The sequence below is a fragment of the Protopterus annectens genome, chromosome 6.part0, assembly GCF_019279795.1.
Source record: "Protopterus annectens isolate FY-2018-M chromosome 6.part0, PAN1.0, whole genome shotgun sequence".
Lineage (NCBI taxonomy): Eukaryota > Metazoa > Chordata > Ceratodontiformes > Protopteridae > Protopterus > Protopterus annectens.
The window spans coordinates 768,319,545-768,391,633 of record NC_056737.1 but is presented as its reverse complement, the minus strand read 5'-3'; positions in this window follow the sequence as shown (position 1 = coordinate 768,391,633).

Below are 72,089 nucleotides of genomic sequence, written 5' to 3'. Positions count from 1 at the left end.
ATACCTGGAACAAAGGAAGACAGGATTTCTTATATTAATTGCAACTGGAGCTCCAATAGTGATAGAAGAAGATAAGCTCCAATAGTGATAGAAGAAGATAAACAAGATAATAATAATAGATTTGTAGTGCTAAGTGGCTACTGGCTAGGGAGGAGGATTACACTGACATATGTTTATATTCCACCCAAAACCTGCTATAGTAAAGCTTAAGAAAATTCTGGAAGAGATAATCAGTTTCAGCAAGGAATATTACTTATAGGCTGGGACTGGAATTTGACTTGCAACAGTGAAGAAATGTCTGTGAGTCCCAGAAGGGAAAATATAACAAAGGAGGGCAGATTTTTGAAGAAATGTATATAAATATTTGGCATAGAAGATGTGAATTCAGTACTAGGAGTTTGGAGTGAATTTACACATTATGCCCCAAGATACAAAAACTGGGCTAGGCTAGAGAGAATTTACATTTCACAGGAACATGTGCATTTAATTGAACATCCTCATACATATCCAATAACTATTTCAGATCGTGCGCCAGTAATTACTAAAATAAAAACACAGTGTAATGAAATAAAAATGAGACACTGGTGATTTCCCACCTATCTGTTGAAAACATAGGAATTTAAGGAATGGGTTGTGGAAATTATTCAGGAGCTATTAGAGAATATAAACATTTCTTCTGAAAATATAGCTAGGGAGTGGGATAAAATTAAAGTGGACTTTAAAAATAGGGTGGAAATAAAAGAAAGGAAGATACTGTTAAGAAGTAACAAGAATTATTTAGAGGGACTGACAAATGTTAAAGTATTGCTAAAGAGGGGGAATCTCAGAGAACAGGAAGAGGAGCAACTGCAGAACGCTAAACAGAAAATAAGGGATTACCTTGATAACATGCTTGAGTTTAGAAAGATTGCTGTTAAGCAACTGTTTTTATAATAACTACAGAGCACAAAAACTTTTAGCACAATGACTCAGGCAACAGAAAGCAGAAGGAGCTGTTGCTGACCTTAGGGAGCCTATAACAAGGAAGATAAAAGATCCTGTAAAAGTATTAGAAATATTTTGGAAATTATATGAAAGTCTTTCTAAAGCAGAGAAGTATGGAAATCAAGAAAAGGCACAAATGCAAATGTTTATAGAAGAATTAAATATGCCAAAGTTAGAGGTAAATGAGGTTCAATTACTAACAGGATAGGAGGAGATGCAAGAAAAATTGTGATGTATAACCAATCTACAGGAATGTCGCCAGGAATAGATGGTATTCCTGTAGAAGTTTGGAAGCTAAGAGGAACCAAAACTATAAAGATCTGGAAGGATTTGTTTAATAGTATTTTAAGGGGAGGAGAAGACCAACATCCTGGAAGAAAGAGGGCAAAGATCCATCATATCCGGCTTCATACAGGCCCATTTCAATACTAAACCATGATTATAAAGTGTTTATGTCTATAATAGCTAAGAGAGTGGCAAAAGTGATGCCAAAAAGTAATAGATATGGGTTAATGTGGTTTGGTGGAGGGGAGGCAAATATTCAAATTCAACATTAACAGAACAGACTGTAAGAAAATACCACAGTTGTTGCTGGGTCTTAATGCAGAGAAAGCATTTGACAGAGTAAGGTGTGATTTTATGAGAAGAGCAATGGAAGTATTTCCATTCCTCTGATAAAATTATAAGGTTGATTAAGATGATATATGAGGGATCGGAGACTAAAATTCAAGTGTGTGGGTTCCTCTCTGATAATGTCTGCTTGAGAAGAGGAACCAGGCAGGGGTGTCCTCTTTCCCCTTTGATATTTGTATTATATTTAGAACCATTGACAAAGAAAATAAGGGACTCAAAAGTTCAAGGATATAATTGGTATAGTAGTCAAGAAAAGCTGGCTGTATTTGCAGATGATATTATTGTATACCTGATAAAACCAGAAAAGAGCATTCCAGTGTTATGGAACATTCTGAGACAGTTTCAAATCTTTTTGGGATATAAAATTAATGATGCTAAAACAAAGGCAATAGTGGTAAATTATAGAATATGCCCACACACAAATTGGCTCAGCAATATCCATATGTATGAGGACATGATAAAATTAAGTATTTAGAAATATGGATTAAAAATGATTCTAGTGTGGCAGATAAAGATATCTGGGAAAGGACTAAAAAGATAATACAAAAATTGAGAAATTGGAAGCTCTGTTGTATGGATATGGATAGTAAGATACAAGCAGTTTTTAGTCCCTTTAATCTTATACACAGGTCAAGCATATTTTTATCAACCAGAGAAGTTGTGGATAGCAATTAATAAGCATCCAAAGGATTTTATCTGGGAGGGAACAATAGCAAGAGCCAACTGGGATAAGTTGATTCTTTGAATAGAACAGGGCAGATTGGGATTACCTAATTTAAGGGGGTATTTCAGAGCTACACAGTTAAGGCTCCTATAAATAGCACAAGCAAAAACCTATAATTCAAAGTGGAAAGTGATGATGATGAAACGGGGGGGGGAGTTCAAGAAACAAGGACAGACTGGGATTTTGGATGCAAACCTTTAAGGAGAATAATGATAATCATACAGAATAATTATATTCATAAAGCAGCAGAAAGTATTATAAGAACTAAGCCAACATAGGAATGGAGAAAGGAGATTCTACTGACAGAAATGATTGCAATTAGGGATATAGATGATAAGCAACAGGGGGCTGGAAATTATTGGAGAAAACTTGCAAAGGAACCGGTACTGGGAGCAAATAACTAGAGAGCGAAAGGTAATAGTATGGGAAGATGCCAAGAATTTATTTGGACTGCAGGTTAAAGATTGCCTTCCCTACCAAGAATTGATAGAGTATACACAAAGAGAAAGAAATAGGGGGATCCTAAATGAAAGACCAGCACTAGTAGAGTTTTAATAGACTCTAGAACATAAGCTACTGTTAAAAAAGAAATAATTAGTAGAGCATATAAAATATTGCAGGCTTGTTGGCTGTTGGTGAAGCACCCTCCAAGAGGAAAAAACGCTGAGAGAAGAAGGGAGCCACTTTTGAGATTTTAAGTATTTTTTCTCTGTTTATTTGCTAAGTTTTTCTGCATAGCTGCCTAGCTTGAGCATTTTCTGGCTTGTTAAACTTGATTTCTGTATTAGTAGCTGTATTTAGAGCACAACCAAAAGCTGTTTGCTGAATTTCCTGTTTGCACTTAATTTTAAATCGTTTTTTTCTTAAAACTTGCATATTTTCTGTCCTTGACCTAGCACTCTTGTGTGGGGTCATTTACTGCACTGTTATAACTTGATATTACTTGTGAACCTCTGCTATCTCTGTAAAAACAAAAACAAAAAAAAATCTTGCTTTTTCCCACTTTTCTGAGAGTTAAAAAAGTTCAGTTACAGGCTTGCTGTTCATGAACTGTTTGAAAGTTTCTGTGAGGCCATTTTTGCTTGGGCTGAAGGAGGGTCTCTGTGTTGATCAGTGGCAGTGAATAACATTGAGCAGCTCCCCGTAGAGGTGGTTACTGACTTGAAACTGTAGTTTTATTGGCCACTAGGGGTCATTTCCAAAACTCCTTCATCTTCCTCTCTTAAAACCTAGTTGACTCGTGGTTTGGGCGTCTTTTCAGGCTTGTTGGCTGTTGGTGAAGCACCCTCCAAGAGGAAAAAATGCTGAGAGAAGAAGGGAGCCACTTTTGAGATTTTAAGTATTTTTTCTCTGTTTATTTGCTAAGTTTTTCTGCGTAGCTGCCTAACTTGAGCATTTTCTGGCTTGTTAAACTTGATTTCTGTATTAGTAGCTGTATTTAGAGCACAACCAAAAGCTGTTTGCTGAATTTCCTTTTTGCACTTAATTTTAAATCATTTTTTTCTTAAAACTTGCATATTTTCTGTCCTTGACCTAGCACTCTTGTGTGGGGTCATTTACTGCACTGTTTTAACTTGATATTACTTGTGAACCTCTGCTATCTCTGTAAAAAACAAAAACAAAAAAAAAATCTTGCTTTTTTCCCACTTTTCTGAGAGTTAAAAAAGTTCAGTTACAGGCTTGCTGTTCCTGAACTGTTTGAAAGTTTCTGTGAGGCCATTTTTGCTTGGGCTGAAGGAGGGTCTCTGTGTTGATCAGTGGCAGTGAATAACATTGAGCAGCTTCCCTGCACCCCCGTAGAGGTGGTTACTGACTTGAAACTGTAGTTTTATTGTCCGTTTTGGGTCTATTATTGCTTCTTTCCAGCCCCTGCTATCAAGCACGCTTTAACGTGCTTTAGCGCAAATTAGCACGGAGTTGCCACTAGAGCAGCATCGGGCAGCGCCGGTTAAACAAGGTTAAACTCTTTCTGGCTCCAGAAAGTCTGTTCTTCAATTTTTCCCTTAGAACTGCTCTGTTAGGAACCTAAACAGTTTACATCTTCACTAAAAAGTGCAGCACTTGTTCCAAATAGCTTTTTCTTCTCAAAAAGCTCAGCACTTGTCTTATAAGCATATCCCTTGTCTTATAAGCATTCTCTTTGCAAGTCAAGCACTCCTATATTATACAAATCTCTCACTAGCAAAACCCCCCAGGAGTGCCCACTTCCCTGCTAAGCCCACTACTTTTCTGTCTCATACCAACTCATAATTCTTTCTAGCATGTCGAAGGGTCAGATGCTGGTGTCCTCTCCTGCCCAGTTGGTGAATTTGGGAATTCTGAGACAATGTTACAATTGCCTCATGTATACGGACAACCCTCTCCTCCTCCCACGTAACACTAACACTTGTGAGAGATGCAGCTATTTAGCCAGACTGGAGGCTGAGCTCTCTCAACTCAGGACTGGCAAGACCAGGCAGGAGGAGAAGGCAACTACACACACCACAATACCAGTCTCACATAACTCAACCACACCACTGAATCAAACACATAAACACACTAAGACATACTCGGAGGCTCTGAGTAAAAATTTACCTAAACAGCAGAGGCCTCCAAAGCAGACACCCAAGCAACTGCAAACTCAATACACCACACAAACAACACATAAACAACAAAATCAGTGTGCAAAGCAGTCACTGCCCTTAAGGCCAAATACAACACCAAACATACTTGTCATAGGTGACTCCATAGTCAGACACACTGACGTCCCGCTCACCAGACTGAGTAAGGAGAAGGTCACAGTAAGCTGCCTGTCGGGCGCTAGAATCCGCCACATAACGCAAGCACTCAGGTCTCTCAACAGCACGTACAAGTATGACTCAGTCATTGTCCATGCTGGTGTCAACGACCTGAGACGTACCTCCTTGGACTACATGAAAAGAGACATTGAGGAGCTCTCTGATTATGTAGCCCAGGCAGGTATGACCCTGACCTTGAGCAGTATCCTACCTTCACCTAGAATGATGCCACAATACAGTGATAAGATGATCAGCTTTAATAATTGGCTTAAATTCTGGTGTCATTCAAAGGGGATCCAATGTCTGTCTGCCTGGGATGACATGCTGGACAAGCCACGCTGCTTCGCAAGGAACGGCTTGCACCTGTCACCCCTAGGCTTCCTGATATTGGCAAAGGCTCTTGCCACCCCCATAGTGCCTTTTTTAGGCAAGGCTCAAATTCTAAGCCTACCACCCTAGAACACAAAAAAGGAAAAAAACTAAGGGTAATGCTGCTCAATGCCAGAAGTCTCAATCTCAAGATGCACGCACTCGAGGCCCTTCTCAGTATGGAGAACATCGATATCTGTGCTGTGACAGAAACCTGGTTCAAGGCTCCTGAGAGCACCCCAGCACTATCAGGTTTCACCTCATATCATGCGTTCCGGCCCCAAAATCCGGACAACACCAAGAAAGGAGGGGGGTTGTCCATATTCATAAAGGACACCCACACCTCAAGGTTGGTGGCAATGCACGATGCATCGGAGACCATCCAGGTGCAATTAACCATAGGCAAGACTGCTCTGCAATTTGTAGCATGTTACAGGCCACCCTCTCAAACTCAGGAACCTCACATGGCCTTCCTGAAAACATTGGAGGGGATAAATGTATCTCCAAACACCATCATACTAGGTGACTTCAACTACCCTAATATAGACTGGGAACACTACTCAAGCCCAAACACTCTAGCCCAAAGGTTCCTGGAGTTCATAAACTCAAATGCCATGGAACAACTAGTCACCATCCCCACAAGAGGAGAAAACATACTTGATCTCATCATCACGAACATGGGATCACAATGTTCAACACCGGATGTATACCCCTCACTGGTGAGATCAGATCATAAACTAATCTCGCTGGAGGTCCTCATCCCGCCCACCTGAAATAAAAAGACCACAGTGAAAAACTTCTCAAAAGCCGACTTCACACTTCTAAAAACTAGTGTGGTCTCCTTTAAGGCCCCTGAGCCAGTGGTAAACATTACTCAAACCGCTGAATCACTTACAAATGCCTTCTACCAGCACCTACAGGACTGCATGGATCAGGCAATCCCAAACAAAACTAAGACTCTTTGTACCAAAGGCAAGCGTCCAGTCTGGTGGACCCCAGCCATAAACAAGCTCTACAACAAAAGGAGGAAGCTACTACAAGATAGAGCAAAATCCTTGAAAGGTAAGACACCTTTGATCATTATAAGTAAAAAACTAAGAGCTGTCATAAAATCATCCAAGGCAAATTTTGAGACAAAAATCGCCAAGGACTCAAAAGACAATCATAAGGCCTTCTTTAGCTATTTTAGAAACCTAGGAGGAAACTCCCAGATATGCTCAGAATTAGTTCAAAATGATGTGAAGATTACTGAACCTACACACATTGCCAGCATACTGGCTGACAGGTTCAGTGCAAACTTCTCCCCCCCCTCCCCCCCAAAAGGAGAGATATCTATACCAGAGGATTGTATCCCCCCAAACATCTCCAATGCCCAGGTGAGAACTGCTCTCTCCAAGGCAAAAAACACAGCATCAATGGGACCGGATGGTGTCCCCGGCTGTGTGCTCCACGAACTCAATGAGGAATTAAACCCGCAGTTAGGACAGCTGTTTAATCTTAGCCTCACCTCAGGATACGCCCAAGAAGTGGCGCTTGGCGACTGTGGTCCCACTTCACAAGGCGGTGCCTCCACCGACCCTGGAAATTACCGTCCCATTAGCTTGACAAGCCTTATCTGCAAAGCCATGGAGAGGATCATAATGGAACTCATAAATAAAGACATAGGGAACTTGCAGACTTTGGATCCAACCCAGTTTGGCTTTGTCAAAGGCAGATCATGCCTTTTAAACTTGGTTGACTTTTTCGAGACAGTCACCAAGGCCATTGATGAGGGAAAGGCAGTCCATACAGCCTACCTCGACCTGGCAAAGGCCTTGACACAATACCCCACTCAGGTATCATCGAAAAACTCATCAGCTTGAATGTAATCCCATACATCACAAGATGGGTTGCAAACTGGCTAAGTGACAGAACCCACAGGGTCAGAGTTGCTGGAGCCATGTCAGACTCAAAGCCTGTCACAAGTGGTGTCCCACAGGGCTCAGTCCTGGGTCCACTCTTGTTCGGCATCTACTTTTCTGAAGTACAAGCAAACACAGGAGGGTTATGGCTGACAAAGTTTGCAGATGACTGCAAACTGCGGGCGATAGTCGAAAACACATCTGACACAGATATCCTTCAGAAGGGCCTCACAGAAACGGATAACTGGTGCCCGAGCCATGGCCTAAAGTTAAACGCCAAGAAATGCATAGTCATACCCTTCGGGAAAAACAAGGTTACCCCTAGCTACCATATAGGTGGCAATCCACTGAGCACAGAAGAAGTCATCAGGGATCTGGGGACCCAGGTTGACAGTAGCCTTTCATTTGACACTCATGTTGCTAAAGTAGTTAGGAAAACCTTCTACATTGCCCACCTGATCATGAAGGGATTCACATCTAGATCAAGGGAGGTCATCGTCCCCCTGTACTCATCACTCATTAGACCTATGATTGAGTACAATGCCCCATTCGGAATGTATCTGACCCGACACTGGCAGCAGCTGTAAAGGCCCCAAAAGTTCCTCACCAAAAGGATAAAGGGTCTCAAAAATATGTCTTATGCTGCCCGACTGAAAGAACTCCAGCTCTATTCAGTCTCATACCTCTTGCTCAGAGGTGACCTGTGCCTGACATATAAGGCCATGTCAAACCCAGATTTGATGAATATGCTTCACCTCAAAAAATCTAGATCCCTCAGAACCACAAGGGCGGGAGACTTAAACCTTGACACGGTTATTAATAGAACGTGCTGGAGGGACAGATTCATCACCCAGAGACTCCCTATGCTGTGGAACAAAATCCCGGTACATGTGAGGCAGAGCACCTCGCTGGCCTTGTTCAAGAGGAATCTTGACCAATGGATGGGAGATCGCAGATATACCCCAGGGATTACTTCAGTGTCACTGCTTGACAGAGGCACAGCAAAATAATAGGCATAGTTTTATTCAAACTAAAGGGGTGGCGAAAGCCACATAACTATGGGCTAGGCTTATAAATGCCCTTGGGCAGATAGCCTAGTATGAACCTATGAACTATAAGAATCAATCAGAGGAGGTTAGAAAGGATTATTAGGAAGAAAGATTTGATAAGCAATTCACAAAGAAACAATGGGGGAATACATGTAATAAATCCAGGAGATTTAGGATTTTTGCTTGAAAATGTTTACATAGATATTTTATACCCCATGTAGACTCCATAAATTTTTTCTCAGTTAGACAGCAAATGAAGGTTTGATGGGGAAGAACATTATATTGGTATATATTTTTTGGTAGTGTAACGAGTTGGCAGACTTTAAAGATTCCCTGCAGACAACTCTATCAGAGTTACTGGGTGAGCAAATTGATGTAACTACGGGAATGATTTTTCTGAGCTATGATACAGAATCACCTAGACATAGTAAAGCCTTGCTGAGTGTAATTATGCTGGCTGCCAAAAAAGCAATTACTAGAAAAAGGAAATCAAAGTCTAAACCAACTGGACTAGAAGTAGTGAATATAGCAATAGAGAAAAAACAACTAGAATTGGGATCTTTAGAAAAGGGTAGGAGCAAATTACATTGGAAAAATGGGAGTTGTGGGAACAATACATAATAGGGGGAAAATGAGGTTTAATAGAAGGTAGGATATGAATGAGCTATATAATGTTTGACTGACAATGATTGGGTATATTATAAGTGATGTATAATGTTTGCAACTAAAATTATGTCAGTATGGTTTGTGATATAAAACGTTTGCAACTAGTATTATGTCAATATAGTTTGTTTTCATTTATATAAATGTAAGATAGCCTATGTCATAAGTGATAATTTAATAAAGATGTTTCTTGTTTAAAAAAAAAGACTATCCTTTTCCCTAAATTGTAATATTGTTTTTCTGTACTTTCTTTGCACTCTTATAACGTTCAAACACTACAAGTCACTGAGTACAAAACTGACAGAGTTATTTTACTTGCTGATACTGAAGTACAATATGCAACCTTCTGAATTACCTAAATTGGCTACCTATTACTGAAACGCAACTTACATTCTATGTACCTTACTAGATAGAATTTTAAATTATGGCTTCTGTTCCCTTCTGAAAATCAAACTCCCAGTCAAGGAACAGTCCTACTCTCTAAGGAATTACAAGGAGGACTTAATATCACTCAACAGTCTCACATTTAAAATAGTCATAGATGAAAGAGACGTCCCTTGAACAGCCCCCCCCCCCCCGGCTTAAACAAGGCATCAAGATACTCTTACCAAGTTGTTTGTAAATGCTTTAAAGATAATAGATTATCTCATCAAAAGGCTCAAAATTAAAAAAAAATGCTTATAGTCACTCAACTGTTTTCCTGTACAATTTCACTCTTCTTACTCGTGTCTCCTTTTCTTAGTCTCTAGGCCTGTCTCTGCAAATCTCTGTTTTACTCACTTCCATTTGATTTTTTTTAATGAAATTCAATTTTAAACCAATTTCATGTAGCTAAACTGTATTAGAATCCACGTAAACTGATAAAACCTAATTTACTGTAAATCTGCTACTTTATTAAACATGTATAAGAACTTTTTTAAAGGGGTGCAGCTGTGTAAACATAACACTCTTATCATATTTGAACTGTAAGTTTACTGGCACTGTTTACTGCCTGTAAGCCTGAGTCACTGATGAAAAGGGTATATTCAAACAGTAAATACAAAGAGAAATAAATATGTCCATATGCTGCTGCTGCATCTCATGTACTGCTACTACTTGATTATCTCTCAGTTTAAGTAATTGCACCAGTCAGAATAATAACTCAGTAAATTTAGTATTAATACCTGTACCCTTGGGGAAAATGGGAACGTGATACTTGCCTTTAAAGTACCCCAGGTGAATTAACAAAGCTTGATAGGACAATATCTTTCAGAGTTCTAGAACAAAAGGGCACAGTCTAAAGGGATATGCAACATTATGATTTTTTTAATTTATTTATAGGCATTAATTGCACTAATATTTTCTTGGCACCTAAAAGTTTAAAGCATTGAAATGTTAATGTTGTTGTTTTGTCTTTCGGCTTTTCCAGGTTAGGGGTTGCCACAGCGGAACTCCGGTCCGCTAATGATTGGCAGTAGATTTTCACGAACGCCGAGGTGCCAGCTCGACGTCCAACCTTCAACGAAGGCACGCCCATTTACGCATGTCTTTCGAATGCCCACCCAACAGCTAGGAAGACATGCAGACTCCACACAGAAGGCACTCCCTGCACTCCAGCTGAGAATCGAACAGGAGAACCTCTTGCTGTGAGGCAACAACGCTACCGCTGCACCACCGCGGATTAAAGCATTGAAATGTTAATAATGTAATTGGGCGGCGCAGTGGTGCAGTGGTTAATGCTGTTGCCTCACAGCAAGAGGTTCTCTGGTTCGATTCTCAGCCGGGGTGCCTTCTGTGTGGAGTTTGCATGTTCTCCCTGCGTTCGCGTGGGTTTTCTCTGGGTACTCTGGTTTCCTCCCACATTCTAAAAGACATGCTTCTGGAGCATTTCTCCCTGGGCCTCTGCTGAAAACAGGATATGTGGAACCTAGTCGGACTTTCCCGGTCAACAAATGTTAAATAAAAAATTAAAAAAAAAAAAAAAAAAAAACCTTAACTGCAGTCTAAAAATTAACCACAAGGTGGCGACATAAGCACGGCTATTTTTCTCAGTAAACCTGCCTTTTTAAGTAGGAGAATACATGGAAGCTCTTCACATTACAGTGGTCCTCTAGCAGAAAATGTAATTGTATTGAGAGGCTTAAGATAAAAGTACAGAGGCCCTCAAAAAGTGACTGGTATCCATACAAATTATTGTCTGTTTCCTGTATTAGTGTATTAAAAAAAGATGAAACAGTCAATGAATAAATGCTGAACTATCAAGCACTCACCTTTTACTGGTGAAAGAAATTAGCCCTGGATTAAATTTATTTTACAAAAAAGGGGGTAAAATTATGCAGTTGCTAAGCAGCTATTTCAGTGAATAGGTTTTAAGAGCACCTGTAGCATTCTGTATGTGGTGAAGGCAATACATTTTGAATAAACACCATTTCAGGTGCTCAAACTGAAACATTTTCTTATGAAACATTATCTTTGTAAGGATAGCCCATGCTCTTAAAAGTGCAAAGTCTTTTACCCAAACGATTACAGTACATTGCAAAAAAATATAAAACAAAAGCAATACATGGTGGACAAAGGTTTATGCATCTTTTACTCCTGTCTGATCTTTCAGAAAGGTACCCCAATAAAGTGTATGTTTCCACATGCACATATTTCAGTTACTGGGTATACATATTTCAGGCCTAGTGGCAGTAAAGGAGCACAAACTCCAGTACAGTGGGTGGGAAAAGCTTGGGGCCAAACCAGTTATCTAACTGCATTTTAAACAGTGACAAATAATTTGAATTTATGATGAATCTTTGTAGTCACAGGCCCATTGGTGTATACTAGGCTAATGATCACTGGGGCCTTTATAAGACTACTCGTGCAACCCAAACGAATCTCACAAGTTATTGTGCCTTAGAGATGATTTTAAAGGGTGTATTTTAGTTAGGGTATGATTAAACAGGTGCCTCTTTACATCACAGACATAGGTGTCAGACCATGGGTGAACTTTTGATTTCCATCCATTGGTCCAAATTGCTCTTGAATAGGGTTATGGGAGGCCTCTGCTTCACATGGATGGGAAGCCAATTTCCAGAAAATAGGGATTCTCATAAATATTTGCCCTATTTTAAGTTGCAGGCAAAGCTTAAATCCTTATATCTAGTACTTCTGGTGCTGTTTGTTTTGCAGATATGCAAAATGTCCATCAGAGTGGGCTCCAAGGATGCTTTGTATGCCGAGCGTAAATTATCTTAGCAGTCAGTATGAAACAGAGTATAGAGATAGGGATTTGAGATGATCTGCATAGGACATTTGGTTTATGCTCCATTTTTTTCTTTTTGTAAGGAACCCCTGTGAACATTCCAGTTGTTGCATGTCCCTGGTCAGGTACATACTGAAGGGGGCATTATACTCATTGATGGGTCTAATGATGCCTGAGTATAGTGACTTCACTGGACTGGATTCCATACCGTTACTTATAAGCTGAGTGACATAGAATGATTTTCTTGTAAAGGCAGGTTACTATTTACATGAGTCCCCAAATCCCTGACTAATGTGTTTACTTTTAGGGGTGTTGTATCAATGAGGTAGTTTCCCTGGGCAGATGACATCCCAAAAGGTACTATTATGCATTTATTTGCATTGAGTTTTAAGCTGCAGCTTTGGCACCAGTCATTTGCCTATGTTAGATCTTCTTGTAGTATCTTGGGGGGCGGTTCTTTCCTAGCTTGCAATCATCTGCAAACTTGATACCAGATATCCTTGACATTGGCCATGACTTCTGAAAAATTATTTCCAAAGAGGAGTTGACTCAGCACAGATCCCTGGGAGACTCCACTGGTGACTGGCCTCTAACTTCCTGGGTCCTGTCTGTGAGCCAGTTGCCTATCCAGCAAGTTACATAGAGGTTTATGCCTAATTCCATGCATTTGTTTACAATGCCTAAGTGATGTATTGTATCAAATCCCTTAGCTAGGTCAAGGTAGGCAGTATGCATCATTTTGCCCTCGTCCATTGCCTTGTTGACTTCTCAAAGTTCACTAGGTTAATTTGTCATGACCTGCCTTTGACAAAACCAAACTGGGTGGGGTCTAGTGTCTGAAGGTTTTCTATGTCATTGTTAATCACTTCCATGATAATCCTTTCCATGGGTTTATATATGAGACTAGTCAGACTAAGGGGTCTGTTGTTCCCAGGATCCACTGCTGGTCCACCCTTGTGCAGAGGACTGACCACTGTCATCTTCCATTCACATGGCATGAAGCTTTTGTGGAGACTATGGTTGAACAGTGACACTAGTGGCCCTGATAGATCATATTTCAGGCTATTTAGGAAGCATCTTGGGATATTATTAAAGCCCATTGAAGCTGTATTCTTGGCCTTAGGGAGCACATCTAAGACCTGTTCCCTACTAATAGTTGGAAGGATTATGTTAGATGGTATTTCCTAGGGGTGTCTGGAGTTGAGGAGTGTCTGGAGTCTGGAGCTGAGGAGGCTGTAAAGTTGGAGATGAATTTGTCAGCAGAAGATTTGCGACATCTTCTGGTTCTGTGAATGTGGCTCCATTTACCAACAGTTTGGCATACTGTTGTGGGGTGCCTTTGAGGTTTTTGACAAAGCTAAAGAAGGATTTATGGACGTCTTTGGCCTGGAATACTATCTTTACCTCAAAATTTGTTTTGCTAGACTTGTAGTCTTCTTAGCTGTCTGTTCAGTTTGATGACAGAGTTTTTATCTTTTGGTGTTACACTTTATAATTTAGCTATGACTTTTTTCTGTTGTTAAACAACCTGTTTGAACCTATGAACCTGTTTATTTTTGGATTCCATTAGGATGGTTTATTTATTTAGTTTGTTTTGAGCTTAAGTCTGGTAGGTATTGCGGCCCCTAAGCAGTCATTGACACGGCTGCACAATGCTTCAGTAAATAATTCCTAGAGGATATATGGGTTTGGAGTGCCTTGAAATTTTGACAGGTTAAAAGGTAGTTTGCCTTGAAGTAGTTTCTAACTGCTACAGGCTTTGCTGTGGTTTCAGAACTGACTCTTATTTTGAAGGAGAGTGCTTTGTGGTCTAACTTTACAGACAGGGCACAGCATGGTTGGGGGGGGGGGCAGTGTTCTACCATATTTATGAGTACCAGGTCCAATATGTTTGTACCTCTAGTGGGCTTATGTACTAACTGGTCCAGGGTGTTTGTGTATGCCTTAGGATTTTGGAATGTAGCTTCTTGAATTTTTTTTTTATCTAAGAATACTTCCATTTCTGCACTGTACTTTTTTCAGCAAAAGCATTTCAAACTGGAGAGGGGGTTAGCTATAGGAGCAATCTTCACACATGTTTTTGTGAATCTGGTTTTAGCATGCTGAGAAGATTTTTTTTCCAAGAAAGATACAACAAAGTGGCTTTTACTGCTGCTTTACTGACTGTTTATTTGGCAAGGCATTCCACTGGAGTTTGAACATTTTATTACAGATTTAAATCTTAGTACTGAATTTTTGAGGTTTACTCAAATATTAGTAATCATGTGATAAACTTTATTTATTGGTTGATTTATTTAGTCATTAATTTAATTAATTAAATTTAAACTTCTGATTGCAGCTAAGAACACATTTCCACAAGCAAGCAAAATGCAAATGCATTCTATCAGGGCATATAACCTAATCTTCACCACCCTCTCTCTCTTACCTATTCTCCAAACTAATTCCTTGGTATCTCTTCCTTATATTCCTTACTGCGTTTTGAAATTCTCCCTGTAAAGAACGTTGCAACTATTTTGCACATATTGCAAATAAATCTGTTTGAATTTTTGTTTTATGTTTACTTTGTAAACTTACCTATACAATGTATAATGTAAAATATTTTTTTTTTCTATCTGGACTGAGACTGAAATTGGTTGATTATGATCAGTGGGTCAACTCAGTTAACAAATTCAGATAACAAAAAAGGCAGCCATATTTTCCAAAGACTGTTTTCAGCCATAACTCAGACCCAGAAGCAACAATTAAACAGAAAAGACACATGATTATCCAAAACATGTAGGCAGAAAAACCCAAGTATACATGGGACAGGAAGTAATAAATATCAGAGCATGGGGCATTAACATGCTGGGAAAGAGGAGCAAAAGAGAGAGGGTACTGGGGCATGTGAGGAAGACCAAGGCACGTGTAATTATACTGCAACAGACGCATCTCATGAACGGGTATCATAAAAAGCTAAGGGGGGACACAACTTAGTTCCTAGCTCCTCCTGGGGAAATAGTAAACAGAGAGGGTAGTGATATTGATGAGAAGAGCATTCCCACTGAGAATGGATGGAAGATAGAAGTTAGGAAAGGCAAGTATGCAGGCATCAAAGGAATGACAGAGGGGGTTAAAATCTTGGTCATAGCAGTCAACATCCCACCCAAAGCTACAATAAAGGTGCAAAGAAGAAAGGAAATAGAAAGATTTCAAGAGGGGATACTAGTATGTATGGCAGACTGAAATATTACCCAGAGAAGAGAAGCAGCAAAGAGGGACAGATTCCTAGGGAAGTATATATGGGCCACAGGATGGATGGAAGTGGAGAATGGTCAGGTCAAAGGAGGAAAGTTTACATATTACTGAGGAAGGTACAAGAGTTGGTCCAGAACTGATAGAAGCTATATAACAGTGGAGCAAAAACACCTGGTGGGAGACATAATCATAGAAACCCCTTGCAGTCTCAGATCATGTTATGATAGGCGTCCAGGTTAAGGCGAGGTGAGACTGGAGATTCTTGGCCTATCTTTTAGAAAAGAAAGAAGAAAGACATTGGTTAACAGACGTCTTAAGGAAAGCAATGAGGAAGGAAAGACAGGAAACAAGAGAATGGAGGAAAGGAAGAAGATAGTAAGGGAACAAATACAAAATCAATTGAAGGAGAGGAAACGTACATGAGAAGAGATAAAGATAGGATGATGGAAGAAATGGAAGTTATCCACAGTAAAAGGAGATGACTTAGCAACCAAAGCAGGAAAGAAAGAAAAGCGAAAATTAAGCAACTGATACAGAGATAAGAAGATGGAAAGATCTGAGATAAAAGGATAGCAGTGAAAACAATTGTACTTTAATGCACATTTGAAAGCAACCAAAACACTGGCAGTGAGACTGAGGCAGCAGGAAGTAGAAATAAGGATATATGAAATCATGTTAGATAAAAAAAAAAAAAGTGGGCAGGAAGGAAGCTAGAAAAACGGTAGAAGAATTGAGGGAATATTACCAAAAAGTATACATCAAATAGCAAGGTGAGGAAGATGGGGAAGAGAAAATAAAGGAGAAATGAAGATGTCCAGAGCTTACAAGATTAGAGAAGGATGACATTCTTACTGACCATTATCGATATTAAACCATGACTGTAAATATTTTATGGAAATAAAGGCAGACAGACTAGGAAATATTTTTCCAGATCTGATTCATAGGGACCAAACTGAGTTTGCGAGGGCTGGAAAACAGTGGATAATTTAGTAAGGACACTAATGTTACTGCAAGGTGTGTAAAAAGAAAGGTAAAGGAGTTGGCCTTAGTCTCTTACTAGGCAACTTCAACTACCTCTCCATTAACTGGGCAAACTACTCATGTACCAATACACTTGCCCAATGTTTCCTGGAGTTCATTAATTCCAATGCCCTGGACCAGCTCATTCTTACCTGCACTAGAGGTAGCAACATCCTTGACCTGGTCATTACTAACATGGGCGACCATTGCTCTACACCAATAGTCAGCTCCTCCCTTGTTAGATCCGACCACAAACTAATCACCTTGGAAATCCACATCCCTCCCACCCCCCCAGTAAAGGTAACCACCATGAAAAACTAGGGTTTATATCGTAAGTTCGAAATTTGAAAACTTCGAATCTCATGTGATCAACATCATATGAGTGAATTTTTCAAACATCGAATGTTACAACGGAGATTGCTGTAGGGAATATTTCCCTTCACTTCAATGTAGTGCGATCTCGGAGTTGGTATATTTAATTAGTGGGGGGTGTGGGGGATGCAGGGGTGCTTGCCTAGAGCATTCAAGTAGGCTTTTTTTATTTTGTTTATATGGTACGTTCGAAGTTTGAAAACTTCGCTCATATGGAGTCGACCATATGAGATTCGAAGAATTTGGACTTCGAACATATAATATAGACCCAAAAAACTACTCTAAAGCTAACTTTGGGATCCTAAAAACAGAGGTGGCAAACTTCACGGCACCCATGTAAATGGAGAATAGTTGCGTGATTGCAGAATCATACACCAATGCACTCTACAAACATGTACACAAATGCATCGATCTCACCATACCCAATATAACCAAGACACTCTCCTCCAAAAAAAGGAAGCCAATCTGGTGGTCCCTTGCCATAAACAAACTCTACAACAGGAGGAGGAAACTGATGTGGAATAAGGTGAAGTCCCAAGATTGGAAAAGCTCCCTTATCTGCCTCAACAAAAAGTTGAGATCCCTCATCAAATCCTCTAATTCTAGGTATGAAAACAGAATTGCAACAGATAGTAAAGACAACTACATGGCATTTTATAGTTATGTAAAGAATCTCCATGGCAATACCCAGATTTGCTCTGAGCTACTGCACAATGGTACCTCCTATACCAAGCCAACAGATATTGCCAGTATACTGGCCAACAGATTCAGTGCCAACTTTACTCCCCCCCAAAGGACCAATTATAATGCCAGTAGATTGCCAGGCACCCAATATTACTGCTGCACAGGTTAAAACAGCACTGTCCAAGGCCAAGAATACAGCTTCTATGGGACCTGACAATATCCCTGGTTGTGTTCTACATGAACTAGAGTGAACTGACACCTCACCTGTGTGCCCTGTTCAATCACAGCCTCACCTCAGGCTTTGTCCCTGCTGAATGGCACACTGCTACAGTCATCCTTCTCCACAAAGGAGGAGCGACTACAGACCCTGGGAACTATCGCCCCATTAGCATGACAAGTTTGATATGCAAAGCTATGAAGCACATCATCATGGACCTAATAAACAAGGATATAGGGAATCTCCAAACTCTGGATCCCACACAGTTTGGTTTTGTGAAGGGTAGCTCATGCTTGCTCAACTTGGTCGACTTCTTTGAGTCAGTCACCAGAGCTGTGGATGAAGGCAAGGTGGTTCATACATACTACCTTGATCTGACCAAGGCTTTTGATAACATTCCCCACTCAGGAATCATAGAAAAACTCACTAAGCTTGGCGTCAACCCCTATATCACTAGGTGGGTTGCAAACTGGCTCAGATAGAACCCACAGTGTGAAAGTAGCTGACTCCAGGTCAGACTGCCAATTAGTCACAAGTGGAGTCCCACAGAGTTCAGTCCTGGGTCGTCTCCTGTTTGGTATCTGCTTGTCTTTAGTCCAGGCCAACACAAAGGGACTCGATTGCAAGTTATTGCTATTATTAACTCCTCAAGTGATGTTGACATCCTACAAAATGGCCTCAATGAGACCAACTGATACCACAACCATGGCCTTAAGCTCAATGCCAAAAAATGTGTTGTCATCCCCTTTGGGAAAAACCCGGTTCCCATGAATTACCACATTGATGGTAGTCCACTGAACACAGAAGGCGTTATAAGAGATCTGGGAACACAGGTTGATAGCAACCTATCTTTTGATCACCACATTGCCACTGTGGTCAGAAAGTCCTTCTATATGGCACATCTCATTTCTAAGGGTTTTGCATCCAGGAAGAAAGAGGTCATTGTCTCCCTGTACTCTTCCCTCATTAGGCCAATCATCGAATACAATGCCCATTTGGCATGTACATCACTAGACACCTGCAACAACTGGAGAGGCCACAAAAGTACCTCACAAGGAGGATCCTAGGCCTTAAACACTTGTCCTATATGGACAGACTCAAAAAACTGCAACTATTCTCTGTCTCATATCGCCTACTTAGAGGCGATCTCTGCTTGACTTACAAAGCCATGTCTGACCCAGCTCTATTAGAAATGCTACATCTAAAGAAATCCTAATCCCTCCGCACCACACACTCCAGAGACCTCAACCTCATTACCACAATTAACAGAACATGCTGGAGGGACAGGTTCATAACCCAGAGACTGCCCATGCTATGGAACAGACTTCCTATACATGAAAAAAGCAGAGCACCTCGCTGACCCTCTTCAAGAAAAATCTTGATGAGTGGATGGGAAACAGAAAATTCACACCGGGGATAACACCAGTGGCTCTACTCGACAGAGGCACTGGGAACTAAGGTCAGATGGCACTATGCCAGGGTAATCCTATGGGTAGGCTTGTAAAGGCTCCAGGGCCATTAGCCTAGTACACACCTATGAACCTATGAACCTATGTGGAAAAAGGCTTTGAAAGGGTAGGGTAGGAATATTCATTCAAAATAAAAAGCAGCTGGGGAGTCCCAGAGAAATTGTTAGAAATTATAGGAAAGTACAGTTTTGTATGTTAAACTTACCATAACAGTACATTTTTGAATGATCACTGCTGCAGTAGCCTTAGCAATATGGGTAGATTACCTTAGCTAACTACATTTGGGAGGCAAAAGGAAAAGAATCCAGCCGCCCTTGGAGAATGGTCCTAGCAAAGCATGATCTGGACCTAGAGAATAAATCAAGCTTATAGTGCTTTGTAAAAGTATGCACAGAAGACCAAGTAGCAGCTTTTAGAATACTTCTAGAATCCAACCCTTTCCAAAAAGCCATAGATGAAGCCAAGGCACTGGTAGAGTGTGCCTTGTTCCTGCCTGGAGGAGTTTTGTTACTGTGAGGAAAAGAAAAGGTAATAACCTTAGACAGCCTTTTGCAAATGGTCTGTTTTGACATGTTTGGCTTCTTTTTACCTTCACAAGAACAGAACAATTGATTACGAAGATCTGAACAATTTAATTCTGTCAAGGTAGCACCTGAGATGTCTGTGGACATCCAATTTATGGAACATCCTTTCTCCCTCATTTTTGGGTTCAGGAAAGAAAATGGGGAGATGGATAGTTTAGCTCAGATACAACTTCAGGCATAAAAAGGATTAATTCTCAAAGAAAACCTATCCCTATGGAAAATGGGATACGGCTGACTCACCATAAGAGCTTGCAACTCAGATACTCTTTTTGTACAGATCATTAGCAATCAGTAAAACTGTTTTCTATGTTAAGAACCTCAAGGCAGCCAGATTAACTGGTCCAAATGAAGCAGGTGTTAGCTTCTCTAACACAAAATTAAGATCCCAAAAAGGGACCACTGGTTTTCTTGGAGGCCTCTTATGCAAATCCTCTTTCAAGAACATTCTGACACGAGACTGCATTTAAAGAGGAGGATCCATGGGCAGACATGCTGAAATGGCCAAAAAATGAACATTGATAGGGGAATAAGAAATGCCATAGGATAATAACTCATATAAATATTGTAGAACTGAAGAACAACTAGCCTTGAATGGGTGCTGGTTACGTTGTTGCCACCAACTAGAAAACTTTTTCATTTGCTAATATATGACTTTCTAGTAGCAGGCTTTCTTGCCTCCATTAGTACCTGCTGCAGGTCCTCAGTAAACAGGTGGTTAAATAGAATTAAGACCCTATCTTCCAGGTAGTCAATTGAAGTTGATTGCTGTTGGGTATATCAAACACCCTTGTTTGTGTGTGAGCAAATCCAGTCTATGAGAAAGCTTGTGGTAATTGCCCCTGACCATTAACAAAAGAAGGGAGAACCATGGTTGCTGAAGCCAGAAGGGAGTCACCACAATGATCTTAAGGGATTCCTTCTATATCTTCAGAAGTACTCTAGATATTAGTGGAAAGGGTGGAAAAAGCATACAGAAACATTCCTGTCTAAGGAAAGGAAACAAAAAGGCATCTTTGTCTTCCAGGCCTTCTTGCATGGAGTCCTGGAACAGAATTTTTCCAGTTGATTTTTCATAGACAAGGCAAAGAGGTCTACTTAAGGAATTCCCCACAGATTGATCAAATCTTGGAATATGTCCTGCTCTAGTTTCCATTTGTGAGGCTTTACCTTGGTCCTGCTCAGTTTGTCACACATTTTGCTCCAACAGAATGTAGGATGCCTGCAGAGTGAGACTGTGCTGTGAAGTTATATCCCAAGCTAATATGGCCAGTCTGTAAAATGGGTATGATCTGGTCCCCCCCCTCCCTTGTTTGCTGGTGTACCACATGATTATGGCATTATCTGTAACCACCTGAAGAGGTTCCAGGGACAAAAGAGGGTTCAGAGAGTTGAGTGCCTTGATCAGGGCAATGATATTCTTGACATATATATGTGCTTACATCTGTCCTTAGTGTCCAACACCCTCTGCATTTTTCTCTCTCTTGAAACTGCTCCCCAAGCAAAGTCTGAAGCGTCTGGTAAATGATTGCTTTGGAACAGGGGAGGGAGAAGGGGAGACCTGGATTTAGGATGTCTGTTGTCTCCACCAAACTATTTCTCTTTTGACAAACCCCTGCACCGGGATTTGAAAAGATAAAAGGTGTTGATGCTGGGATCAAATAGATTTCAGATACCACTGCATTTTCCCATGGGGAGTCTTGTCAGGGGTATCATGAGAATCATAGTTGTCACGAGACCCAAAATCCTTAAGTATTCCTTCACAGTAATTGAAGTCTCAACAGAAAACCTTAGAAATAGATCTAACTAAAGATCTATTTTTTTTTTTGGTGTAGAAAAAAGCTCTTTGAATTGAGGTGTCTGGTTGACATCACAATCCTGTATGAAGGAGTCAAGAAAGACTTCTGAATCTTCTTTTGGAATCCTAGCTTGTGTAAGAGATCTCATACCCACGACAGAGAGATTCCCGACACTTTGAAAAAGACTCTGCAAAGATAAACAAGTTGTTTAAATATGGAAAAATGGGGATACCCTGTAGCCTGCAATGAGCTGTAACTGGTGCTAGACACTTTGTGAACACTCTTGGTACAGTGGATAGTCCAAAGTTTAAGACAGAGAACTGGTAATGTGACCTGTACACAAAAAACCTTAAGAAACGTCTGAAGTCTGGATGAATATGGATATGATGATAAACATCTTTTAAGTCTAGTGTTGCCAGAAAACTTGAAAGAGGAAGAAGAGGTAACAGTTTGTGAATTTGGGCACTATCACAAACAGGTTTAGGAAAGAAAGATCCAGAACTGGTCTCCAAGCATTTTCTTTCTTTGGTACTAGGAACATCCTTGAATAAAAACCTTTCCCCAATTGGGAAGGAGGAACTTGTTCTATCACTACTTGGGACAGCATGTGCTAAAGAACCAGTGGAAACAAGAGTCCAATCTAGAGGATGATGAATGACTCCCCGGAAAGGAGAAATTCCCCCCAGTGCCATCTGCAACCTTGATGAATGATTTTCAGAACCCATTTGTCTGAAACAATCTGTTGTAAAACAGAAAAATGGACATTCTGACTTTCTGGAAGGAAAGAGGGGCCCAGGTGGGATGGGGTCACAAGGTCTACTGAACAGTATTTCAGACTTGTTGGACTATCCTTGGTTTTGAGAAGTTTGAGATTTCTGTTTGGAATTCCCTTGTCATTTCTTTTTAAACATCTGTTTACCTGTATTTTATGGATACTGTTTATTCTGGGGTTTTTTTTTGCCAAAATTAGATGAGATAGAAAATCCCATGAAAATGTTGGAAAAGTAGGGCTGAAAAATGTTAGAGAGTCTCTGAATCAGCTTGCCCTTTTCATCACATTTCTGATCACCTCTGCAGGAAAGGGGCCAAACACTTGATTCCTATCCAAGGCGTAATTTACAATCTCATTTTAACATCATTTGGGAGGTTCTGAGAATACAGCAATGCAAACTTCCTCTAAACTTACCAGTGGTCATAGCCCTGGAAAAATTATCAACAGAGTCATACACACACTGTAAACAACGATTAGTGACATGTGCAATAGAAAAAATGAAATAATTTAAAGCAGATGTTTCTTCACAAGAAGAAACCGCAGATAAAACATTCCTCATACTTTCACAATTTGTCAAAACAGACTTTTAACATATGAGCCCGACAATTAAAAGTTTTGAAAATCAAAGCTGTAGAAACAATAGTTGTGTAAAATCTTACCATAACAATAGATGTCCTTCTCTTCTATGTTGCAGCATTCTTTACATATGGGTTGTATTTCACCCTATGACCTGACGTCTGGCCAGTATACAAAAGCTTTTAGCCATTGTCAGTACGGTGGGACACTGCACGTCTGCTTTGACAACGTCAGCCATAAAAGGACATCTGCACGTACCATCCTCAGAACAAGAATGCCCCTTGAGGAGTAATAGTCCTACGAGAAACAATAAGTAATCCATGGAAATGACGAGATGTAGGGGGAAGGCGGGAGGGGCAGAATATTGCAACAGTGAAGAGAAGAGAAGGACACCTATGGTTATGGTAAGATTTTACACAACTATTCTATGTCCTTCTATTCAATGTTGTAGTATTCTTTACATATGGGAGAGCACCATAGCTTAATTGGGATCTTGGGAGGTAGAAGGGACAGAGAAAGACTGCAAGGAAGAATTCTCCCCAAACCCATGGAGAATAGCCTAGCTAACCCTGGTCTGAACCTAGAAATAGAGTCCAACTTGTAATGTTTGGTAAAGGTGTGCACATAGGACCAAGTAGCAACCTCCAAAATGGAATTAGTATCCAGACCCTTAAAGAAAGCCACAGATCTAGTGGAATGGGTCCTGACAGAAGTAGGCAGGGACTTACCATGGAAATCATAACAAAACACAATAGCCTTAGAAACCCAAGATGAAATTGTTTGTTTAGAAACAGGTAAACCCATAGCCCTGGGGTGAAAGGACACAAAAACCTGGTCTGACGTCCTGATAGCTTTAGTGTTGTCCAAGTAAAATCTAAGCGGACTATGTACAATAAAGTACGTAAAAGTTGTTCACTAAAAGACTGAGGAGAAAGAAAAAAGGTAGGCAGTTGGACAGATTGATTTACAGACTGTCATTCACTACTTTAGGCATGAAGAAAGAGTTGGTTTGCAAGGAGACTCTGTCCATGTGGAAAACCAAGAAAGGTGGAGATGTCATCAAAGTCTGAATCTCAGAGACCCTCCTAGTAGACTTCAAGGCAACCAGGAACAGTTTTCCAATTGCAAAGGTTCAAAGAAGCAGAACCTGCAGGCTCAAAGGGAGGCAGCGTTAACTTTTCTAAGACATAATTAAGGTCCAAAGGAGGAGGAACTGGTTTCTTTGGGGGCTTAATATGTAGGACGCCTTTAAGAAAAAGTTTAACCTCCAATCTGGAAGCTAAAGGAGGTGATAATCGCAGACAAGCAGAAAGAGCAGAACAATGGACTTTCACTGATGAATATGATAAGCCACTTTTAAGTAGTTCACACAGTTAAGACAGTACTACTGGAATGACCACAGAAAGTGGATATAGACTTCTATTAAAGCATGAGATAGAAAATCTTCTCCATTTGGAAATATAAGATTTTCTAATGTAGGGTTTCCCAGCTTTTTGCAAAAACCCAAGCATGTCCAGTGAGTAAAGGTGCCTGAAAGGGATCAGAAGTTGATTATCCACAAAGTCAGTTGTAATGTTGAGAGATGTGGATGAAGCAGGGATCCCTTGTCCTGTGTGAGCAGATCCAACTAGTGAGGCAACCTGTGGTGATACCCCTTGGCTATTTGCAGAAGAAGAAGAGGGAACCAATGCTGTTTTGGCCAAAAGGGGGTCACCAACAAGATTTTCAGTTTGCCCTGCTTAATCTTCAGCGCTACCTTCTGTATGAGTGGGAAGGGGGGGGTGCATAAAGAAACATTCCCTTCCATGAGAAAGATAGGACATCCACCTTCCAACCCAGAGGATGTGGGATCCTGGCACAAAAGAGAGGAAGTTGTCTGTTTTGAGGGGAGGCAAATAGGTCCAGATGTGGAGTCTCCCACCGGTAAACTAGGTCCAGGAATACATCCCTGTGAAGCATCCATTTGTGGGAGTGTATCATGGACCTGCTTAATGTGTCTGCCACATAATTTTGAGCAGAGGGTAGGTAAACAACATGAAGAGTGACCTGGTACTGAACTGCTAATTCCCATGCCTTGACAGCTAACCTGCAAAGAAGGTAAGATCTGGTGCCCCCTGCTTGTTTATGTACCAGAGGACAGTGATGTTGCCTGTAAAGATCTTCAGAGGACCTGGTTGGAAAAGAGGATGGAAAGTCTGCAAGGCTGGAAGCAGAGTTCTCATTTCTCTTATGTTCACGTGCTCCCTCTTCTGAGACAGAGACCAAAGACCCCGAACCTTCTTGGAAGCAAAGGTTGCCCCCCAGAGTCTGTGTCTGAAGCGTCTGTGAAAAGCTGTTGTGAAGGCTGGGGCAAAAGAAGAGGAAGGTCTGGATTCAGAGTAAACTGTTGAATCCATCAGAGGAGCTCTGTTTTCAGGCAGGGAAGTAGAGGAAGTGGGTGAGCATGCTGGGACCAGGTTGTCTTTAGAAACAACTGAAATTTTTTCAATTGAACCTTTGCAAAGGGTAACATGGGAATTGTACAGGCCATGAGTCCTAGACGTCTTAGGAATTCCCTGGCAGAAATGGAAGGAAGAGTCTGAAGGGTCTCCATGAAGCAAGTGAGAGATTGAACCTTGTCTGAAGGGAGATCACCATCATCAAGTCTGTCCTGAACCTGCACCCCAAGAAGATGTCATCCTGTTAAACTGGATTTTTTTTAAATTTATTGTGAAGCCAAGGCTTTGAAGGAGATGATTGGCTATCATAACATTTTGAGACAAGTGATCTGAATCGTTTGCCAGGAAACCTGAGCACCCTGGACCGTCAAGAAGGCAATGACAGGGGCCAAGCACTTTGGAAATACCGTTGGGGCAGTGTAAAGACCAAAAGGCAAAACGGAAAACTGATAGTGCAAAGAACCCACCAAGAAATTTAAAAAATTCCTGTATTGAGGATGGATGAGGATATGCAGGTAAGCATTTTTGAGATCCAAGAAAGCCATGAAAGACTGAGGTTAAATCAGGGGAAAGTGTGTCTGCAGGGACAGCATCTAGAAAGAAGGCACTTGCAGGAAAGTGTTTAAATGGGAGGGGTCTAGAATTAGTCTCCAAAGGCCACCCTTTCTTGGAACCAAAAACATTCTTGAGTAGAACCCCTTGCCTCTCTGATCCAGAGGTACAGTTTGAATGGTGCCTTGAGACATCAGCTGAGAAGGGAATTGTGGAAACAGATGCAACTGACTGGAGGGGGGGGGGGCTGAGGAATTCCCATGAAAGGAGGGAGAGTCTTCCAAGTTATAAAGTAGCCTTTTAAAATAATGGATAGGACCCAGGCATCCTGAGTGATCCTTGCTGGAAAAAAGAGAGAGGTGAAGAGAAAGAGGTGTATGACTTGGAAGGGAAAGGTGGTAATCACAGAGAACTGGGCCTGGCCTGAAAGTTCTGTTGTGAAGAGGGGGGTGAAGAAGATGTTTTTGACTGAGAAGGTCTCCTAGTAGACGTCTTAGACTAAGGAGCAGAAGAGGAACAGAGGAGAGACGAGCAGGTTTCCTAACAAAAGAGGTTTTGACAGGGAAGTTTCTATGAAATTTTGGAACCGGTGAAACAAACAGGTGTTTTAGGTCTTGAAGCTCCTTCCCTTTTTCTTGTAGAGCCTTAAGTAAGTCTGCAGCTGCCAAACCAAAAAGGACAGATTTGTCCAAAGGGGCATCTAGTAATTTTGCCTTAATGTCATCTGGTAATGACTGCAGTCTCAGCAATGAATGCCTCCTAGGCAGAAGTAGCAGCTATAGAGGATGCCTCAAAAACATCATAGCTGCATGTAATGGAATGCCTAGCTGCTGGAGAGGATGCAGCTAAAAGTGACAGGACTTGTATCTTAATCTCAGAGTCTGGTAAGGAAGTTAAGGCCTATGCAGCTTGACAGAGAAAAGCCAACGAATACCTAGACATGTGAGTCCGGTAGTTAATAGCTCTGATAGCTAAAGTGGAAGATGTATATACCTTTTTACCTAGTTTCTCCAGAATTTTACTCTGTTTATCAGATGGTAGAAGCTTGGCAGAAGGAGATAAATGAGAAGACGTATCAGAAGCTATGGAGACCACAGCTGGATCTGCAGAGTGACACTTACAGAGAAACTTAGTCATCTGGTAACTTATAAAATCTGTCAGACCTCTTGGGAATGGGGACCTGATAGTCTGGAGTCTTAGAGGAGGAAGAAAATGCATCTAGGAAAGCTGGAAGGACTGGAGGAACTGCAGAAGGAGATGGAACCTCTATCTGAAGGAGGTCATAATACCTCTTCTATTCTTCAGAAATCTGGGAACAATTCCATTTGAAAAACTCCCTCATTTTATTAATAGTCTCTCCAAAAGAAATTTCTTCATGAGGGGAATCCCCTCCAATGGCTTCCTCCTCAGGGGATGCATATTCCAGAGGTGAAGTAATTTGGGTGGAATATGCCAGACAATCCTCATCAGAGGAGGAATCCTTAGAATCAAAGTCAAGAACCTGAGACCCAGCAGCCTGTACAGGAGAAGATGTGAAAGAAGGCAGAGGGAGAGAGTAAGTAGGCTTCAATGTCATCAAGGCCTTAACCAGACCCTGGGAAAAGGCATCCCGATCCAACTGAGGAGAAGAAGGGATGTTGTGATGTTTTGTCTTTTGTTTCTTTTTCACATGCCTCTCTCTGAGAGGGGAAAAGGAAGAAGAACCCAATGTAGACCTAACACTTGGCATAGCTAAGGAAAGATCCCTATTTGCAGCAGCAGAGAAGTCACCGGAGTCTTCCAGCACAACAAGCTGTGGTTCCCCCATGTTGGCTGAAATGGATGTCTGCATAGTCTCGGATGTGCTGGAATCTGATCCCTTGGTGGTTTCCACAGAGATACCTGCCGAAGCAGCAGACCCAACCTCTGACCGTACCACTGGGTCTTCGCCAACCTCAAGGGGTACGTCCGAGGTAGAAGGCGCAGTGGAAGAAAATTCAGGTTTTTGCTTGCTCACCTTCCTCTTCAAACTCGGCTCAGATGAAGGACTCCCGAAACCCTCCAAAACATCTTTAGCGAGATGTTTAAGCCTCTGACTTTCGAGGCAAATATTTAGAGCTGAGGCCTGCTATGCAAAGTCTTAGGCACAAAGGCCTAACAGATGGAATAGGATCGATAGTTGTGACTAGGTTCTAAACAGAAAAGACTGAGTTTGTGGCTATCATTATGTAGAATTCATCTTCCACAACTACAGTTGCCCTTCCTGGATGACATGAATAAAAACAAATGGCAGTAGCAAGAAAATAAATCCCCAATGAGGCACTTATCTGAAGCTGGTAGCAACACAGATGAAATTTGACTGCAGACTGTACGTAGGAGTCACCCTTCCGCAGAAAAGTTCTGAGGATGGTACTTGCAGATGTCCTTTTATGGCTGATGTTCTTAGAACAGACGTGTGATGTCCCATGTACTGGCAGTGGCTTAAAGCTTTTGTATACTGGCCGGACATTGGGTTGTAGGGCAGAATGCAACCCATATGTAAAGAATACTGCAACACTGAATAGGACACACACACACACACACACACACACACACACACACACACACACACACACACACACACACACACACATATATATATTTTTTCCCCCATAGCTATCAATACTTTTCCCATCCTTATCAGAAAGAGTAGGATTGGAATTAACTATGCTCAGCAGCAGTGGGATCAACTAAAGCTATAGCTGCTGGATCAGGTTTGGAAATATATAAAAATGTAAAAGACTAGTGAACGTTACACACACTATCTGCCTTTTTAGGGACACCTGGTTGACTACCAGAAAAACTGCAGGCAGTAATACACACATCCTCTAAAGCAGGGAGAGTAGGAGGAATGGGTGTAGATTCAGGAAAATCCTTCTGTAACAACTCATGGCATTTTCTGAGGGAATTAAACACATTATTGTTCTCCCATTGAAAACACTAGCACCTTCTAGCAATAGTCTGAGAGAGAGAAAACCCACAGGGAGAATCAGAAACTAAGCTCTCCTTTGAGTATAAATCAGAAAATTGATGAAAAAAACATGCATCTATCCCTACATGTTCCTGTTCAGATTCAGAATCTTGAATCTTTACAGGAAAAGGGGAATCCCTCTTTTTTTTTACCAGAAACTACTTTACAAGAAGGATCAATAGCCTGAATTAAACCTTGAGTCAGGCCCAAAGAAAATTGAGGAGGAGTGGATACATGCTTGGTTTTCTTTTTCTTTTAATAGGAAAAATGGGACCAGCTGTGTTACTAATGGCACCAGCTTCCCCAGGAATGGAAACAGCATTCTGACACAAAAGGGAAACTTTTCCTGTTCCCTTTCCCAGGACCAGCAAGAGTGGCTCTCACTTGCCAACTGAGGGGAGCCTGAACAGCTGCAGAGGACATACTTAACTCCTGGTCGATACTGGCTGTACGTGCTACATAAAACGGATCTAGGGTAAAAGATGAGTGGTTTGACGTACAACAAATGACTACGGCAGAGTCACCCACCTGTGGCTGAGGTAAACTACTAGCTAATATTGCTACACTCCAAACTATCTTTAAAAGCGTCTGCTGATTCATTGCAAACTCACCTCTCTGTGACCATCACTGTTATCACTCTAGAAAAAGCCCAGTGGCTACCCATTAAAACAAAGGTCTAATCTACTTTTATAGTCCCAACTCTAGAAACTACTCCATCTCCACACATTTACTCAGATGATCTACTAACAAGTTTTAAGACAAAGAAAAATGAAAAGAACACTGAATGTAATATAAACCTTTCCCTTACCAAATAAATCAGTGATTGTAGTTGTAGAAGCAGCTGTGTAACTGGTTCTCATGTCTCCAAGGAGACAATCTGATTAAGGGCAATAAAAACAGGATGCTTCTTTCTTTCAATGGCTAGGGGATAATGTTTTCTGAATGCTTTCACGGTTTCCCAATCTGGGACACTAATAAAGATAAGCTAAAACCAGACAGCACTTAGTAGAAACACTGACTGTACCATGCATCTTAGTATGGATAACATTTCTTTTAGGTTAATCCAAGTCTATGAGTGTGGTTGTCATAGTTTTGTTGTGTTACTGTTAAGTTAATAGGTTTTAGGGGTGTACTTTTTTAGGGCTTTCAAGAAAACATTTTGTAAGATGTGACACAGGCTCAAATGAATATGACAAGAAACAGCAGTACAAAAGATCAATCTGCCAAACGTTAGTGTATACATGTAAAGCAAAAGCTGGAACTAGACATTTAACAAAAAGCTGTTAATACATAAAAGGTGATGATAATATTTGTTAACATAATGAAAATTTCTATGTTATCTTTAAATGTAAAATTATATTAAAATGTAGAGTGCAAATAGCTGTACTACAGGAGACACACTTGGAAAGAACTGGGCATGTGAATTTGATAATGAAAGGTTTTCAGGGTGGTTATTCAGCAGAATACTTGGGACAAAGGAAAAGAGGAGTACTTATATTAATTGCAAGAGGAGCTTCAACAGTGATAGAAGAGGCTAAACTGATAATGGTAGATTTGTAGCACCAAGGGGCTACCGGCAAGGGAGGAGAATTACACTGACATGTATTTATATTCCACCTAAAACTGCTTTAATGGCGCTTAAGAAAATTCTGGAAGAAATAATCCGCTTTCAACAGGGAATATTACTTACAGGTGGGGATTGGAATTTAATTTGCAGCAGTGAAGATATAGCTGGAGGGAAATATAACAAAGGAGGATAGATTTTTAAAGAAATATATGAAAATATTTGGCATGGAATTCAGTAGAGTTCAGTGTGAATTTTTCATATTTCCCAGGATACAAAAAAACTGGCCTAAGCTGAACAGAAAGTACAGTTTTGTACCTACCATAAATGTAGATGTCCGAGAGGAATGCATCTGCAGTCCTTACAAATGGGTTGTCCTGTCGTCAGGCAGCCCTTCGGTCGGCCGGATTCCAAAGTCTGGGTCTGGCTTCGGCTGGTGTCGCACTTCACCCGACGTCACTGCGGCAGTTTTTCGGGTATAAAGGCATCAGCCAACGCCATTTTCCTCAGTGTTTCTTGCCCCAGATGCCAGGTGCCCTCTTGGATGGCTAAATTTGGATAAATGTCATAGTTTCCAAATAGTAGAGAGCAAACACACAAAATAAGCATGTATGTACATATATACAAACAAATACACCATAATAGATCCCCCCCAAGCTAGCTGAAGATTGGCAAATACCCTAGGAGTACCTCAGAGGGGAAGGAGGGTGGGTAATCCTGACTCCAGATGCATTCCTCTCGGACATCTACATTTATGGTAGGTACAAAACTGTACTATGTCCTTCAAGGATGCATCTGCAGTCCTTACAAATGGGTAGAATACCATAGCTAAACTAGGGGAGGAGGAAATGAGAAGATATTATGGTGTAGATAGGATCCCTTGCAAAACAGCAGTGGCAAAACCAGCACAGGATCTAGAGTATAGAGGTAGGTTGTAATGCTTGGCAAATGTATGCACGGAGGTCCAAGTAGCAGCCTCTATAATGTCCTTGGTAGCCACTCCTCGTAAGAAAGCTGTGGTAGTGGCAGTAGCCCTTGTGGAGTGAGGCCTGATGTTCTCTGGAGTTTTCTTTCCATGGTAGGAGTAACAAAATCTAATGCAATTTCCTATCCATTTGGAGATTGTCTGTTTAGAAATTGGTTTTCCTTCCTTTCCTGTTGCATATGCTACCAGAAGCTGGTCAGTTTTTCTATTGTTTTTTGTCCTGTCCAGGTAGTAGCGTAATTGTCTGTGTACATCCAAGGTATGTAAGAGCCTTTCTCCCCTGTTCTGTGGGTTGGGGAAGAATGTAGGAAGGTGGATAGCCTGATTTAAGGAGACTCTGGATACCACCTTAGGCATAAACGTAGGATTTGTTCTCATGGACACTCTATCTTGATGGAAGATCAGGAAGGGTTGTACTGCCATTAGTGCCTGTAGTTCAGAGACCCTTCTTGCTGAAGTTATTGCCAGCAGGAAAGCAGTCTTCCAGGATAAGTATTGTAATTCTGCTGTTGCTGCTGGTTCGAAGGGAGGAAGAGTCAGTTTTTCTAGCACAAAGTTCAAGTCCCATGCTGGTAATGGAGGTTTCCTGGGAGGTTTTACATTTTTAATTCCTCTAAGAAACTGTCTGAGCAGAGGATGCGAGAAGACAGGAGGATCCAAGCTGTATTCTGCTGAAATAGCTGATGCATGTATCTTGATGGAAGAGTAGGACAGGCCTGTATGGAAGAGCTCCGCCAAGTACTCCAGGATGTTGGCTATGTTCACCAGTGTCACATCTTGCCCCTTTGCAGTACTCCAGATGAGATATCTTTTCCATTTTGCTGCATAATTTTTTCTTGTTGAAGGTCTACGAGCCTCCATGATTATGTCTTTAACCCTTTGGGATATATTTGGGTTAATTGTAGTTATGTAATGTTCCAGGCAGTTAGCTGCAGAGTTTTTAGGTTGGGATGCAGGATGTTGTAGTTGTTCTGTGTTAGCAGTAATGGGATCAGGGGCAGTGTCCATATTTGTTCCCGGGACATGCTCCTCAGCAGTGGATACCAATGTTGCCTTGGCCAGTCTGGGGCTATCAGAATGATCCTCGGACGTTCCTCTTTGATCTTCAGAAGCACCTTGTGCATCAAAGGAAGTGGTGGGAATGCGTATGCTGTCAGGTTTTTCCAACTGAAAGATAGGGAGTCCACCTTCCAAGCAAGTGGGTGGTAAGTCCTTGTGCAGAATTTCTTCAACTGGTGATTGAGTGGGGATGCAAACAAGTCTATTTGTGGTAATCCCCATTCTCTTGTGATGGTTTTGAAGATGTCCGGATGCAGCATCCATTCGTGGGCATCTATTGTAGTTCTGCTTAATATGTCTGCTATAATGTTCTCCTTCCCTGGTACATAAATTGCCTGTAACTGAATGTTGTAGCTTAGAGCCACATCCCATAGGTCCAGTGCCAGCCGGCATAGAGGGTATGAGTGTGTGCCTCCTTGTTTGTTGATGTACCACATAACTGTGGTGTTGTCTGTCCTTATCATCAACTGACCTTCTTGGAGAAAGGGTCTGAATGCCTGGATTGCCAATTTTACTGCCAACATTTCTTTTAGATTTATGTGCAGATGCAGCTGGTTTTGAGTCCATAGGCCTTGAATGCACTTGTCCATCATGTGTGCCCCCCAACCGAGGTCTGAGGCATCTGTCATGATGGTTTGTCTTGGTTGACTTTTGCAGAAGGGCAATCCTGTGTTTGATTGGCAGGCCTGAGCCCACCATAGGAACTCTTGCTTCAGGCATGGTATCATTGGAATTTTTGTTTCTAGGCTGTGCTTGTGCTGGGACCACAAATTCTTTAGGTACCACTGTAGCTTTCTCATATGCAGCCTGGCATGAGGGACCAGTATTTTGCAGGATGCCATGAAGCCTAGAGCTTGTAGCACTTTTCTTGCAGTTAGATGGTTCTGCTTTGTTAAAGCCAAGAAGTAGAGAGGTAATTGCTCTTTCTTTTCTGCAGTTAGAAATGCCATTTGTTTTGATGTGTCCAGTTCTGCACCCAGAAAAGCTATTTTTTGGGATGGAATCAGCCTTGACTTTTTTGTATTGACTGTATATCCCAGGGCTTGCAGCAGGTAGATGACTCTTTGTAAGTCTTCTGTCAGTTTGTTTTTGTTGTCCGCTTGTATCAGGCAGTCGTCCAGGTAGGGATAGATTTGAATCCCCTGAAGTCTGCAATGAGCGATTACTGATGCCAGGCATTTTGTGAACACTCTGGGCGCAGTAGATAAGCCAAAGGGCAATGCTGAGAATTGATAATGCTCTGATCCTGCAAGAAATCTGAGGTATCTTCTGCAAATTGGTCTTATGGGGACATGCAGGTATGCCTCCTTGAGATCTAGAGTTACCAGCCAAGACTCCTTGCCCAGCATGGGAAGAAACTGCTGTAAGGTCAGCATTTTGAATTTTGGAACAATGAGGAATGTGTTTAAAGCAGACAAGTCTAGTATAGGTCTCCATTTGTTTTCTTTTCTTGGTACCAGGAAGAGTCTGGAGTAAAATCCCTTCCCTTGCTCCATAGATGGTACCTTTTCCACAGCTCTCATTCTTAATAATTGAGATATTTGTTTTAGAGCTTCTGTCCTTTGAGTAGGTGGAAGGTTTGGCATTCCTCTATTTCCTGGTAGAGTATGGAAATGGAACCTGTAACCTTGGTCTATAGTTTGCAAAATCCATTTTTCTCTTGTAATGCAGTGCCAGTTTCTTGAAAATAAGGTTAGCTTTCCGCCCAAGGGTGCTTCTAGTTGTTCCCTGGTAGGCGGTGCCACCGCCAAGTCACTGTGATTGAGTTGTTGTAGAGGTGTGGCTGTATCTGTGCCTCGTTGGTTGTTTCCCTGCCACTGGCGACCCCTGTAGGCACCCCTGGATTGGTTTCTGCCTCTGGAGCGCCTATTCCTGCCTCTTTGTGCCTTAGAGGAGTCCGGAAAGGACCAATTCTTGGAGGGCCAGTTCCTGCTAAACCTTGGAGGTTGAACTTGTAAGAAATCTTTCACTGTTTGCACAGATTTTGCTTTCTCTTCCATCTTTTTTAGCACCTGCTGTGCAGGGGAACCAAATAAGTTGACCTTGTCCATAGGTGCATCCAAAAGCTTAGATTTGACGTGTTCTGTTAATGCCTGTTCTTTCAACCATGCATGCCTCCTGATAACTGTGCCAGTCATGGCTGATCTAAAGGAAGCCTCCAGTGCATCATAGCCACATTTTAAAGAATGGTTACTAACCTGCTGTATGTTATGTACCATTTCTTGAACATACTTTTTATCTAAGGATTCTTCAGAGGACAGCTTTTTAGTCAACTGGTCAAGCAAAAACTCTTGATATTGAAGCATATGAAATTGGCAGTTCAAAGCTCTAGCTGACAAAGTAGCAGAGGTGTAAACTTTTTTACCCCATCTCTCTAAGGACCTGGATTCCCTTTCTGAGGGGAGGGGTTTTTTAGAAGAAATAGCTGCTACAGCTTTAGGACCCTGGGAGATAGTCTCTGGATCCGCTAAAGGAGCCTTATATAAGTGGTGATGAGTGTCCGGGACCCTGTAGTACCTATCGGGCTTAGCAGGGGCCGGAGGTAAAGAATCAGGAGCAGTGCAAGCATCATTAAATGCATCATCAACAACAGGGAGAACTGGAGGTATAGCTAAAGGCCTATGCTGTGGCAAATGTAGGAAGGTCCTAAGCCTTTTTCTAGAGTCTGAGAAATCTTGGCCCTGCCACTGAAATTGTTCCCTCATAGCATGTAAGGTTTCCCCAAAGGAAAATTCCTCAGGAGGAGAGGCTGAAGGGATGGACTCCTCAGCATCAGAGTCTTCGTAAGGAGAATAAGAAGCCTCAGGAGGGTCTGTATGTTCTGAGTCATCAGAGGAATCATCTGTGGATACTGGCTCAGGGGGCTCTGCTCTAGGCCTTTTTTCTGGAGGAGGGAGAGAGGCCCTGTCAGGATGAGGCTGGGCTCCACGGATTAAAGAGATGAGATCCTCAGCCAAAGAAAGCATATGGGAGCTGGTGCTGGGCCTGAGAGAGGGGGGCTTGGCAGGCACAGATTTTGATGCTTTGGCTGCTTTAGCCCTGGCAAAGGCCTTAATAGACATGGCTGGAGGAGGCCTAGCAGCTCCACGTGCAGGGGTAGAGATATCCAGGGGAATGGTGTCTGATAAATCCTGTGAAACCGCAACCGAAGGTTGGATTTCAGAAGCCGTTTCTACCAGGTTAGAAGAGGCCTCGGTAGAAGGCAAGTTATCGGCTGAAGAAAGAACCGCTTGCTCGGTTTCGGCCGAAACCGAGACACTCGAGGTTTGCTTAACCGCGGTTTCGGCCGAAACCGCGGACCGCGAGTGTCGGTCCTTTTCTTTGCGTTTTTTGGTTATTTGCGTAGTCGGAGGATCCAACGGCATAATGTAGGCAAAATCGGAGCCGAAAATCTGCTCAGCAAAGTCCGACCGACGTCTAAGCGTCCGTCAGTTAAAAGAAGCACAGGCTAGACAAGCTGCTACGTCATGGTCTGGGCCTAAACAATGTATGCAATAGGAGTGGAAATCTTTATGAGGTATTTGTTTCCCACAAGATAAACAGTTATTAACTTTCTCTGACATCGGCTGAGGCAAGAAAGAGTCCCCAACGGGGTACTTAGCTTTATAGAAGTCTTCAAAGTCGTATTCGGTAGTAGTAATCTCTGGATCTGACCGACCGGCACTTGTGAACAGCTTCTGCTTCGGGCGCCACGCGGCAAGAAAGACTGAGGAAAATGGCGTTGGCTGATGCCTTTATACCCGAAAAACTGCCGCAGTGACGTCGGGTGAAGTGCGACACCAGCCGAAGCCAGACCCAGACTTTGGAATCCGGCCGACCGAAGGGCTGCCTGACGACAGGACAACCCATTTGTAAGGACTGCAGATGCATCCTTGAAGGACATCTAATATTTCACAGGACCATGTGCATTTAATTGACAGTTTTGATACGCATCCAATAACTATTTCAGATCACATGCCAATAACAGCAAAAACAAAAATGCACTGTAATGAAATAAAAATGAGACACTGGCACATTCCCACCCATCTGTTGAAGAGAGGAATTTAAGGAATGGGTGGTGGAAATTATTCAGGAGTTATTAAAGGAGATAGAAATTTCTTCTGAAAACACAACTACACCAGGGAGTGGGATAAAATTAAAGTGGAGTTTAAAAATAGGGTGGAAATGTTGTTGTGTCTTTCGGCTTTTCCCAGTTAGGGGTACCCACAGCGGAACTCTGGTCCGCTAATGATTGGCAGTTGATTTTTACGTGCTGAGTTGCCAGCCCTGACGCACAACCTTCAACGAAGGTACGCCCACTCACGCACGTCTCCACGCAGAAGACGCTCTAGCTGAGAATCGAACCGGATAGCATCTTACTGTGAGGCGACAATGCTACCGCAGCACCACCACCGCGGATATAAAAGAGATAATTATTTAGAGGGACTGACAAAGGCTGAAGTATTGCAGAATAGGGAGAATCTCACAGAAGAAGAGGAGGAGCAATTGCAGAATGATAAACAGAAAATATGGGATTACCTCAATAATATGCACAAATTTAGAATGATCACTGTTAAGCAACTTTTTTTTTTTTTTTTTTTAAACTCCAGAGCACAAAAACTTTTAAAACAATGACTCAGGCGACAGAAAGTAGAAAGGGTTGTTGCCAAGCTTAGGGAGCCAATAAGATAACAAGAGATCTTATAGAGGTACTAGAAATGCTTCAGAAATTTTATGAAAATCTGTATAAAGCAGGGAAATACAGAAAACAAGAAAAGGTACAAATGGAAACATTTATGGAAGAATTAAATATGCCAAGGTTAGAGGCAGATGAGGCTCAATTATTAACAGGATAGAAGGAGATGAGATAAATATGGCGATGTATAACCAATCTACAGGAAAGTCTCCAGGAATCGATACCATTTCCATGGAAGTTTAGAAGCTAGGAGGCAAAAACTGCTTAAGATCTGGAAGGTTTTATTTAACAGTATTTTAAGAGGAGGAGAAGTACCAGCATCCTAACAGAAAGCAGTGGTGGCTCTAATACCTAAAGAGGGTAAAGATCCATCAGATCCAGCTTCAAAAACAGGCACATTTCAATCCTAAACCATGTTTATAAAGTGTTTATGCCTATAGTGGCTAAAGGAATGTCAAAGGTGATGCCAAAATTGATAGATATGGATCAATTTGGTTTTGTGGAGGGGAGGCAAACATTTGACAACATTAACAGAACAATAATGATCCAGAGGGAAACAGAATATAAGAAAATACCACTGTTGTTGGCAGGTCTTGATGCAAAGAAAACATTTGACAGAGTAAGCTGGGAGTTTGTGAGCTGGGCTATGAAGCATTTGCATTCCCTGATAAAATTATAAAGCTGATTAGGGGATGTATGAGGGATCAGAGGCGAAAATTAAAGTTGGTGGGATCCTCTCTGATAATTTCTGTTTCAGTAGAGGAACCAGGTAGGGGTGTCCTCTTTCCCCTTTATTTGCATTATATTTAGAACATCTGGCAAAGAAAACAAGGGGCTCAGAAATTCAAGGATATAATTGGTATGATAGTCAAGAAAAACTGGCTCTATTTGCAAATGATATTATTTTATACCTGATAAAACCAGAAAAAGAAACTTTCAGTGTTGTGGAACATTTTGAGCCAGTTTCAAGTCTTTTAAGGATACATTAATGAAGCTAAAACAAAGGCAATAGCTGTTAACTGTGCAGTCAAACATGAATTGGTTCAGCAAAACCATGTTTATGGGGACGTGATAAAATGAAGTATTTAGGAGTTTGGATTAAAAGGATTTTGTTATGGCAGCTAAAGACATGTAGGAAGAAACTAAAAAGATAATACAAAAACTGAGAAACTGGAAGTTCTGTTTTATGGATATGGCTAGCAAATGTTTTCAGTCCCTTTAGTTTTATATGGAGGTAAAGCATATTTTTATCAACCAGAGAAGTTGTGGATAGGAATTAATGTAGAGATGAAGGATTTTATCTGGGCAGGGAAGACAGCAAGAATCATAGTTTGGGATTACCCGATTTGAAAGGATATTTTATAATTACACAGTTAAGGCTCCTATACATAGCACAAGCAGAAAGTTATAATTCAAAGTGGAAAGGGATGCTAAAGAAATGGGGGAGCTCAAGAAACAAGGAGAGACTGGGATTTTGGACACGTGCCTTTAAGGAGGATAACAATAATCATACAACATGTGTTCATAAAGTAGCAGAAAGTATTCTAAGAACTAAGCTAACATGGGAATGGAGAAAGGAGATTCTGCCGATAGGAATGTCTGTGATTAGGGATACAGATAACAGGCAAGAGAGGGCTGGAATTTACTCGAGAAAAATGGCAAAAGAACCAAGGTATTGGGGGCAAATAATTAGAAAGGGAAAGGTAATAGAATGGGAGGAGGCCAAGAATTTATTTGGACTGAAGGCTACAGATTGCCTTCCTATCAAGAAGTGATATCAGCGTATATGCAAAAATAAATAAATAAGAGTATCATAAGTGAAAGACCAGCACTGCCAGAGTTTTTAGTAGTCTAGAACAGAAGTTGCGGTTAAAATGGAATAAATTAGTACAGCATATAAAATATTGCATGATAACTTTAAGAATCGATCAGAGGAGGTTAGAAAGTTTTGGGAAAAGAGACTGGATAAGCAATTCACAAAGAAACAATGGGAGGATATATGTATGTCTCCCAAATATGCAACAAAGTTGAAGATTTAGAATATTTGCTTGGAAATATTTACATAGATAATTTTACATGTAGATAGCAAATGTTGGAGGTGTGATAGGGAAGAAAAGGTAATTGGGAACATATTTTCTAGGAGTGTAATGAGTTGGCATACTTTAAAAAATTCCTTGCAGACTACTGTATCAGAAATACTGGGTGAGCAAACTGTTGTAACTAAGGAAATTATTTTTTGAGCTATGATACAGAATCAGAATTGCCTAGACATAGTAAGGCCTTGTTGAGTCTAATTATGGTGGCTGCAAAAAAACAGTTACTAGAAAATGGAAATCAAACTCTAAACCAACTGTACGTGAAGTAGTGATTATAGTAACAGAGACAAAACAACTGGAAATGGGATCTTAAGAAAAGGGTAGGAGCAAACTACATAGAAAAAATGGGATTTGTTGGAACAAAACATGCAGAGGCGGGAATAAGGTTTAAAAAAGGCAGGATTTGAATGACCTATGCAATGTTTGACTGACAATGTTTGGATAGATTATAAGTGATGTATAATGTTTGCAATTAAAATTATGTCGATATGGTTTGTTTTCATTCATGTAAATGTATGATTATTAAATTAACATTTATGACACAGGCAAAGATGTTTCTTGTTTAAAAAAATCCTCTGGCCTCAAACTTTTTTATGCCCAAGGAAAATTTATGGATTACAAGTTCTTTCAAGAAGTGTTTTCTTATTAAGGACAGTGCAGTGTCCACACAACTGTTGGCTCTCATTAAAGCAGAAAAATAAAAAACACGGAAGGTGATAATAGTTCGGCAGAATCTCTCCCCTACAAGCAAACTTCATGATTTTTGTCAGGGGCACAACTGGTCAAGAAAGCTCTCCAAAATCATGTAAAAAAATGACCAATTTAAATTACATACAACAGCCGCAAATTATATCAATAATATTCCCAATTTGGGAACTTACAGTACACTGAAAGTTGCCTGAACAAAACCAATGGACAGCCTACTGATTATTCTGCAGCAAAACAGAACTATAAAAAGAAAGTGTGGGCTGAACTTCCTCTTCTATATACTGTTATATTTATGTCCATGGCATGAGGAACAGACCAGCTCCACGCTGGGGACATCTAAAGCTACAGAATTCAAAACAGCTAAATTTCAAAGAGGAATGATGCAGTGATTTTTATGATGAGTACTCACAGCATCTGTTCTTTACAGATCTATTATCTTATGTGGATTCATCAGCCATTTCATATTGCATAGCACAATTCAGCTTAGGTTGATTACTGACATAATTTTCTTCTGTCCTTCTTATCACTCCACCAAGACAGAAGGTCTTCCATGGCTACCACACCAAAGTACATAAACTTGCACTACAATAAATCTCTGCTTACAATCTATCTGTTCATAGCCTGGCATCTACAGCTTTCTCTAGAGACTTGCCCCCTTTTACTATTTTATTAAACTTTGCATCTTCAGTACGTAAGCTCAACTTGTTCTCCAAATCCAGTGTGATATCTCATACATACAGTTAAGCAGAATTGGTCCCAGTACTGAATCCTACAGCAAAACTGAACAGTTCCATTGAACAGAAGTACACTATCACCTACTCTCTGCTCCCTGTCCCACCCTGTAATAAAAAGAAGGTATGTACTCACCATAACGTTCCATATGTGTTGTCCATCTCACCTTCATTCTTACTAGGTTGGGTTCGGATCTGATCCTTGGATCAGACTTGGCCTTATACACAAGCTCAAGTTCTTCCACACTAGCTAGCTTGTGGCTAAACCCTATCCCATCATGCACTAGGAGAGCTTCCCAGATCTTGTTTGCAGATATAAATAGAATACTAAATAAGAGTCCCTTAATACCTTATAGAGCAATCAAGAAGGTCAGAGATTGCAAATAGCCAATTGTATCAACTTAGTCTTACAGGAGCAAAGGGCTTGGGGAAGGAAGGTGGGATGTAAGAATGAAGGCGAGATGGACAAAACACATGAAACGTTATGGTGAGTACATAACTTCTTTATGTGATGTTGTCCTATCTCGCCTTCATTCTTAGTAGGCTGGGACAGTGTCCCTAGCACCATCTTTCTTGGGTGGCTCAAGGGAGAATATTCTTCAGAACTGTGGAACCAAAGGACGCCCTGTTCCTGCAGGCCAAATCAACTTTGTAATGAGTGATAAAGGTATGTGGCCTTACCCATGTTGCTGCAGCACAAATGGTATCAATAGGTAGTCTCATCTGAGAGGCAGAAGAGGTTTCAGTGGCTCTTGTAGAATTACCTTTTATTTTATTGGAAAAATCTTTGTTTTGAAATTTGTAAATGAAGGTTATACAATCTGAGAGCCATTTTGAAAGTGTCACTTTAGAAACTGGAACACCTTTTTTTGAATCTGAAAAGGATAAAAATAGTTGGTCAGACTTTCTGAAGTCCTTTGTCCTATGTAAGTAGAAGCATGATTGTCCATGTACATCCAGTTGGTGCAACACATATTCTGCCTTATTCTCATAGTCAGGGAAAAATACTGGTAGTTCCATGGACTGGTTCAAATTAGATTCTGAACATACTTTGGGTGAAAAGGAAGGGTTTGTTTGTAAAGATACTCTGTCTCTGTGGAAAAGTATGTAGGGTGGCTTTATTGACAACGCTTGCAGCTCTGACAACCTTCTAGCAGAAGTAATAGCTATCAAAAGAATAGTTTTCCTAGTCAAATATTTGAGATCACAGGATGATGCTGGCTCAAATGGGGGGAAAAATCAAACAGGATAAGACAAAACTCAAGTCCCATGGTGCTGGAGGATCTTTGATAGGTGGTCTTAATAAAAAAGTACCTTTAAGAAAGGCTTTGCATAGTCTGTAGGACATCACATTGAGGCCTGATTAACCTAAATGGAAATTAGATATCACTGCTAACTGAAATTGAATAGTAGCTGTGACTGCGCCTTCACTGAATAGTTTTGCTAAGAATTCTAGAATGGAAGCTGCTGGGGCAGAAAAAGGATCAATGGATTATTTGAAGCCCATAAAGAAAATCTTTTCCATTTGCTTCTGTATATCTTTCTCATTGAACCCTTATGAGACAAAATCAGGATATGTTTTACTGAAGGAGAAAGGTTACGGAGCCTGGCCATGTTTGGAATCGGAGCAGCCAAGCTGTCAACTTGAAGGTTTGAAGGGAGGGATGGAGTGTCCCTGATGCAGGAATCAAGAGGTCCAAAACTGGGTCCAGAATCCAAGGCTCCTCTTGGAGATGAGACCACAGGAAGGGGAACCAGATTTGACGAGGCCAGTATGGGGCGATGAGTATCAAGTTCCTTCCCAAGTAATTGGCTTTCTGAAGAACTTTGGATATCAACAGAAAGGGAGGAAAGGCATAGAGGAGACCTGAGGGCCAATTGTGGACAAGTGTACCCTTGGTGACTCCCCTGGAGGGGGAATCAGGGCAAAGTAGCTGCTGCATTTGGTGTTCATGGATGTGGCAAAAAGGTTGCAGCAAGGCTGGCCCCATTTGTGGAAATTTTTTTCCACCACTTCCTGTTTTAGGGACCACTCATGAGGCATCAGAATCGCTCTGCCGTGTCTGTCTGCAATCATGTTGGATTTCCCTAGGATGTGCATTGCTATCAGAAAGTGTTGGGAGGAGATTGCCCAGTGCCATACTCTCAGGGCCTCTTGACAACAGGGATAAGAGCTGGTTCCTCTTTGTTTATGTACCATACAACTGACATGTTGCCTGTCTGTATCACAATAGTCCCCAGCAGAAGAGAGTCCTGGAATCCTTGCAATGCTAAAAGCACTGCTCTCATCTCTAGGACTTTGATGTGCAAATGGACCTTGTGATCCTGCCAAGTGCCTTGAACCGTCTTTCCCAGATAATGCCCCCCCATCTGGCAAGTATCCATGGTCACTGTGGCTAATGGTTGGGGAAGTACAAAGGGTTGACCTAACATCACGAGTGGAGTATAGCCACCAATGAAGATCTTTTTTGCAAGATTCAGTTAGCAATATTTTGTGGGATATGGGCAGTTCTTGCATCGGCCACGGAGTGGAAGGTAGCCACTGGAGAACTCTCATGTGCAGACATGCTAAGGGGATCAAAGTTATTGCTGCTGCCATGGACCCTAAGACTCTTAGAACTGTCTGCTTGTACTTTTTTCTTGGGAAAGAGATTCAAGACTTGACGTTGAAGAACTTGTACCCTTTCTGGAGGAAGTTTGGCCATCATTTTTGTTGTTTCCAGTTCTGCTCCTATAAAAATGATATGCTGAGACGGCAGCAAGGCAAATTTTTCGTAGTTTATTGTGATCCATAGGTGAGAGCAGAGCTGCAGTGTGGTGTGTCTCACTTTTGTTAGTAGATGTTCAGTGGTGGCTGTTAGGAGCCAGTCATCTAAGTATGGAAAGACTCGGAATCCTAGGCAACTCAAGTGATCCGCTACTACTGCCATACACTTGGTGAACACTCTGGGGGCTGTAGTGAGGCCAAAAGGCACAGCCTGAAACTGGTAGTGGCTGGCTCCCAGCCAAAAGCGCGGGTATCTCCTGGATCGCCGGTTCATTTTTATATGGTAGTATGCATCCTGGAGGTCTATCGAGCACATCCAATTGTCTTGTCTCAGAAATGGGAGTATTGCCTGCAGTGTCACCATGCGGAACTTTTGATTTTCTTACAAATTTGTTTAGGTTGCTGAGATCCAGAATTGGTCTCCAGTCCCCTGTTTTTTTTGGAACTAAAAAGAACCTTGAGTAAGTTCTGAATCCTATTTGGTCTGTGGGGAATGTTTGGATGACTCTTTTGTCTAGCAACTTTTGAATTTCTAGAGTTGCCTGTTCCCTTTGACTGCGTGGAATGTCCGGGATCTTTTTTATGCTTGGGAGGGGAAGGGAAAGGGGTATTGAGTAACCTCTGGATATGATGCTTTGTATCCACTTGTATTTTGTTATTGCCAGCCAGGCTTTTGGGTACAACGATGTGGCCCTGACTGCCTCCAGAGATGGACAGGCAGGCCTCCCTTCAGAAGCACTGAAAGAGCTTACCAAAGAAGGATTCTCGGTCGCCCTGATTCTGCAGACCCCCTCTGCCACATGGTCGGCATCTTCCATTACCACTTCCCTTTCTGGTCCTGGGAAAAGAATCACCACATGTGTCCTGGAAAGCCCTCTGGGATTTTTTTAAACCACATTTTTCCACTACATTTCTGACATTTAGGGTAGGTCTAGTAGGTAGGGAAAAATGGACTCCTATGGCAGAGAGAGTCTTTCCTTCTTATTCACACCTGGTTAGTGTGTTCTTGACTTTAGGCCTGAACAGGGACAAGCTATCAAATGGGCATTCACAAAGGAAGATTTAAAGGGCTCCACAAAGCCACACAAGTGCATTCAGGAATGTCTCCTTAGGGAAATCCCTGAACCCACTGCTCTTCTTACTCCATCTGCTGCATAAGAAATCAGTCTCATGGAGGAGATTACCACTGAATTTAAGGTAGAGAGCTGAGAAGAAACTTTCTCTGTCACCCCTTCAGCTACTGAACCTTGGAGGGTATCTCCTAGATCTTTCAGGAGATCTCTCTGTAATATGGTTAAATAAGTCAGGTAATTTAGTGACCTAAGAGAAAATGTTGCTGAAGAAAATATGTACTTTCTGTATATATCAATCGTGCAAGACTCCTTGTTCAGTGGATGGACAGAAGAAGATGTCACTGACATTTCCTTCTTGGTGGCTGCCACCACCACCATAGCATCTACTGGGACTCCCTTAGTTAGAAAATTTTTATCCGAAGGAGAGGTAATGAATTTACTTGGCCTCCAAGGAACCGGTTCCACAGAATCTGGAGACTCCCAAACCTTTCCAGAAACTAAAGCCATAAGTTCATCGAAAGGCAAAGATACCCAAGTGGAGGAAGGGTGAGATCCAAAAGCCTTTAGGTATACAGACTCCTCTGCTGAAGGGTTGGTGGACTTCTAGCTGCCTCTCTAAGTATTTTCAAGATGTCTCCAAAGGAGACATCATCAGTAGGAGACCGTGGGGACCCTTCAGCTTCATCAAGGTCCATATCCAAAGTGACGGAGTCCTCTGGAGAGTCTAAATGCTTCCTCTTGCATAACCTCTTCTGAGGGACCTCTTCAGAGGGGTACTCTGGAGAAGTTTCAGAAGAGTGTGAGCCACCCAATGGGGCATCCTAAGGCTTAGGATCTCCATGTCCCTGTGGATGCAAGGGTATAGAGACAGACATCGGGTGCCTTTGGGGGAAGAATGTCCAGAGATGAGAGTGGAGCTGCCTGTGGAGACAGCACTCTCCTCATCACCTCAAAAGCTCCCCGCCCCTGATCTGAGGAAACTACCAGCTCTGAAGAACCAGAATGAATGGCTGGAACCAAGGGTGACAGCTCTATGGCTGAGGTAGGAGCCAAAGTCACCCAAGCCAATGCCCCGAGAGGCAAGTTTGGATTCGATGACTGTCCAATCCAACTTCCCTCCCCAGACTCGACTGGAGTGCGTTGGCTTCTAGAATCCTTGAGTACCAATGGAATAGAGGATGTCAGAGCAATGTTCAGATCCAAGGATCGTGTGATAGGTCAAGGCTCTGATGGTTCCACCAAGATCAGGTCCAGACATTCCGGCTCCAAGGTTCAAGGTCGGATCGGAGGAGGAATTGATGTAGAAGGGAAGGATGTTGTCGGATCTGAAGCCCTTGGGGTTGGATCCAATAACAGCTTGGCGAGCACCAGTGTCCTTAACAGCCTCTGCACCACACGATCCACATCATCGTCGGACAGGCTCCTGGAAGATCGAGTCGAGGGGGCAGGAGATTTGGAGAGCTGGAGCAATGGTGACCCAAGAGTGGGGGATACCGGTTCCAATTCAAGGGACCAGCTCTGCAATTGAAACTCCACTGGCACCAAAACTGATGGGGACAAAGTAGTAGCTAGGCCTCTCGGATCAGACAGCCTTAGGATCCAGACAAGAAACTCTAGGCACCTTTTTAGATGACTCCAATGGAGCACTGGAAGATGAAGACCTCTTCCCTGACTTATCTGACTCAAGAGAAGGAGATTGGCTAGACTTAGAAGAACCCAGACCTTCTTGTATTGCTTCAGAGAGCAGGGTGGTTTCAAAAGGCCTCTTAGAATAAGCTTGTTCTTTCTCTTCAACAGAGCCCTGTGACTAAAAGAATGGCAAATCAAACAGGACTCTTGGAAATGGACGGCTCCTAAACAGGACACAAAATGGTATGCTTATCAGTAATGGACAATTTTTGTCCGCATTTGTCACATTTTTTAAACCCAGAGGGTTTAGAATCCTTGGAAGACATCGTAACCACCAATCTACAACAAGAAACTAAACAGCTAACAATCAGAAATATGTAGTACTATGTAAATATGTATTGCTTTATTTATTTATTTTTTTAACAACAATAATAATAATAATAATAATAATAATAATAACAACAATTCCTAACCTGGAAAAAAATCTGATAGAAAGGGAAAGAATAGCACAGCCCTCTAACTTAAACGGGCTGTGCCTGGAGAAGTGAGAAAAAGGGAGGGGGAAAGCCCTCTAAATTAAACAGGCTATGGCAGTTCTCTAACTCAAATGAACTAACCTGAAAAAGCCAATAAAAGAGGAAAGGAAAGCCCTCTAACTAAAACAAGCTATTTAAATTTAAAGCTGGGATAGGGGAAGTTATTAGGCAGAAAAAAAAACAATAAGAAAAACAATTTCTCTCAAATATAAAGAAGAAATTCTACGTAACCAGATCCAGTAAGAAGAGCACCCAATCTTGTTTATCAGCAAACAAGATCTGGGGAGCTCTCCTATTGCATGATGGGATAGGGTTTAGCCACGGGCTAGTGGAAGACCTTGAGCTTATGTATAAGGCCAAACCCAACCTAGTAAGAGTGAAAGCGAGCTAGGACAACATCACATTTAATGTTTTTACCAGCTTCCTGCAAATCAGTCTCAAAGGTGTGTTTGAAGTCCAGACACACCATATCCATGCGGTCTCTTCTGTCAATCTCAGTAGTGCACCAGGCACAAAAACTGAATTAAGATGGGCAAACAGTCCTGTTTATACGAAGTCATGTCACCTGCTGGAATCCAGAAAATTAGCATTCTGGAACTGCCACAAGCTTGCCACCACAAAAATTCTTCTCCACTCCTTTCTTTCAAAAACAAATTGACAGGCTTCTTGCTAACAAATATATTTATGCAAAATAACCAAAACCTCCAACATCAAGGAATCAGTGGCATAAATGGATGCTGGTCAATGCCATTGTCAGGTCTTTCTTGCTCCAGCAGGTTGAGGCATTATCCTTAGAAGTCAGAGCATGACACACCCAAGGATAATCTAGCCTAAGTGGAAGAACACAAACAGAATGAATCCCTAAAGCCTGCAAATGCAGACTGCTGCTTACCTCTTGTAAAAGGAATACATGATTGAGGGAGAGGGGGGCAATGAACTGATGAGCAGGGGAGTGTAGTTTGGATATCCACCCCAACTCTAAGGCATAGCAAGGACAAAGGAGATGGAGGCAGAATACTACAACAGCAAATTTACTCAAATATCTAACATTTATGTTAAGTTCCGGAACAACTGTACTGCATTCTTTAAAATTCATTGTTGTGGTACCGACTTTGTTTGGACAACTACCAAAGCTTAGGGATATGAGGGTGGCTGGCCTGTTATGGGCCAGGGGACACAATGTTTTGCATGATGGACATGGAATAACCTGCTCTGAAAATGCTGGGTAAGTTGTAATGCTAGGCAAAGGTATTGAGAGATGACCAGGTAAGCTGCTTCCAAAACAGCTTATATAGTTATCCTTCTGAGGAAGGCTATGTAACACTTGTTGGCCTAGTGGAATGACCACACGGTTTTGGTATTGGTTTTGCACAGTTATTATAACAAAAGGTAAAGCCATGAGCAACAGACATGGTTTGCTTTTAGATGAGATTTCCTTCTCTTTATTTTGCAAAGGCAAGTGCTGATCAGACTTTCTGCATTACTTTGTTCTGTCCAAATCACAACTTCCTGTACATATCTAGAAAATGCAAGATTCTTTCCCCCCTTGTTTTGTGACAGTTCTGTATCCACTTTTGGTATGATCAAAAAGTTTATATGCAGAGTGACCCTGTCTTTGTTGAGCACACTACACATAAGAGCTTGAAATTTTTGAAATGACTCTGTGGTGGCAGCTAAGGCTATGAGGGAAGAGACTAACCAGAAGATAATACAAACATTGAGAAACTGGAAGTTTTATTACATGGATATTGATATGGATACTAAGGTACAATCCATTAAAATGTTTTTAGTCCATTGAGTCTTGTACACAGGTCAGGCATACTTTTATCAACTGGAGGAGAAGTTGTTGATAGCAATTAAAATGAGTTGAAGGATTTTATCTGGGAAGGGAAGACAGCAAATGTCAAGTGGGATAAGCTGATTCCACCAATAGAACAAGGTGGACTAGGATTACCTAATTTGAGGGGGTATTTTGTAGCAACACAGTTAAAGCTCTTATACATAGCACAAGCAGAAAACTATAATTCAAAGTGGAAAGGAATGATGCTAACACAATCAGGAAGATCAAGAAATAAGGAAAGATTGGGATTTTGGATGCAGACTTGAGAACAACCAAAATCATACAGAGTATTATATTCATAAAACAGCAGGGAGTATTCTAAGAACCAAACCAGCACAATAATGGAGAAAAGAGATTTTGCCGATAGGGTTGACTGTGGTCAGGGATACAGATAATAGGCAAGAGTGGGCTGGAATTTATTGGAGAAAACTGGCAAAGGAACCAAGGTATTGGGAGTAAGTAACTAGAAAGGGAAAGGTAAGAGAATGGAAAGAGGCCAAGAGTTTATTTGGACTGCAGGTTAGAGACTGTCTTCCCTATCAAGGATTTTGATATCAGATTATAGGCGAAGAGAAAGAAATGGGGGGGTCTTAAATGAAAGACTGGTAGAGTTTTAAATAGAATCTAGAACAGAAGCTGCTGTTAAAAAAGGAATAATTAGTAAAGCATATAAAATTATCTACTAAAAACAATCATAAGGCCCTCTTCACATATGTCCGCAATCTCAAAGGAAGCACCCAGATCTACTCAGAACTGGTGGCCAAAGACACCACATACACAAATGCTGTAGATATAGCCAACCTGCTGGCAGACAGGTTCAGTGAAAACTTCACCCCTCTGTCTCCTCATCAGTAAATCAGGACATCCCCAGTACCTGACCCCCTCCCCTTATCTCTAGGGAGCAAGTCATCACTGCCCTCTCAAAGGCAAAAAATACAGCCTCCACGGGACCCAGTAACATCCCAGGCTGTATCCTACATTAATTCATGGGAACTCGCAGCACCATTAGGCACCCTATTCAACCAAAGCCGGAGTACTGGCTTCGTCCCAGCCGAGTGGAGAACAGCCACTGTCATCCCTTTGCACAAAGGTTGAGCATCCACCGATGCAGGAAATTACAGACCCATCAGCCTAACTAGCCTGATCTGCAAGGCCATGGAGTGGATTATCATGGACCTCATTAACAAGGACACTGGCAACCTCCAGACACTCAATCCCACACAGTTTGGTTTCCTCCAGGGGTGGTCATACCTGTTAAACTTGGTCAATGTCTGAGACGGTCACTAAAGCCATGGATGAGGAGAAGACAGTGCACAGTGCCTACCTTGACCTGGCCAAAGCCTTTGATACTATTCCCCACTCAGGTATAATAGATAAACTCTCTCAACTAGGCATCAATCCATATGTTACCAGATGGGTAGCACTGATAGAATCTACCTAGTCAAAATAGGGAAAGTCACCTAAAGCAGCAGACCTATAACGAGCGCTGTGCCCACAGGGATTGGTCTTGGGGCCTCTGTTGTTTGGGCTATACTTTACTGAGTGCAAAACAAAACCAGTGGGATATGGCTGACCAAGTTTGCATATGGCTGCAAGCTGGGTGCTGTCATCAATTCACTTAGTGATGTGGACATCCTCTAAGAGAGTCTCACCCAAATAACTAGTGCCAGAAACATGACCTCAAACTGAATGCCAAAAAATGCATCATCGTCCCCTTTGGGGAGAGTGAAATCCCCAAAAGTTATCATATTAATAATAAGGTCCTAATCACACAATCAGTTGTGAGGGACTTGGGCACCCAAGGTTGATAACAAACTGACTTTTGACCACCGTATTGTCTCCATCATACAGAAAGTTTTCTACATGGCCCACCTCATTAGTAAGGGTATCTCATCCAGGGACAAGTTGGTCATAACATCCCTATACTCTTCCCCTCTAAGACCCATTATTGAGTACAGTGCCCCTTTTGGCATGTACCTCACAAAGCACATGCAGCAGCTGGACAGACCACAGAGCTTCCTCACCAGGAGAATCCAGGGCCTCAAACATCTACCCTACACAGATAGGCTAAAAGCCCTGTCCCTCTACTCAGTCTCCTGCAGACTCCTCAGAGGTGACATCTGTCTGACATGCAAAGCAATTTCAGACCCTGCCTTGATGGGACTACTATATATCCACAAGTCAAGTTCCACTGGAGTAACCCACATGAGCGACCTCAACCTAGTCTGTGACATCAATAGGACTTGTTGGCGGGACAGATTTCTGTCCCAGAGAGTCCCTCTTTTGTGGAAGACTCCCTCTCCACATCAAGCAGAGCACCTCATTAACCCTTTTTAAGCACAACTTGGATAACTGGACAGGGAACAGAAAATACACCCTTGGGGATTCCACCTGTGTCCCTGCTGGACAGTGCCATAGGGTGCTGACCTGTGGGAACATGGGCTAAATTTCTGGTTAGGCTTGTAAGGGCCTCAGGGCCAATAACCTAGTAATGTCCTATGGTCTGCATTCAGTTGTTTTATATCTTGCTGTAGGTTACTGGAAGTCATGTCTGAAGGTAGCATTGCTTTTTGCTGAACAGCTGCAGAACTTTTCCCAGTCAGTGTTTCTTCCTCACTTTTTGTAGCTTATTTTTTCCAGGTCTTCTGTATTTCTTTATTCCTGGCATCCAGCCAATGCACTTACTAGCCAGTTACTGAAATGTATCCATAAACACAAGTCTACTGGCCTTCTCTGCTGAGTTTGTTTTCACACTGGAAGAGTCAGGTTAAAGCTTTTACTCAATGCACAGCCATCTTGGAAGTCTCTTCCATTCTGTTTCTTGAGCTTTTTTAGTCTCCCTTCTTCCAGGAATACTACAACTGTGATATACAAGGACATAATACAGTTGTGTAAAATCTTACCATAACAATAGATGTCCTTCTCTTCACTGTTGCAGTAGTCACTCCCTCCCTCCAACATCCCTTCTTTATTCTGCATTTTTTCCTTCTGGATGTGCATGAACTCCTTTGTCCTATGACGATTGTTCTCTCTCTTCTGGGGCAATTCATTTCTGGGTAGTTGCATCCATATATCCCTTTTATGCGCTACATTCTGTGCCTGGAGCATAAAAGTGACATATGGCTCAAATGAGAGCCTTTTCAAGTTTTTCCATACTGGCCAAGCGATGGGCTGCCCGGGGCAGGCCATCCCTTCTTTCAGGAATACAGTGAAGAGAAGGACATCTAAAGTTATGGTAAGATTTTACACAACTCTACTTTATACTGAGTCATGTCCTCGATCTTGTTACCCATGCGAGAACCTTTTCCATTTTGATGTACAAGATTTTTTCATGCTGGGTTTGCTGAACTCACTTAACATGTGAAGTACATTATCATGACCGCTATTATTCTACTCCTCACTTTATTCAGCCATGTTTGCCACTAAGTCTGACTGTATACCTTAAGACAATTTCTATTTCTAAATCTGTACTCATTTTCTCTCATTTTCTATTGTACAGCTCTGAGAAATGTTTGTATACCATTGCTAAATTGTTTGCTTTGCTAATTGTGTCTCATTCATATGTAATTCAATGTACTGTTGTAATTGATATTATCTGTGGAGCATTTCTCCCCGGGCCTCCGCTAAAAAAGGACCATTTGTCCAGTCAGACTTTCCCGGTAAACAAATGTAAAATAAAATAAAAATAAAATAAATAAAATCAGAAAAACATCCCTGGGAGGGTCACATGCTAGACCATACACACTGTTAGTGTCAATGCCTATAAACTTGGATGGATGGATGATGTCCTGTTCTGTATTAGGAGGTTCACAGACAATATTAGTGTTTTTCCCCTCACAAGGCTCAGAAAAAGGAAGAAGCAATGCTGCCTGAGGAAAAAGTAACTATTAAATAGCATTTTTGAACTCTATTCCAAAACATTTTGTAATACAAATTATATATGGGAAAGAAAAATTAAAGTTATGTACTTACCATAATGATAGAGCCATGCATGTCTGAGTTTCATCTGGTTCAGCTATGGGTTGTCGCATCCAACTGGATCAGACCTTGGCACGATTCTGAAGTTCTTCAGTTCCAGGGCTCTGACTCTTCCCCTACCTATAATTTCTTGAGCTCCACCTCAGTACCTCAGATCAAGTTTGCCCCATTAGAAAGTATATTCATATGTAGAGTAATACATGCATATATCAAGTCATATAAATCCTGTCTTAAACTAATCCCATAAAACTTGCAGTGTTATGGGAAACAGGCAGCAAGAACTGCTCACAGACAGGGTATGCCAAAGACAACCCAGTCATTACAGGCAAACTTGTGACAATTTGCAAGGGGGCCGGTGGTAGGGAGGTTGAATCAGACATGGATCTATCACTATGGTAAGTGCATTAACTTTCATATCCAGTGTTGTCTATTTTTGTCCAATTCAATTATGAGACAGATTCCCACACATACACCTGGTGGAGCCAAGGGATGAATATGATCTAGATTGTTCACTCAGTGTATTATTGGATACAAATATATGAACTGTTGACCAAGCAGCTGCTGCACAGATTATCAACAAGCAGTCTACCAGCAAAGGCTGTTGAAGTGGTCAGTGCCCTTGTGAAACGAGCCTTAGGTTTAGATTGTATATACAAGCCCTTTTTACTGTAAACACAGAAAATGTATTCAGATAACCATCTAGATAGTGTAACTTTAGCCACTGCTTTGCCCAATTTAGGTTTTGAGAATGCCACAAATTGGTCCGATTTTCTGAATGGTTTGCTCTCACGAAGATGGAATCTCAGAAAGCGATGAATGGCCAGCATATGTAGCATGTATTCACTTTTGTTTGAAAATCTTAGAAAGAAGACTGGTAGGGTTATTGACTGACTTAAATTAGTTTTGGATGCCACTTTAGAAAGGAAAGATGCTGCAATCACACACCTTATAAAACCTATCAGTTTTTTAAGAGGCTGGAGGCTAGGAATCAGGAGCCTGATAAGCTGCTGAAAAGTGTCCAAAAAGGCAGCAAGGACAGGAGGAACAGCAGAGGGCTTTAGGACACTCCATTTGAAGGAGTTCATAATACCTCTTCTGGACATCAGAAACCTGGGTACAATCCCATTTAAAGAATTCCATCACATGAGAGACAGTATCCCCAAAGAAAAGTTCCTCAAAGGGAGAGTCTGGAGTAATGGAGTCCTCCTCCTCATAACCATAATCTAATGAAGGAATCTGAGAGGAATAAGCCAAAGACTCTTTTACAGTGTTGTCTTAATTCCTCATCTGAAGAATTCTGCTCCCTAGGCCTCTTAAGAGAAGTAGATGACAAGGGAGGGTGGCAGGGATGATTCTGCCATTGGATCCTGTACCAACAACTTAAGATGTTGGTTCTCTAAGCAGAGAGAGACAAGGAGGAGAGACTACTACAGGGTTTTTTAGGGACAAATGCTTGACAAATCAGGCACAATGTACGGTCATGAAAAGCACCCAAGCAAAACAAACACTGCTTGTGATGGTCCTTATGGGGAATCTGTCTCTCACACTGAGATTTTCCCTTTCTAGATGATATGCAACCTCGGAACAAAAAGATAAGATAAGAAGAAAAACCCCAATGGGGCACTTATCTGAAAATGGCTTGGTAACCAGCAGTCGAAAGAGCATTCAGTTAGACAATTGAAGATGGTATTTGGACTGATAGCAAAGAAACTCTGAGGTATGCATGTCCGTACATCACTTTTTATGCCCTTACACCATGGGCAAGGAGCATGTGTGTGACATACATCCTTAAAATCCTAAGGCTTTGGTATACTGTTGGGAAGTTGGGCTACCCTTGCCAGGGGATCCCTTTAGTAAAGAATACTGCAACAGTGCTATGGAAGGACATCTGAAGGACTCAGTTAATTTCAATGCTTTCTGGTCTGGAGGAGGCAGTCCTTAAGGAAATGTTAGTAGAGCTGGATAATGGTCCAGCCACCATGGATGATGTAGTAGAGGTCACAGGAAGGGAAACCAAGTTTGTTGAGGCCAGAAAGGGGAAATGAAGATCACCTTGACCTTGAATACTCTTGTTTATTGTATGAACTTGTGCATTAAAGGCAATGGGAAAAAGGCATACAGGAGACCTGGGGCCAACTATGGACTAGAGCATCCCTTGGTGACTGTCCTTGCAGAGGGACCAGAGCAAAGTAACTGCTGCATTTACTGTTTAGCTAGGATGCAAAGAGGTCACAACAAGGTTGGCTCCAGGGCCTGAAACTCAAAGTTGTCACTGTTGGATTGAGGGACCACTCAGGCATCAAGAAAGATCTGCTCAACTTGTTCATCAGTACACTGGATGACCCCAGGATATGCACTGCTATTAGTAAGCTTTGAGAAGACATTGCCCATTGTCAGACTTACAGCTTCTTGACACAAGGAATAGGAGTGAGTTCCTCCCTGTTTTTTGATGTACCAAACCACCAACATATTATCGGTCTTAACTGATATCACACTCCTGGGGAGGACATCCTGAAATGCCTGCAACACTAGGAGTACTGCCCTCATCTCTAGGATACTGATATGAAGACTGACCTCTGTATGTGGCTAAGTGCCACTATTGCCATTATCTTGATGAACACTCTGGGGTCTGTCTTAAGACCAGGCATCAGGGATCTGAATTAGTAATGGCTGGCTCCCATATGGAAACCAAGAAATCTCCTTTAACACTTCTCTATCTTGACATGGTAGTAAGCATCTTTGAGATCTATGAAGCATAGCTAATTATCCTGCCTCAGCAGAGGTAAAATGGACTGAAGTGTGACCATCTGGAATGTTGTCTGTTAGACATACTGATTTAAATGGCTCAGATCCATAATGTGTCTGAAGTTCCCTGTTTTCTTGGGTTCCAAAGAGAACTTTGAGTAAACTCTGGATTCTAGTTTGAGCTGTGATATAGAACCAGAATTGCCTAGACATAGTAAAGCCTTGGTAAGTCTAATTATGGTGGCTGCCAAAAAATCAATTACTACAAACAAAATGGAAATCAAAGTCTGGACCAACTTTACTAGAAGTGAATATAGTAACAGAGATGAAACAACTGGAATTGGGATCTTTAGAAAAGGTTGGAGCAAAGTACACAGAAAAAAATGGAAATTGAGGGAACAAGATATGTAGAGAAGGAATGAGGTTTAAGAGGCAGGATTTGAATGAGCCATATAATGCTTAACTGACAATGACTGGATAGGATTATAAGGGATGTATAATGTTTGCAACTACAGTTGTTTCAGTGGTGTCTGAGATGCGTAATGTTTGCAACTAAAGTACTGTCAATGTTATTTGTTTTTCATTTATACAAATGTAGGCTTGCCTGTGTCATATGTAATAATTTAATAAAGATGTTTATTGAAAAAAAAAGAATGAAAATGGATAACACAGATGCATAGTTATAGTGAGTACATAATTTTAATATCTAATGATGTCCTTTGCATTCTTCCTCAAAGTGTGGGACAGAGTTCCCAGCTATGTGACTCTTGGGTGGCCTGTCATGGAAGGGTATTCCTGAGAACTGCCAAACCAAAGGCAGCTCTGCTCCTGGAGGTCAAACCTGGTTTGTAACAAGTAATAAAGATACGAGCATTAGACCAAGTAGCTGATGCACAAATGTTATCAATGGAGGTTCTAGACCAAGAGGAAAAAGTAGTAGGCATGGATCTACTATAATGAGCTTTAGAAGGCTTTGTAAGGACGGGCCTAGAGTCTATAAAAAAGAAATGCAACCAGTAATCCATTTGGCCAGGGTAACTTTAGAAACCAGCGATCCTAGACTGTTTGGTGAGAAGGAAACAAATAACTGTTCTTATTTCTTGATATCCCTTGTCCTGTTTAGATAAAATCGTAGTTGAACTATGTACATCTAAAAGATGTAACGTACTCTTCATTTGAAAATTTATGGAAGACAGGCAAATGATTTGACTGATATTTGAGTCAGATACTACCTATGGTAAGAAGGATGGATTGGTTCATAAGTATCTCTGTCTTTGTGAAAAACAATGTACGGGGATTTGAAGATAGAGTTTGGAGTTCAGAAATTCTCCTCGTAGATGTAGTTACTAGAAAAGCTGTTTTCCAAGACAAGAATTTTAAATCAAAATTTTGTTGATAGTTCAAAGGGTTGTTGGGTCAACCCTTGAAGTACGAATGTTAGATCCCAAGGAGGTTACCGATCTTTCATTCAAAGTCTAAGAAGGTTCCTTTTAGAAAAGCCATGCACAATTTGAAAGAAGCTAAACAAGTAGCTAATTGAACTTTGACTGTAGAAAAACTTGCACCTTCTGGAAAAACAGATGCTAAAAATTCAAGATTGAACCAATGACATAAGAGCAGTGAAAGGGTTGATTTAATTTTAAAGAGCCCACATTTAAAACCTTTTCCATTTACTCCTGCAAATCTTCCTTGTAGAAGCTTTCTGGGAAGATAAAAGTACTTGTCAGACCGGGTATGAAAGCCTGAGCTGTCTAGCTATCAATGGAATTCGAAAAAAAAAAAGGGTTAAGTTAAGGTCTGGAATATTGGGATGCTTCATCCTCCAAGGGATGGGAGAGAATGCATGCACTGGGGTCCAGTGTCCATGGAGGATATTGAAGATGAGACCAAAGGAAGGAGAACCACACTTGGTGAGGCCAAAAGGGGGCAATGAAGATAACTGAGCTCTTCAACAGAAGTGCTTTCTGCAGGAATTCCGGAATAAGTGGTAATGGAGGGATAAGCATAAAGCAGACCGGAAGGCCAAACAGACTAGAACATCTCTTGGTGACTTCCCCTGAGGGGGATTAGGGCAAAGAATCTGCTGTTGTGGGGAGATGCAAAGAGAACGAAGCAAGGATGGCCCCAACAATGGAAAGATCTTCTCCACTGATTGACTGAGACCACTTGTGAGGCATCAAAATGGACCTGCTGAGTTTGTCTGCTAAAACATTGGATTTCCCCAGTATATGTGTTGCCGTAAGACAGTGGTTGGAAGAGATCACCCAGTACCATACTCTCATGGCCCCTCAACAAGGGGGTAAGATCGGGTTTACCCATTTGTTGATGTAGCAAACCACTGACGTGTTGTCAGTTTGTATCTTAACAGTCCCTAGAGGGACAGCATCTTGAAAGGCCTGCAATGCTAGTAGGACTGCTATCATTACACTCATTGCACTGATATGCAAATTGATCTGTTGGGGGACCATGTGCCTTGGACTGTCCATCCCAAAAAATGCCTCCTCACCCCAACTGGGAGGTGTCCATGGTTACACCATGGCTACTGGAGGAGACATGATAAAGGGACGGCCTACATAAACTTCCATCAATTGAATCCAACAACAAAAATGATTTTTGGAGACTCCAGGGAGTTTGACTGGGAAGGACAGAGAATGATGCAGAATAGACCACTGAACAGAGTCCACTGGAGAACACACATATAGAACTGGGTCACTGGAATAAAGGCTATGGCTGCTGCCATTGAACCTAGAACCTAAAGGCCAAGTCTGGTTGGAGGAGAACACTGAACAAGAAAGTAAGGTTGTGTACACTTACCGTAAATGTAGATGTTCAAGTGTATTCACTGTTGCAGTTATCACACTTGGGTTATCTGCCTGCAGGTAGCCCTCAGTCAGCCCGAATACCAGAGACTTAGTATTTCTGCATCGGATGCTGTAGCTCCAGGACTGATGTCAGGTCATCAGGGGTATAAAAACAGGCAGCCAACACCATTACATCAGTTTTTCTTGCCCCAAATGTCAGGAGCCTCCCAAATAGGGAGCTAAGTTATGGTGGGGAGAACACCACCAGTAAAAAGTAAATACCAATACCCTTGAAAGGGGTGAGTAATAGCCATAGAGAAGAGAGAGAGAAACCAGAGGGCTGGAAACCAGGACTGCAACAATGAATACATTCCAACATCTATATTTATGGTAAGTGTACACAACTGTACTATGTTCTTCATGTTTCGCTTTTGCAGTCATCACACTTGGGTGGATTCCCAAAGCTGAAGAAGGGTGGAGGCAGTCAAGAAGAGTTAGGGCTGGCTAGTATGCCCTGCAAGACTGCTGATGCAAAACCTGCCCTGGATTTGGAAAAGATAGGCAGGTGGTAATGCTTGGTGAAGGTGTGTACACAACTCCTGGTAGCAGCTTCCAGGATGTCCCTGGGTAGGGACTCCCCTGAGAAATGCTGTAGAGGTAGATGTTGCCCTAGTGGAATGTTTTCTGACCACCTGAGGAGTTGGTTTCCCATGGTGCTTGTAGCAGAAATGGATGCAGTGTGCTATCCATTTGGAAACTGTTTGTTTTGAAATGGCCTTGCCCTCTGCCCCTGTTGCAAAGCTGACTAGTAACTGGTCAGATTTTCTGAAAGGCTTAGTCCTATCAAGGTAGAATCCGAGCTGTCTGTACACATCTAAGAAGTGCATGATCATTTCCCCTTTATTCTAAGGATTAGGGAAGAAAGTCGACAAATAAATGGATTGGTTTAGAGCCACACTGGACACTTTAGGCATAAAGGAAGGGTTAGTCCTGAGGAAACCCTGTCAGCATGGAAAATAATGAAGCGTTCCATAGCCATAAGTTCTTGTAGCTCAGGCACTCCTAGTTGAAGTGATGGCCAGAAGCAAGGCCGTTTTCCAAGAGAGGAATTTTAACTCTGCTGGTTCAAAGGGGGGAAGCGTGAGCTTTTCCAGTACAAAGTTAAGGTCCCAAGCAGGGGTGGGTGCTCTCCTAGGTGGCCTTAAGTTGTTTACCGCTCTCAGGAACTGTTTGATAAGAGGGTACGAGAAGAGAGGTGGCTCCGTATTGTAATGCGCCAAAATGGCTGAGGCATGTATCTTAATGGAGGAGAAGGACAGGACTCTCTGGAGTAGATCTGCTAAGTAATCCAGGATTAGAGGCAGGGAGGGCAGAGTTGTGTCCTCTCCTTTAGATTGAATCCAGGACCAGTACCTTTTCCACTATCAGCATAGGATTTTCTTGTACTGGGTCTTCTGGCTTCAAGAATGACGTCCAGCACCTGTTTGCTTAGGGTTGCTGGGGGAGACTTCAAGGAATAAGCCAGGCTGCAAGATTTAGGGTTTGCAGTTGCGGATGCAAAATCTGTCCCTCCTGCTGAGAGGGCAGGGCTGGGTTCCATTGTAGGTGCCAGAGTGGCACCGGTGGCAGGCTGTGCAGGAGTGGGTACCAGTGCTGGCGTGGCCAGTACAGGGCAATAAGAATTGTCCTTGGTCTGCCCTGTCTTATCTTGAGTAATGCTCTTGAGAGAAGGGGCAAAGGTGGAAAGGCATAGATTGAACGATTTACCCACTGAAAATAAAGGGCATCCACTATCCAGGCCCTGCTGTGAGGGTTCCTGGTGCAGAATATGCTGAGCTGGTGGTTGAAGGGAAAGGCAGAGAGATCCACCTCTGGGGTCCCCCATTTCTGAATCAGAAGGTTGAAGGTGCTGGGCTCCAATTGCCACTCGTGTGGGTCTAGGAGATTTCTGCTTGTTGTCTGCCAGTGAGTTTTGTTTGTCTGGCAGGAATTGAGCTTGCAGATGGACTTGCATGTCCAAGGCCATGTTCCACAGGGCTATGGCTAACCTGCAGAGTGGGTTCCCCCCTGCTTGTTGATGTACCACATAACTATGGTGTCTGTTTTTATTAGAAGTTGTCCTGAAAAAAGAGTAGGGATCTGAAAGCTGTTAGGGCATTCTGCACAGCTAGCATCTCTTTTTGGTTGATGTGCAGATGAATTTGACTTGGGTTCCAGTAGCCCTGAATGCATTTGCCACCCATGTGTGCTTCCCAGGCATAGTCTGATGAGTCTGTGGTTAGGGTCTGGGCGGCATGGGGTTGAGTAAAGAGCAGTCCCTTGTTGTGTTTGCATGCTTCTGCCCACAAAACAAACTCTGTCCTTTGACAGAGTATGATAGGAATGACTGTTTCCAGGTCCTGAGAATGTTGGCACGAAAGCCTTTTTAAGTACCACTGAAGTTTCCTCATATGCAGTCTTGCATACGGAATTAGCAGTATACATGAGGCCATGAACCCTAGGGCCTGCAGTATTTTTCTTGCGGATAGCTGGGTTCTGGTGGCCATTTGTTTGAAGTAGGCAGTCAGATGGACTTATTTTTCTGAAGTGAGGAATGCCATCTGAGTTGTTGTGTCCAAGCTTGCTCCCAGGAATACAATCTTTTGACTGGGTACCAACTTTGATTTCTTTTCATTGATGGTGTACCCCAAGGAAATGAGAAGGTTTTTCACAAATGTTAGGTGCTGCAACAGCAATTCCTGAGTGTCCGCCTGAATCAGGCAGTCGTCCAAGTACGGGTAAATTTGGATATTTATTTGCCTGCAGTAAGCAATGGCTGGAGCCAGGCATTTTGTGAATACTCTGGGCGCAATGGATAAGCCAAAGGGAAGTGCAGAGAATTGATGATGCATAAATCCGACCCTGAAACATAGATACTTCCTGCATGACTCCCTTTTAGGGATGTGCAGATAGGTTTCTTTTAAGTCTAGGGTGATAACCAGGCATACTTGGCTAGCATAGGTAGAAGCTATTGCAGGGTAAGCATTTTGAATTTTGGTACCACCAGGCCGGTGTTGACAATTGAAAAATCCAGGATTGGGTGCCAAGAGCCCTTCTTTCTGGGTACCAGGAAGAGTCAGGAATAGAATCCTTGACCTATCTGTTCTACTGGAACTGGCTGAATAGCTCCTGATGAAGAGCAGGGAAAGAACCTGGCTTTGAGCCTCTGCCCACTGGTTTGGAGGAAGGTCTGGGAACCCTCTTGGGGTTGGCAGAGAGTGGAAGTAAAATGTGTACCCCTGGGATACAATGTTGAAGACCCATTAGTCTTGTGTGATGGACATCCAGTTGTTTGCATGAAGGGCAAGTTTTCCTCCTAGGGGCACCAGCAATTGGGCAGGGATGGGGAGTGGAGTAGAGAAGTCATTGTGAGTTTTTTTTTTTTTTTTATGTAAGGAGGTGGCTTACTACTCCCTGCTTTGGGGTTGGGTGCACTCCATTGCTTAGATCTCTGTATACCCTTACACTGTAGTCTGGGTGATCTGTTTCCTGTGGGTCTGGCTTGAGATGGCCTGGAGGGGGCTAGAAAGGACCAGTGTTTGCAAGGGCAATGCCTACTGAATCTAGGGGGTTGCACTTGTAAGAATTCTTTAACAGTCTGCATAGACTTAGCTTTTTCTTCCATCTTTTTTAAGAACCTCTTCTGCTTTGGTGCCAGACAAACTGTCCTTGTTCAAAGGAGTGTCTAGTAACTTTGATTTTACATGGTCTGGCAAAGTGTACTCCTTGAGCCAAGCATGTCTTCTCAGTACAGAACCAAAGACTGCTGCCCGGCAAGATGCTTCTAGGGTGTCAAAGCCACACTGCAAAGTATGCTTGCTGCCTTGGCTTGCAGAGTGCATAAGCTCCTGCAATTCTTTATTTTCTGCACAGTCTGTAAAGGTAGCCACTTTTTGTTTAATAAGTTCCACAATATGTTGCTGGTACTTCAGCATGTGAAACTGACAATTCAATGCCAAAATATAGCAAGAGTTGCAGAGGCATATACCTTCTTACTCCATTTGTCCAAAGCTCTAGAATCCCTGTCCGAAGGGGTGGGATTCTTGGCTGTAGTTGCCTTGATACCTTTAGGCCCCTGGGAAATGATCTCTGGGTCAGCAGTAGGATTCTTGAAAAGAAATTTGAGAGTGTCAGGTACTCAGTAGTACCTGTCTGGTTTCCTAGAGGCAGGAGGTAAAGTATCAGGAGTAAGACTGGATTCCATAAAAACATGAACAACTTCCAGGACAGGGGGTATTGCTAAAGGCCTGTGCTGTGGCAAATCTAGGAAATCTGTGAATCTCTTTTTGGACTGAGGATAGTCTTGGCATTCCCAGTGGAAATGCTCTCAAAAGTATGCAAGGTTTCACCAAAAGAAAAATCCTCTGGAAGGGAGGCAGAGAGAATGGATTCCTCTGAATCTGAATCCTCATAAGCAGATAAGGGCATGTCTTCAAAATCAGATAGCTCAGAGTCATCGGACTCCTGGCCTGTTGAAGCTGTAGGGGACTGGTCTCTTTTCCTCTTAGCAGGGGAAGGCTGACTTCCCTTAATCAGCGTAATAAGGTCTTCTGCCATTCTCAGTCTTCTTTCCCCGCTGATTCTGCCAAGCCCATTTCCTTGGCTGTGGTTTCGCTAGATAGTAGGTAGGGACAGTGGGAATCACGTTCATCCATTCATGCTCGTCACTAATTAGATGACGAGGCATTTGGCAACCTTAAGAGAGTCATAGTTACTCCCGCTTCGGTTTGAGTCAAACATCAGTTCAGCGAAGAACTGCCTCAGAAGCCGGTGCCTGCACAGTGGCTCTGGACCCATCCATGGTAGAGACATCTGCAAGTTCCACAGTCGAAGAAGAGTCTTGCAGCATACCAGACTCTGAATGGGTCTCGGTAGAGGCCTGCGAATCCATTGAAGCAGGCATCAGGGGCTGCGAAAGCACCTCATTGAGTACCAGTGAACTGGCGACTAGCTTAATGGAAGCGTCGTTGGCAGATTTGGACCTATGCGGTCTGTCTTTACCTTTACGTTTTTTCAGAATATCGGTAGTCGGATGGCTTACCAAAGCCATTTTGGAATACGGAGATCGAGAATGAAAGAATTTAGCGACAAAGAGAGCCCGATGACGAATGGTTTGGGCGTTGAACAAGGCACAAAACCAACAGCGAGGTATGTCGTGGTCTGGGCCTAAACAAGTGATGCAGTAAGAATGAAAATCTCTGTGTGGTATTTGCTTTCCACAGGCAAGTTTTCTGACATCGGTTAGAGCAAGAAAAAAGGATCCCCAACAGGGTACTTAGCTTTAGAAGACTTCAGGATTATTCAATTCGTAAATGAAAATACAGGTAGTGGCCAACCGGCACTTGCAACCTTCTTCTGCTTCGGGCTCTTCGGCAAGAAAGACTGATGCAATGGCATTGGCTGCCTGTTTTTATACCCCTGATGACCTGACGTCAGTCCTGAACCAACATCCGACGCAGAAATACTAAGTCTATGGTATTCGGGCCGACTGAGGGCTACCTGCAGGCAGACAACCCAACTGCAACAGTGAAACACGAAGAACGTCTTGTTGTACCTGAAACTTGACTGCATCCACACAATGTATAGGAAGGGAGGCTATCCAAGTTACTGTGTTCAACTCACCATCAATGAACTCCAGGCTCCGTACAGGCTGTGAGATTTGAAGTATTGACTGCAACACCTAGACTTTGACAAAGTTGACTGCTCGAAGAGATACCTGGTTAGGGCACTGAGGAGCCAGTCGTCTAGATATGGAAACACTCAGAATACCAGCAGTCTCAAGTGAGCTGTTACCACTGCCATACACTTGGTAAACACACTGGGGGGCTTTGGTAAGACCAAAACGCATGGCTCTGAACAGAAGTAACTGGCTCCCAGCCGAAAGCACAGAAAACTTTGGGATGGTCTGCTCTTCTTGGTGTGACAACATGTCCCGAAGACTGAGCACATCCAATCGTCTCCACAAAAAGGTCAGAATGGACTGAACCATGACCATTTGGAAAGTACAGTTGTGTACACTTACCATAAATGTAGCCCGAATACCAGAGGCTTAGTAGTTCTGCGTTGGTTGCTGTCGCTTCAGGACTGATGTCAGGCCGTCAGTAGTATAAAGTAAGGCAGCTGATGCCATTACATCAATTTTTCATGCCCTGTCAGGAGCCCCCAAGTGGGAGCTAGGTTATGGTGGAAGAACCCCACCGTAGAAAGTAAATACCAAAAAGTTCCTTGTAAGGAGAGAGAGAGAGAGAGAGAAAGAAGAGGGGGATGGAGGGAGGGAAACCAAGACTGCAACAGTGAATACACTTGAACATCTACGTTTATGGTTAAGTGTACACAACTGTACTATGTTCTTCGTGTTTCACTGCAGCACTCATCCCATTTGGGTTGATTCCCAAAGCTGAGGAAAGGCTGGAGGCAATCAAAGAGTTTAGGGGCTGGCTAGGATGCCCTGCAAGACTGCAGTGGCAAAGCCTGCCCTGGATTTAGAGAAGACTGGCAGGTGGTATTGCTTGGTGAAAGTGTGAACATGTCCAGGTGGCAGCCTCCAAGATGTCCCTGGTGGGGACTCCTCTGAGGAAAGCTGCAGAGGTGGAGGCTGCTCTGGTGGAGTGAGTCCTGACCCCCTTAGAGGGAGGTTTTCCGTGTTGCTTGTAACAAAAATGAATGCAGTGTGCTATTCATTTGGAAATTGGAGATGGCTTTGCCCTCTGCCCCTGCAGCAAAGCTAACCAGTAATTGATCAGACTTTCTGAATGATTTAATCCTGTCTAGATAGAATCTGAGCTGTCTGTGCACATCTAGAAAGTGCAGGAATCCTTTCCCCCTTGTTTTGTGGGTTAGGGAAAAAGGTGGGGCAAATGAATGGCTTGGTTGAGAGCCACACTGGACACCACTTTGGGCATGAGGTATGGGTTAAGTCCTGAGGGAAACCCTGATAGCATGGAAGATGATGAAGGGCTCCACAGCCATGAGTGCTTGTAGATTGGAGACTCTTCTGGCTGAAGTGACGGCCAGAAGAAAAGTTTTCTTCCAGGAGAGAAATTTTAACTCTGCTGAAGATGCTGGTTCAAAGGGGGGCAGGTTGAGCTTTTCCAACACAAAGTTATGGTCCCAAGCTGGGGTAGGTGCTCTTCTCTGTGGCCTCAAGCTGCTAGCCCCTCTTAGGAATTGTTTGATCAGAGGGTGAGAAGGAGCTGCTCAGTGTGGAAATGAGCAGAGATAGCAGAGGCATACATTTTAATAGAGGAAAAAAGAGACCACTCTGTAGCAGATCAGCTAGGTAATCCAGGATGAGAGGTAGGGATGGCTGTGCCATATTGGCTCCCTTAGCCTGAATCCAGGTGCAGAACCTTTTCCATTTGTCAGCATAAGACTTTCTAGTGCTAGGGCATCTGGTCTCACGTATAAAATGTAAAACCTGCTTACTGAGTTGGCAGATTGATCAGTGGTCAGGGAATAAGCCAGGCTGCCAAACTGAGGGTCTGCAGTTGGGGATGCATGAATTCTCCTTCCCTCTGGGTTGGGGTCTGAATGAGATGCCATGGTGACAGTGGGGACAGGCTGCACAGCAGTGGGTACACCAGTGCTGGCGAGGCCAGTCTGGAGCAATAAAAATTGTCCTTGGTTTTTCCTCCCTTATTTTGAGCAGAACCCTGGTGATTAGAGGTAGTGGAGGAAATGCATAGACCGATAGACTGACCCAGGGGAAGGATAGGGCATCCACTTTCCAAGCCATGCAGTGATGCTCCCTGGTGCAGAACTTGCTGAGCTGATGGCTGGTGTGGGAGGCAAAGAGGCTGACCTTCGGGGTGCCCCATTTCTGAGTTATTAGGGTGAAGGTTCTTTTGTCTAGCTGCCACTCGTGTGGGTCCAGAAGATTTCTGCTTAAGTGGTCTGCCAGTGAGTTTAGAGAACCTGGCAGGAATTATGCTAACATGTGGAGTTGCATGGCAGAGGCTGTGTGCCAAAGGGCCATGGCCAGCCTGCATAGAGTGTAGGAGCAAGTCCCTCCCTGATGTTGATATACCACATCGCAGTGGTGTCATCTGTTGTGATCAGGAGAGCCCCTGGGGAGAGAAGGGGCCTGAAAGCTGTCAATGCATGCTGGACAACTAAAATCTCTTTTTGGTTGATGTGCAGATGGATTTGCTGTGGGCACCACTGGCCCTGTATGCACCTGCCGTCCAGGTGTGCACCCCAGGCATAGTCTGATGCATCTGTGGTGAGGGTCTGGGTGACAGGGGGTGGTGAGAAAGGTAGTCCCTTGTTATAGGAGCATACTACTGCCCACCAAAGAAAATATTTCCTTAGGCAAGGTATCATTGGTATAAGAGTTTCCAGGTCATGAGTGTTGACACCAAGGGCTTTTTAGGTACAACTGAAGTTTCCTCATATGCAGTCTGACATATGTGATGAGTAGAATGCAAGATGCCAAGAACCCCAGAGCTTGCAGGATTTTCCTTGCAGATAACTGGGGTCTGGTGGCTAGTTGAGAGAAGTAGGCTGCAGGAAAGTTTGCTTTTCTGGTGTAAGGAATGCCATCTGGGATGCTGTGTCCGGGCTTGCTCCCAGGAATATTGCCTGTGGGTGGGTACTAGTTTGGATTTCTTTTCATTGACAGTGTACCCTAGGGAGTTCAGTAGGGACTTTACAAAGGCCAGGTGCTTGAGCAGCTTTTCCTGACTGCCTGAATTGGGCAGTCTAAGTATGGGTAAAGTTGGATAATCCTTTGTCTGCAAAAGGGAATGGCGGGAGCCAGGCATTTTTTGAAAACTCAGGGAGCAGTACATATGCCAAAGAGAAGTGCAGAGACCCTGCCCTGAAATGTAGATATTTCATGCACGATTCCCTGACAGGAATGTGGAGGTAGGCCTCTTTTAGGTCTAGGATGGCTACCAAGCATCCTTGGAAAGCATGGGTAGCAGCTGCTGGAGGGTGAGCATTTTGAATTTTGGTATCACCAGGAAGGGGTTTAGAATGGATAGGTCGAGGATGGGGCGCCAGGTGCCCTCTTTTCTGGGTACCAGAAAAAGTCTGGAGTAGAAACCTTGGCCTATCTGTTCTGCAGGAACATGCTCTATTGCAGTCAGAGAGCTGGGAAAGGACTTGCTTTTTCACCTCTGCCCACTAGTTTGGAGGTAGATCTGGGAACCCTTTTGGGGTTGGAAGAGTGTGGAAAGAAAATTTGTATCCCTGGGACACTATGTTGAGGACCCAGCAGTCGTTGGTAATGGTTGCCCAGGTGCTTGCGTGAAAGGAGAGTTTTCCTCCTAGGGATAAGTGTAGGAGGGCAGAGGGAGGGGGTGGGGAAAGGGAGTCATTGTGAGTTCTTACTATGAGGGGGTGGCTTAGAATTTCCCTGGTTTGGAAGTGGAGGAATTCCACTGTTTTGATGTCTGCATTTTGTGTGGCTGCTGTCTGGGGGATCTGCTTCCCCAGGGTCTGGACTGAACTGGCCTGGTGGGAGCAGGAAAGGACCAGTGCTTGGAGGGGCAATGCCTGCTGAACCTGGGTGGCTGGACCTGTAGAAAATCCTTAACTGTCTGCATAGATTTAGCTTTTTCTTCCATTTTTTTAAGACCTCCTCTGCCTTAGTGTCAAATAAGTTGTCTTTGTGCAAGGGTGCATCCAATAATTTAGAGTTAACATGGTTTGGCAAGGGCTGTTCCTTAAGCCATGCATGCCTTTCAAGGACAGAACCGGTGACTGCTGCCCTGCAAGAAGCTTCTAGGGCATCAAAACCACAGTGTAAGGTGTGTGTAGTCACTTGACTTGCAGAATGCATTAACTCTTGTAACTCTTTAGATTCTGCACAAGCAGGAAAGTAAGACGCTTTTTGTTTGAAGACTTCCATGGTATGTTGCTGAAATGTTAGCATATGGAACTGGCAATTTAGTGCTCTGATAGCAAGAGTAGCAGAGGTGTATACTTTTTTACCCCATCTGTCTAGTGTTCGGGAATCCCTATCTAAGGGGGTGGGATTCTTAGCAGAGGTTGCTTTAATTCCTTTAGGTCCTTGAGAAATTATCTCAGGGTCAGCAGTAGGATTTTTGAAAAAAAATGTGTATGAGTCAGGGACTCTAATACCTGTCAGGTTTTCTGGGTGCAGGAGGGAAGGTGTCAGGAGTCAAACTGGATTCCAGTAAAACATCATCCACAACATCCAGGACTCAGGGAATGGCCAGGGGTCTGTACTATGGAAGATCTAAGAATTTTCTGAGTCTCTTTTTAGACTGAGGGTAAGTCCTGACATTCCCATTGGAAATGTTCCCTTAAGGTATGAAGGGTTTCCCCAAAGGAAAAGTCCTTGGGTGGAGAGGCTGAAGGAATGGAATTCTCTGCATCAGAATCTTCATAAGCAGAGAGGTGTTGCATGTCTTCATATTCAGATGCAACAGTCATCAGACTCCTGTTCAGACAAAACTGCTGGGAACAGATCTCTTTTTATTTTGGAAGGGGTAGCTTGGCTTCCCCTGATCAGCATGATAAGGGGATCTGCCATTTTAAGCATTCGAGACTGAGGCAAGGAAGCAGGTGCCTGAGATTGGGTCGTCAGTTTCTTGGGTGTGATTCGTACCCTGGGCCTTAGAAACTCTGTAGTTTTTGAAAGAATGGTAGATACGAAAGAAGTCATTGGTTTGTGTCTAGAATCGGTAGTGCGAAGTACTTCCTTGAAAGCCGGTGCCTGCTCAGCGGCTCTGGACCCATCCAAGGGAAAGACAACCACAGGATCCATAGTCAAAAAGAGCTTTGTGGCATACCAGACTCAGAAAGGGTCTAGGTAGTGGTCTGCGAATCCACATAAGCGGACATCAGGGGCTACAAAAGTGCCTCACCGAGGACCGGAGAACTAATGACTAACTTAAAAATTAAAGTCTTGGTGTGGTACTTGCTTTCCACAGGCGAGACAATTGTTAACTTTTTCTGACATTGGTTAGTACAAGAAAAAAGGATCCCCAATGGGTTACTTCGCTTTAGAAGACTTTAGCTTCAATTCCAAAGACGAAACTCAGGTAGCGGCCAATCGGCACTCGTGCGAACTGCTGCTTTAGGCTCCTCAGCAAGAAAGACTGGCATAATGGCATTGGCTGCCTTACTTTATACTATTGACGACCTGATGTCATTCCTGAAGTGACAGCAACTGATGCAGAAATACTAAGCCTTTGGTATTCGGGCCGGCCGAGGGCTACCCTGGCAGGGATAACCCAAATGTGAGGACTGAAACAGTGAACCATGAAAAACATCTGACTTCTTCACAAATTGGTTCACGCTGCTTAGATCCAAAATTGATCTCAGGTCCCATCTTCTCTGGCACTAAAAAGAAGCTTGAGTAAGCCCCAAATCCTCTCTGGTTTGGTGGGACCTCCTGGATGACTCTTGTGTAGCAGCTTTCGAATCTCCTAAACTGTAACTTCTCTCTGACTGGGTGGAACATCGGGAAGCTTGATTTTCTTTGGGGGAATCTGAAAAAACATGGTAAGAAATAACATCTGGATATTTATAGCACCAAGAACCTTTTATTACAGAATCCCAGGCTTCTGGTTGCAAAGTCAAAGACAGATGGCCTCCAGAAGTGGGCAGTCTGGCAACCCTTCAGGAGAGCTTGAAAGGGTCTATCCAAAAAAGAATCACAGGCCCCCTCTGCTGTAAGGATGATGTCTTCCATTCAAACTCCCCCTCCTCCTCTGGAGGACTTGTCCCTGTGTGAATCCTGGAAAGATCCCTGGGTCTTGTCTTACAGACCCACATTTTCTTGCTTCCTCTTTGATTCCGGAAAAAGGATCATTGAGGGGTAGAAAGGCATATCCCCAGGGCAGACAGGGTCTTTTGGTCTTGTTCACTCAGGGAAAGTGTTTCTTTCACAGAAAGGCCAAGCAAAGACATTCCATCAAGTGGAGCATTCATGAAAGACGAAGGGCTTTGTAAAGTTGCCTAACCACATTCAAGCATGTCTCCTAATGGCTATGGCTAAACCAGCAGCCAGTGAGCTACCCTCCACAGCTTGATGTGTTACTCTCATGGACACACTGGAGATGGAAGTGAAAAGGACCTATTATAGACACCCACAGACATGAACTCCAAGAGGGATTTGGAGAGCTCCTTGGTCAAATCCCACTGTAGTCTTGTAAAGTGTACTGAATAATTCAGGAACCTCGAAACAAAGATTGGTGAAGCAAACATGCCCTTTCCAAACCAGTCCAATGCCCTCGACACTCTACTGAGGGATGGACAAAGGAACTCTGCTAGCTCCTTTTTTTGTGGCTGCCATCACAACCACAGCATCAACAGGGACTCCTTTGCTCCAATGAAGTCTGTCCTTCATCGGTGCCAAAATTTTGTCTGGGCATTATGGAATTGGTTCAACAAAGTCTGGTAATTTCCATACCCTGTGAGAGAATAAAGTCGATAAGTTAATCTGCCAGGGGAGTCGCCCAAAACGCAGATGGGCTAGAACCAAAAGCTTCCAGAAAAAAACTCCTCTGGTGAAGGAGTATCTGAAGACCAACAACTTTCTTCCAAATGACACGTCATCCATTGGAGATATTGAGACCCTTCTCCTTCAACAATGTCAGTATCTTCAGTGAGAGATTCAACAGGAGAATCTGTGGGTCTCCTTTTGCATGTTCTCTTTTGGGGAACCTCTTCAGTGGCGGTATCTGTAGAGAGGTGAAGTTCCTCAAGGAAGACTGGATGCCAGATGGTACCAGCTGTCCCTGTGGAGTAGGTCTAATAGGATCAGAGCTCAGACCTAAAGGGGGAAGGCATGTAGGATCCAAGGATGAAAGAGTAATCTGATCTCTTGGCTGAAAGCCCTCTTCACTATCTCAAAGGCAGATGGACCTGGCTGCACCACGGCAGAAACCACCAAAGCGAAGCAACCAATGCCTCAATGAGGAAGTTGGACCAGAGCTATCCAGTGCCAAAGCTCTGAGAGGCAAGGATAAAGGAGATATCACTGGAGAAAAATCCATCCTCCCCCTCCAGATTTGCCACCAACACTTCAGCTTAGAGACTCATCCCGATCCAAGGTAACAGGAGTGGAACCAGTCAGGGAGGTCACTGGAGTTGAAGACATAGCTGTCTTCAGATCCAACACCAACACTTTTGGGGCTCTCTGATCTGAGGGCTCCGAAACCGTGGGATGAATCTGAGAAGGAGAGGTCACTACATAAGAAGTGGATGGAAAGCTTAAGGGTCAGATGAGAAACAGATGGAATAACCTCCATCTGAATCTGATGTCTGAGGAATTTCCTCATCATCCTATCCATGTCAGCCTTGGAAAGACTTTGGGAGAACCTGATGCAAGAGGTTGTTGATTGTGGCCTAGACTCTCTCCTCAGTGTTGTTTGAAGAAACGGGGAAAGGAGTCAAGGGGAGCTTGGTTCAGCTGTGAACCTGGGTGAGCAAGTTAGAGGAGACTTTGTTGGTATAACAGTCAAATCTGAGGTTTTTTCAATGAGAGTGCTTTCTTTTAGAATCTGAAGTCGGATCTGATATTTTCTGAATTTTTTTGTGGAAGCTCCAAAGAAGCCGCAGTCAAAGTTGAAGCCTTTGGAGAATAGGCAGATCTCTTACAAGACTACTTAGTCTCCAAAGCAGATTTAATAGGATTACTGGGGGGATGAGACCCTGATGAAGATGAAGAGGGAGGCAGCATCCCTTTATGGACTAACTTGTTACATCTGTCGGATAGTGATCTAGAATTTAATGCAGCACAAACAGAACAGTTGGTATCAAGGTCTGTTGCTTTTTGGCAGTAGAAGCACTCCTTGTGGGCATCACAATTAGGAATATTGTGCCCATGGGAAGTGCACTTTTAAAACCAGTTGGATTC